General features: G+C 43.5%; 3 protein-coding genes across 5 annotated transcripts in view; 1 reads left to right on the top strand and 2 right to left on the bottom strand.

Moving 5' to 3' along the window:
• The window catches only part of LOC123179941 (uncharacterized), a 1,022-nt gene extending 333 nt beyond the window's left edge, over positions 1 to 689 (bottom strand). Inside the window, exons 1-2 of the mRNA XM_044591861.1 lie at positions 294 to 689; positions 1 to 201 (exon numbers count right to left, since the gene is read on the bottom strand). The exon at positions 1 to 201 is cut by the window's left edge and continues 333 nt beyond it. Coding sequence (XP_044447796.1) covers positions 63 to 201; positions 294 to 553 — 399 coding nt within the window. The 5' untranslated portion in view covers positions 554 to 689 and the 3' untranslated portion in view covers positions 1 to 62. The remainder of the gene's footprint in view (positions 202 to 293) is intronic.
• Positions 690 to 24,817: 24,128 nt separating this feature from the next.
• Positions 24,818 to 30,039, bottom strand: LOC123162905 (protein DETOXIFICATION 40). 3 transcript variants are annotated; one of them, XM_044580677.1, is made up of 8 exons: positions 29,416 to 30,039; positions 27,785 to 28,416; positions 27,630 to 27,686; positions 27,174 to 27,412; positions 26,977 to 27,095; positions 26,802 to 26,888; positions 26,316 to 26,433; positions 24,818 to 25,176 (listed from the first exon to the last, which is right to left on the bottom strand). In XM_044580677.1, exons 1-7 carry the CDS (start codon positions 29,749 to 29,751, stop codon positions 26,365 to 26,367), a joined length of 1,539 nt encoding a protein of 512 aa, XP_044436612.1. In that variant the 5' UTR covers positions 29,752 to 30,039; the 3' UTR covers positions 24,818 to 25,176; positions 26,316 to 26,364. The 3 variants fall into 3 exon arrangements, with proteins under 3 accessions (XP_044436612.1, XP_044436598.1, XP_044436605.1); XM_044580663.1 differs by having other exon boundaries at positions 24,818 to 25,173; positions 29,416 to 30,038; XM_044580670.1 differs by lacking the exon at positions 24,818 to 25,176 and adding an exon at positions 25,246 to 25,845.
• Positions 29,750 to 53,708, top strand: LOC123156984 (branched-chain-amino-acid aminotransferase-like protein 1). Its single transcript, XM_044575199.1, has 17 exons — positions 29,750 to 29,761; positions 35,379 to 35,477; positions 35,954 to 36,019; positions 36,117 to 36,209; positions 50,635 to 50,693; positions 50,814 to 50,961; positions 51,517 to 51,675; positions 51,762 to 51,862; positions 51,952 to 52,006; positions 52,218 to 52,286; positions 52,380 to 52,431; positions 52,802 to 52,887; positions 53,020 to 53,073; positions 53,182 to 53,265; positions 53,347 to 53,479; positions 53,569 to 53,623; positions 53,666 to 53,708. Exons 1-17 carry the CDS (start codon positions 29,750 to 29,752, stop codon positions 53,706 to 53,708), a joined length of 1,368 nt encoding a protein of 455 aa, XP_044431134.1.
• The last annotated feature ends 18,381 nt before the right edge of the window (positions 53,709 to 72,089 follow it).

Genomic DNA, 72,089 nt, shown 5'->3' with positions numbered 1-72,089 from the left:
ACGAAGAAACGATCGATCGACGGGACGGCGGATCGATGTACATATATGCGCAGCAGGAGGCTCTACTTGTCGATCTGGCCGAGCTTGCCGAGTCCGTTGCAGTTGGCGCAGACGATCTGCGCCTGGTCCTTCCTCGCCGCGTTCGCCCGCAGCGTCGAGCCGGACTTGCGCACGAACCCGGCGCCGTCGCACTCGGGGCACCTGCACGCACGCATGTGGCAAAAGAGCATCAGCGTACCACATCATAAGCCACGCTCGATCGCGATTTGGTCCTTTTTCATTCGGCCACGTACGTGTCCTTGCGGGAGAAGAAGATGGGGAAGGCGGTGCCGACGAGCGCGACGGCCACGGCGCCGGCGATGAGGAACGTGTTGCCCTCCGCGGCCACGTCGCCCACCGCGCGGGCCACCGTCGCCATCCTGACCCCCGGCGCCGTGCTCCTCATCGACGGCAGCGGGACGGCGCTGCACGGTGCCGCGCGCCGCGGCGGCAGGAGCCCGGACGAGGGCGCGCTGCTGCTGACGGCGGCGACGGCGGGGGAGGGAGCGGCCATTGTTTGCTTGCGGGGGTTGTCGGCTGGATCTGCTGGTGAAGTGAAGCGAGGCGTACGTAGCGCTAGCCGAGTGATATGGATTGAACTGCGCGCGCGCGGCGTCGATCTGCGGCCGCACAAAGCTGAAAGCTTCTTCCTTCCCCGGAAGATAAGATGGCGACGTGCATGCCGGGATAGCCACTCCGCTCCACTGAGCTCAGATAAGGCGGGCCCGGGTTTCTGCCCGGTAGTCGGCAGGGCAGACAGTGGACTCTCACACAGAGAAAAATGCAAGGTTCAGCTGGGCAAAAAATGAACCTGTCAATGCCATGCATGCATTGATTCTGGCAAACAAATAATCAGCTGCGTGCAGCTCAAGCTGCTCAACCACATAGTAGTACCTGTGTTTTGAATTTCCGCCCAAAAAACGGATTTCGGCCATCTCGGTCTGTGGCGAAATATATCTTTAGGCCGAAAATGGTCAAAATTGTCAAATTTTGGTCAAATTTCAGTCAAATGTCGGCCTACATTTTTTTAAATAGCCAAAATTCGGCCATCTCGGCTTGGGGCGAGAAAAATCTCAAACCGAAAATCAAAACACAGAGTAGTACATACGACACTACATTTCCAGAGAATTAAAAGTTTTACCAAATGAAACCTGAATCAGAATCCCCGCAAAAAAGCTAGAAAAAAAAAAGCTGAATCGGAATCATGCAGCAAGCGCTTCAGAATCAAGAACCAAACGGAAAGACATGCAAGATTCTGAGTTTGAGAAAGCATGCATGCATGGTGGCGGCTCGGACGTGTAGTAGACGATCGAGGGGAGAAAAGATGCACCTTGGTCGTGGGACAGAACAATTAATCAGGCGATGTTTCCATGAGCTACATATATATAGAAGAATGGCAGGATAGTTTATCAGTACGCAGTTGGACTGGTATAGCTGCCGGAGCATTTCATCCGGATGATGACATTTCATTTGCCATCATGTCGTCATCTCCCCACGCTCTTCCCCTCACCAATCATGCATATGGTTAGACTTTCAAACCTTTGGTTGGCCTTTTTTTTATTTTGAGAAAATCAAAAACTTTGATAAAACCTCGTATACCAGGCTATATATGTACGTATATGCCATGTGGGGCATGAGTGTCGTGAATGAAAGTCACAAAACCGTAGCCGCACAACCCACAGACCACTCACTCTCTCCCTCGCCCAACCACATTCAGGACTCCCACAAAATTTCTCCCGCTCGGTCCACTCCGCGTCGAGATCCACGGAAGCGGTGCGTGTATTTCACCCACGGGTGCCATTTACCCGGCGTCATGGTGTGCGTGGAAAGAAATCTACACCGGGGTGCAGGTGCGCGTCGAGATCCACGGAAGTGGCTGTGGAAGCTTTCTTTTGAGACTGATGCCATGTGGGCCCAAATCCTTCGCAGCAAGTATCTACAGACAAAATCCTTGTCCCAGGTCACAGTCAGGCCAACTGACTCGTCTTTCTGAAAAGGACTGATGAAAGTCAAACAATCTCTGTTTAATAGGACAAAGGTTGTTATTGGCAACGACGCTAGTACACGCTTCTGGGAGGATACTTGGCTCGCGAGACACCCTTGGCCATTCAATATCCGTCTTTATATCGCATTGTTCAAAGACGTGAGGTGTTCGTTGCTACGGTGTTTCAATCTATCCCCCTTAATATTCAGTTCAGACGGTCGTTAGTGGGCAATCGTTGGGAAGATTGGCTCCTTCTAGTTCGGAGACTAATGGATGTACAGCTTTCTCAACAACCCGATGAATTACGCTGGAAACTGACTAGGTCTGGAGTATTCACGGTTAAATCAATGTATATTGATGTAATTAATTCGAGCTCCATTCCTACCTCCAAGCATGTTTGGGCTGTCAAAGTTTCTTTGAAAATAAAAGTGTTTATGTGGTTTGTCCATAAACAGGTTATTTTAACCAAGGATAACTTGATTAAGCGTAATTGCACAGGACCTACGAGGTGTAGCTTCTGTAATCGGGACGAGACGATCAAACATCTCTTTCTTGATTGCCCGTTTGCCAGAGTCCTTTGGCGGACGGTTCACATTGCCTTTAATATTACTCCACCGAATTCTGTCACTACGTTATTTGGGACATGGCTCACTGGGATTGAGCCTGAGTTAGCGAGACATATCCGTGTTGGAGTTTGCGCTTTGTTGTGGACTATCTGGACTTGCAGAAATGATTTGGTTTTTAACAGAACATCACGTATTCACTTTTTGCAGGTTATTTTCCGAGCCACGGCCGTGATCCGTTCATGGTCGCTACTCACTCCGATGGAGGCCAGGGAGCATTTGGTTACTGGATCTATCCGCTGGGAGATGGTAGCTCGGGATATCTTCAACCGATTTGGATGGCGGTCATGTAATAGGATAGGCAATTAGTTTACCTATCTATCTTTAGCCAGCCGGTTGTGGCGTCTTATCTTGGCTAGTTTGTGTTTCTAGCCTCTTTAGCTCTGTGTGAGCTGTCTTTTTAGTACTTTTCAGTCGGAGATTTTGGAACCTTGTTGGAACCTTTTATTCAGTTAATAAGATGGCCGTATGCATCACTCTGATGCAGAGGCCGGGGCGATCCCCCTTTTCGAAAAAAAGGTGCGGGTTTGGGTCACCAGCCCCTGCACACGACGAGGCTGTGTATCATCTACATGCGTAGATCACCTCTGTTGGATTAGGTTTTACTGCCGCAGATCTTGCCAGGACGAAGTTTCGCAACCGGTTTATTCATAAGGCTTTTTCTTTAGGGAAGTTCTTCCTGTTGGGAATCGTAGTATATTTTTAAAATTTTCCTATGCTCACCAAGATCCATCTATGGAGTATACTAGCAACGAGGGGAAAGGAGTGCATCTACATACCCTTGTAGATCGCAAGCGGAAGCGTTCCAATGAACGTGGATGACGGAGTCGTACTCGCTGTGATTCAAATCACCGATGACCGAGTGCCGAACGGACGGCACCTCCGCGTTCAACACACGTACGGTGCAGCGACGTCTCCTCCTTCTTGATCCAGCAAGGGGAAGGAGAGGTTGATGGAGATCCAGCAGCACGACGGCGTGGTGGTGGATGTAGCGGGATGTCGGCAGGGCTTCGCCGAGCTTCTGCGAGAGAGAGAGGTGTAGCAGGGGAGGAGGGAGGCGCCCAAGGCTGTTGTACTACTGCCCTCCCTCCCCCCCCCCCTTTATATAGGCCCCCTGGGAGGGGGGGCGCCGGCCAAGATCCCATCAAGGGAGGGGGCGGCGGCCAAGGGGGGAGACTTGCCCCCCAAGGCAAGTGGGGCGCCCCCCACCCTAGGGTTTCTAACCCTAGGCGCAGGGGGAAGGCCCATGGGGGGCGCCCCAGCCCACTAAGGGCTGGTTGCCCTCCCACTTCAGCCCATGGGGCCCTCCGGGATAGGTGGCCCCACCCGGTGGACCCCCGGGACCCTTCCGGTGGTCCCGGTACAATACCGATAACCCCCGAAACTTTCCCGGTGGCCGAAACTTGACTTCCTATATATAATTCTTCACCTCCGGACCATTCCGGAACTCCTCGTGACGTCCGGGATCTCATCCGGGACTCCGAACAACTTTCGGGTTTCCGCATACTCATATCTCTACAACCCTAGCGTCACCGAACCTTAAGTGTGTAGACCCTACGGGTTCGGGAGACATGCAGACATGACCGAGACGCCTCTCCGGTCAATAACCAACAGCGGGATCTGGATACCCATGTTGGTTCCCACATGTTCCACGATGATCTCATCGGATGAACCACGATGTCGAGGATTCAATCAATCCCGTATACAATTCCCTTTGTCAATCGGTACGTTACTTGCCCGAGATTCGATCGTCGGTATCCCAATACCTTGTTCAATCACGTTACCAGCAAGTCTCTTTACTCGTACCGTAATGCATGATCCCGTGACTAACTCCTTAGTCACATTGAGCTCATTATGATGATGCATTACCGAGTGGGCCCAGAGATACCTCTCCGTCATACGGAGTGACAAATCCCAGTCTCGATCCGTGCCAACCCAACAGACACTTTCGGAGATACCCGTAGTGTACCTTTATAGTCACCCAGTTACGTTGTGACGTTTGGCACACCCAAAGTACTCCTACGGTATCCGGGAGTCGCACGATCTCATGGTCTAAGGAAAAGATACTTGACATTGGAAAAGCTCTAGCAAACGAAACTACACGATCTTTTATGCTATGCTTAGGATTGGGTCTTGTCCATCACATCATTCTCCTAATGATGTGATCCCGTTATCAATGACATCTAATGTCCATAGTCAGGAAACCATGACTATCTGTTGATCAACGAGCTAGTCAACTAGAGGCTTACTAGGGACACGTTGTGGTCTATGTATTCACACATGTATTACGATTTCCGGATAATACAATTATAGCATGAACAATAGACAATTATCATGAACAAAGAAATATAATAATAACCATTTATTATTGCCTCTAGGGCATATTTCCAACAGTCTCCCACTTGCACTAGAGTCAATAATCTAGTTACATTGTGATGAATCGAACACCCATTGCGTCCTGGTGTTGATCATGTTTTGCTCTAGGGAGAGGTTTAGTCAACGGATCTGCTACATTCAGGTCCGTATGTACTTTACAAATATCTATGTCTCCATTTTGAACACTTTCACGAATGGAGTTGAAGCGACGCTTGATATGCCTGGTCTTCCAGTGAAACCTGGGCTCCTTCGCAAGGGCAATAGCTCCAGTGTTGTCACAGAAGAGAGTCATCGGGCCCGACGCATTGGGAATCACCCCTAGGTCGGTAATGAACTCCTTCATCCAGACTGCTTCCTGTGCTGCCTCCGAGGCTGCCATGTACTCCGCTTCACATGTAGATCCCGCCATGACGCTTTGCTTGCAACTGCACCAGCTTACTGCTCCTCCATTCAAAATATACACGTATCCGGTTTGTGACTTCGAGTCATCCAGATCTGTGTCGAAGCTAGCGTCGACGTAACCCTTTACGACGAGCTCTTCGTCACCTCCATAAACGAGAAACATGTCCTTAGTCCTCTTCAGGTACTTCAGGATATTCTTGACCGCTGTCCGGTATTCCATGCCGGGATTACTTTGGTACCTTCCTACCAAACTTACGGCAAGGTTTACATCAGGTCTGGTACACAGCATGGCATACATAATAGACCCTATGGCCGAGGCATAGGGGATGACACTCATCTTTTCTATATCTTCTGCCGTGGTCGGGCATTAAGCCGTGCTCAACTGCACACCTTGTAATACAGGCAAGAACCCCTTCTTGGACTGATCCATATTGAACTTCTTCAATATCTTGTCAAGGTATGTACTCTGTGAAACACCAATGAGGCGTCTCGATCTATCTCTATAGATCTTGATGCCTAATATATAAGGAGCTTCTCCAAGGTCCTTCATTGAAAAACACTTATTCAAATAGGCCTTTATACTTTCCAAGAATTCTATATCATTTCCCATCAATAGTATGTCATCCACATATAATATGAGAAATGCTACAGAGCTCCCACTCACTTTCTTGTAAACACAGGCTTCTCCATAAGTCTGTGTAAACCCAAACGCTTTGATCATCTCATCAAAGCGAATGTTCCAACTCCGAGATGCTTGCACCAGCCCATAGATTGAGCGCTGGAGCTTGCATACTTTGTTAGCATTCTTAGGATCGAAAAAACCTTCCGGCTGCATCATATACAACTCTTCCTTAAGGAAGCCGTTAAGGAATGTCGTTTTGACGTCCATCTGCCATATCTCATAATCATAGTATGCGGCAATTGCTAACATGATTCGGACAGACTTCAGCTTTGCTACGGGTGAGAAAGTCTCATCGTAGTCAACCCCTTGAACTTGTCGATAACCCTTAGCGACAAGTCGAGCCTTATAGATGGTCACATTACCATCCGCGCCTGTCTTCTTCTTAAAGATCCATTTGTTTTCTATGGCTCGCCGATCATCGGGCAAGTCAGTCAAAGTCCATACTTTGTTTTCATACATGGATCCTATCTCGGATTTCATGGCTTCCAGCCATTTGTCGGAATCCGGGCCCGCCATCGCTTCTTCATAGTTCGAAGGTTCACTGTTGTCTAACAACATGATTTCTAGGACAGGGTTGCCGTACCACTCTGGTGCGGAATGTGTCCTTGTGGACCTACGAAGTTCAGTAGTAACTTGATCCGAAGCTTCATGATCATCATCATTAACTTCCTCCCCTGTCGGTGCAGGCACCACAGGAACATTTTCCCGCGCTGCACTACTCTCCGGTTCGGAAGGGGTGACTATCACCTCATCAAGTTCCACTTTCCTCCCACTCAATTCTTTCGAGAGAAACTCCTTCTCCAGAAAGGACCCGTTCTTGGCAACGAAGATCTTGCCTTCGGATCTGAGGTAGAAGGTATACCCGATAGTTTCCTTAGGGTATCCTATGAAGACGCATTTCTCCGACTTGGGTTCGAGCTTTTCAGGTTGAAGTTTCTTGACATAAGCATCGCATCCCCAAACTTTTAGAAACAACAGCTTAGGTTTCTTCCCAAACCATAATTCATACGGTGTCGTCTCAACGGATTTCTACGGAGCCCTATTTAAAGTGAATGCGGCAGTCTCTAAAGCATAGCCCCAAAATGAGAGCGGTAAATCGGTAAGAGACATCATAGATCGCACCATATCCAATAGAGTGCGATTACGACGTTCGGACACACCGTTTCTCTGAGGTGTTCCAGGCGGCGTGAGTTGTGAAACTATTCCACATTTCCTTAAGTGTGTACCAAACTCGTGACTTAAATATTCTCCACCACGATCTGATCGTAAGAATTTCATTTTCCTGTCACGTTGATTCTCAACCTCACTCTGAAATTCCTTGAACTTTTCAAAGGTTTCAGACTTGTGTTTCATTAGGTAGACATACCCATATCTACTTAAGTCATCAGTGAGAGTGAGAACATAACGATATCCTCCGCGAGCCTCAACACTCATTGGACCGCACAAATCGGTATGTATGATTTCCAATAAGTTGGTTGCTCGCTCCATTGTTCCGGAGAACGGAGTCTTGGTCATCTTACCCATGAGGCATGGTTCGCACGTGTCAAATGATTCGTAATCAAGAGACTCCAAAAGTCCATCTGCATGGAGCTTCTTCATGCGCTTGACACCAATGTGACCAAGGCGGCAGTGCCACAAGTATGTGGGACTATCGTTATCAACTTTACATCTTTTGGTATTCACACTATGAATATGCGTAACATCACGTTCGAGATTCATCAAGAATAAACCATTAACCAGCGGGGCATGACCATAAAACATATCTCTCATATAAATAGAACAACCATTATTCTCGGATTTAAATGAGTAGCCATCTCGAATTAAACGAGATCCAGATACAATGTTCATGCTCAAAGCTGGCACTAAATAACAATTATTGAGGTTTAAAACTAATCCCGTAGGTAGATGCAGAGGTAGCGTGCCGACGGCGATCACATCGACCTTGGAACCATTCCCGACGCGCATCGTCACTTCGTCCTTCGCCAGTCTCCGTTTATTCTGTAGTTCCTGTTTTGAGTTACAAATATGAGCAACCGCACCGGTATCAAATACCCAGGAGCTACTACGAGTACTGGTAAGGTACACATCAATTACATGTATATCACATATACCTTTGGTGTTGCCGGCCTTCTTGTCCGCTAAGTATTTGGGGCAGTTCCGCTTGCAGTGACCACTTCCCTTGCAATAAAAGCACTCAGTTTCAGGCTTGGGTCCATTCTTTGACTTCTTCCCAGTAACTGGCTTACCGGGCGCGGCAACTCCCTTGCCGTCCTTCTTGAAGTTCTTCTTACCCTTGCCCTTCTTGAACTTAGTGGTTTTATTCACCATCAACACTTGATGTTCTTTTTTGATCTCCACCTCCGCTGATTTCAGCATTGAATATACCTCGGGAATGGTCTTTTCCATCCCCTGCATATTGAAGTTCATCACAAAGCTCTTGTAGCTTGGTGGAAGCGACTGAAGGATTCTGTCAATGACCGCATCATCCGGGAGATTAACTCCCAGCTGAGACAAGCGGTTGTGCAACCCAGACATTCTGAGTATATGCTCACTAACAGAACTATTCTCCTCCATTTTACAGGTGAAGAACTTGTCGGAGACTTCATATCTCTCGACCCGGGCATGAGCTTGGAAACCATTTTCAGCTCCTCGAACATCTCATATGCTCCATGTTTCTCAAAACGCTTTTGGAGACCCGGTTCTAAGCTGTAAAGCATGCCGCACTGAACGAGGGAGTAATCATCAGCACGCTGCTGCCAAGCGTTCATAACGTCTTGGTTCCTGGGATTGGTGCTTCACCTAGCGGTGCTTCTAAGACATAATCTTTCTTGGCTGCTATGAGGATGATCCTCAGGTTCCGGACCCAGTCCGTATAGTTGCTGCCATCATCTTTCAGCTTGGTTTTCTCTAGGAACGCGTTGAAATTGAGGACAACGTGGGCCATTTGATTTACAAGACATAGTCTAAAGATTTTAGACTAAGTTCATGATAATTAAGTTCATCTAATCAAATTACTCAATGAACTCCCACTCAGATAGACATCCCTCTAGTCATCTAAGTGAAACATGATCCGAGTTTAACTAGGCCGTGTCCGATCATCACGTGAGACGGACTAGTCAAGATCGGTGAACATCTCCATGTTGATCGTATCTTCTATACGACTCATGCTCGACCTTTCGGTCCTCCGTGTTCCGAGGCCTTGTCTGTACATGCTAGGCTCGTCAAGTCAACCTAAGTGTATTGCGTGTGCTCCGAGGCCATGTCTGTACATGTTAGGCTCGTCAACACCCGTTGTATTCGAACGTTAGAATCTATCACACCCGATCATCACGTGGTGCTTCGAAACAACGAACCTTCGCAACGGTGCACAGTTAGGGGAACACTTTTCTTGAAATTATCATAAGGGATCATCTTACTACCGTCGTTCTAAGCAAATAAGATGCAAAACATGATAAACATCACATGCAATCAAATAGTGACATGATATGGCCAATATCATTATGCTCCTTTGATCTCCATCTTCGGGGCACCATGATCATCTTCGTCACCGGCATGACACCATGATCTCCATCATCATGATCTCCATCATTGTGTCTTCATGAAGTCGTCACGCCAATGATTACTTCTACTTCTATGGCTAACGCGTTTAGCAACAAAGTAAAGTAATTTACATGGCATTATTCAATGACACGCAGGTCATACAAAATAATAAAGACAACTCCTATGGCTCCTGCCGGTTGTCATACTCATCGACATGCAAGTCGTGATTCCTATTACAAGAATATGATCAATCTCATACATCACATATATCATTCATCACATCTTCTGGCCATATCACATCACATAGCACTTGCTGCAAAAACAAGTTAGACGTCCTCTAATTGTTGTTGCAAGTTTTTACGTGGCTTGTATAGGTTTCTAGCAAGAACGTTTCTTACGTACGTAAAACCACAACGTGATTTGCCAATTTCTATTTACCCTTCATAAGGACCCTTTTCATCGAATCCGTTCCGACTAAAGTAGGAGAGACAGACACCCGCTAGCCACCTTATGCAACTAGTGCATGTCAGTCGGTGAAACCTGTCTCACGTAAGCGTACGTGTAAGGTCGGTCCGGGCCGCTTCATCCTACAATACCGCCGAAACAAGATACGACTAGTAGCGGCAAGAAGGATTGGCAACATCAACGCCCACAACTGCTTTGTGTTCTACTCGTGCATAGTAACTACGCATAGGCCTGACTCTGATACCACTGTTGGGAATCGTAGCATAATTTTAAAATTTTCCTACGCTCACCAAGATCCATCTATGGAGTATACTAGCAACGAGGGAGGAGTGCATCTACATACCCTTGTAGATCGCAAGCGGAAGCGTTCCAATGAACGTGGATGACGGAGTCGTACTCGCCGTGATTCAAATCACCGATGACCGAGTGCCGAACGGACGGCACCTCCGCGTTCGACACACGTACGGTGCAGCGACGTCTCCTCCTTCTTGATCCAGCAAGGGGAAGGAGAGGTTGATGGAGATCCAGCAGCACGACGGCGTGGTGGTGGATGTAGCGGGATGTCGGCAGGGCTTCGCCGAGCTTCTGCGAGAGAGAGAGAGGTGTAGCAGGGGAGGAGGGAGGCGCCCAAGGCTGTTGTACTACTGCCCTCCCTCCCCCCCCCCTTTATATAGGCCCCCTGGGAGGGGGGGCGCCGGCCAAGATCCCATCAAGGGAGGGGGCGGCGGCCAAGGGGGGAGACTTGCCCCCCAAGGCAAGTGGGGCGCCCCCCCACCCTAGGGTTTCTAACCCTAGGCGCAGGGGGAAGGCCCATGGGGGGCGCCCAAGCCCACTAAGGGCTGGTTGCCCTCCCACTTCAGCCCATGGGGCCCTCCGGGATAGGTGGCCCCACCCGGTGGACCCCCGGGACCCTTCCGGTGGTCCCGGTACAATACCGATAACCCCCGAAACTTTCCCGGTGGCCGAAACTTGACTTCCTATATATAATTCTTCACCTCCGGACCATTCCAGAACTCCTCGTGACGTCCGGGATCTCATTCGGGACTCCGAACAACTTTCGGGTTTCCGCATACTCATATCTCTACAACCCTAGCGTCACCGAACCTTAAGTGTGTAGACCCTACGGGTTCGGGAGACATGCAGACATGACCGAGACGCCTCTCCGGTCAATAACCAACAGCGGGATCTGGATACCCATGTTGGTTCCCACATGTTCCACGATGATCTCATCGGATGAACCACGATGTCGAGGATTCAATCAATCCCGTATACAATTCCCTTTGTCAATCGGTATGTTACTTGCCCGAGATTCGATCGTTGGTATCCCAATACCTTGTTCAATCTCGTTACCGGCAAGTCTCTTTACTCGTACCATAATGCATGATCCCATGACTAACTCCTTAGTCACATTGAGCTCATTATGATGATGCATTACCGAGTGGGCCCAGAGATACCTCTCCGTCATACGGAGTGACAAATCCCAGTCTCAATCCGTGCCAACCCAACAGACACTTTTGGAGATACCCGTAGTGTACCTTTATAGTCACCCAGTTACGTTGTGACGTTTGGCACACCCAAAGTACTCCTACGGTATCCGGGAGTCGCACGATCTCATGGTCTAAGGAAAAGATACTTGACATTGGAAAAGCTCTAGCAAACGAAACTACACGATCTTTTATGCTATGCTTAGGATTGGGTCTTGTCCATCACATCATTCTCCTAATGATGTGATCCCGTTATCAATGACATCCAATGTCCATAGTCAGGAAACCATGACTATCTGTTGATCAACGAGCTAGTCAACTAGAGGCTTACTAGGGACACGTTGTGGTCTATGTATTCACACATGTATTACGATTTCCGGATAATACAATTATAGCATGAACAATAGACAATTATCATGAACAAAGAAATATAATAATAACCATTTATTATTGCCTCTAGGGCATATTTCCAACACTTCCTTGTCATTTGCGATACAATGCACATCATATATGACGCTATAAAACTCATCTGTGTTTTTTTTCCCGGCTATCAAAACAAGTCCCTTGATATCATAGATGGGTGATACGTCCAAAACCATCTACTTTCCGGATCACTTTGTTCATTATTTGTCGTAATCTAGATCTGATAGAATAAAATGAATTACTATTGATGCTATTTTGAACAAGAAACAATGTTCCATTTATTCCCATGTGGTACCCAAGGTTTTGGCCACCAAATACAATTTTTCTACCAATGGGACACGAGAAAGGCGGTTACCGTGGTTACCAGACCAGAAAATACCGCTCAACTTTTTCAAAAAATAAATTGAATTCAAATGTCTTAATCTAGATATAAATTGGAATTGAACTTCTCTTATTCAGTAAATTGCTGTGAAGCAGTGCTAGTCCTCTGCACCCTGTTGTTGAGGGACTCGAACCAGGACCTATTGACCTACTAATATGGAAGGCCCAAATATACCACTACACCATCACTTGTTATCAGGTCTCCGAGTGCTTCTACTATATTCAACTGTGCATTTTCCGTTTAAACTCAGAAAATTTAAAACAAAATCGACATTTTTTGCTCAGTACATGTTTACCATGGGGTACATACATACGCAGTTACCCATTGGTAACCAAATTTACCACCCCGTAACCAAAATCTTGGTGGGGACTTTCAAATCTAGCTACATATGGGAAGATGACTCTTGTGTTTGAAGGAGAATCCGAGGAGGGGAGGTAGGAGTGACGTGGGTGGGACGGTGGGAGGTAGGCAGCGGTAGAGGAAGTAGAGGGGCACTGACCAGGGTTCACCTTTGCAATCGTGAGAGCTCATGATGCAAATTTTACACTAACTTCCTTCAAGATCGAATCATGGCAAGTACTCTCTCTCTCACACACATAGTATAATACGTTTTTTGACACTACACTACACTCATGTTAAGATATGTCTTACATTATGAAACGGAGGGAGTAGTATATAGTGTGAAATTTCAAGAGTAAAATGCATAATGAATATTGCCTTTTACACCCATTGCTGACCGTTTGGACGGTTCAACCATAGGTTTCGAAGTCCCCCTACGTTCACAATTAAAAATTACAGTAATAGGAAAAACATGGAATTAGAGTGGCATGCCCACAAGAATCCTACAGGACTGAACTAATAATAAAGGTTGGTTAACCGCACCACATGAAAAGTAAAGAGTAAATAACAAAAATCGACCACCTTTAGGGCTAGGGTTACAGAAGACTACCATATTTTTAATTTCTTAAAAAACTACCACTATTTTGGTTGGCTATTTTGAAAAACTACCATGTTGCGCAAATGACTATATTAGTTAATTTTAATCACGTTTATGATAGACTGGGTCCACTTGTCAGCTTTGACCGTTAGGCTGACCGTAATGATAGGTGAAGCCCACATGTCGTTGCCTTCCAAAAATATAAAAACCAATCAGTTCCCTGTAACTTTTTACAAAATACAATCATTTCCTTGTAACTCTAAAAAAATAAAAGGTTTCGTGTAACTTTCTTAAAAAAGCAATCGGGTCTCGTCGTTAGAGCCACTGCACGCGACGCGGCCGAGCTCCAAGGGATTGCCGCATATCCCCGTTACGGAGCTGCGGCACGCAGTGCAGCGGAGCTCGAGGGTCGCCGTAGCCACGACGGGTGACGCCATGCTCGATCAGCTCCTTCCCGCTGCTTGTCGCTGTTGCTGCTCCTTCCCGCTGCTTGCCGCTGTTGCTGCTCCTTCCCGCTGGTGCTGCTCCTTCCCGTTGTTGCTGCTTGTCGCAGCTGCGCTTCTTGTCGTTGCTTCTTACCGCTACTCCTTGTGACTGTTGCTCTGCTCCGGAACCAAGATACCGAGGACACAGTACCAAGGTTCAGGCAGAAGCGGTACGATGGTGAATGTCTCACCGGCGTCGCCCATATTGCCATGGTCCAGGAGAGGAATGTGCTGTCGCGCGTCGGAGCTAACCTGGGCTAGCGCGGGAGTGGGGGAGGGGGCGGACTGGTGGGAGTGCGGGAGGGGGCAGCTGAGTCCAGGCGAGGTGGCGATGGGCATGGCTGTGGTGGCTTGATGTAGGCTCGGCAGCAGCGACGCTCGTGAGAGTGTCCGGCCATGTCTCGGGAGAGAGAGATTTCAAGGAAGGAGAGGGAGAGAAGAAAGATAATATATAGGAGGAAAAGAGAGCTTACATGTGTTTCCCACATGTAAGTAACGGTCAAACAAACAGTCAACAAATAGTCAAACAAACAGTCAACAAATAGTCAAAGTTGACGGGTTGGCCAGCCATGTCATAAACATGGTTAAAAGTTAACCGTTCAGCATCTAGTGTTTTTTTGGAACAACCAATCAAAATAGTGGCAGTTTTATTAGAAATTAAAGAAAATGGTAGTTTTCTGTAGTCCTATCCCAAATGTGGCAGTTTTTTTTTGCTACTTACTCGAAAAGCAAATGATTCTCTGCAAGATGTTTAAGTGGATGGAAAACATCATTTGAAATGTAGTGCAAAGGAATCCGTAGGAAAATTTCCTACGGAATTTTATCCTACACAAACCAAATAACCCACATAGGGAAAAGTATGTACCGAGAATTTAAATCTATGATATTTCCTATTTTTAACTGACGAATTCTTTTATTACCCACGAGATCTGCATCAAAGATGCATACACTGGTAGAAAAAGAGGCTTCCATACGCCCCCATTAGTCCCCAAAACAATCGAACCGCGACCAAAGGGGTCTTTAGTCGCGGTTCGGGAGAAGACCCGCGACCAACTATCTGGGCCCAGCGCGCTCGGTCGACAGCTGGCAGACGGGAGGGGCTTTAGTCCCGGTTGGCCTGGCCAACCGGGACTAAAGGTCCCCGAAGGCCTTTAGTCGCGGTTGGCCAGGCCAACCGGGACTAAAGGCCCATCCAGCTGGCGGACGGGAGGGGCTTTAGTCCCGGTTGGCCTGGCCAACCGCGACTAAAGGCCCATCCCTATATATAGGACTCAGCTCACTTCACTTCACTCAGCTCACTTCACAATTTTCAGAAGGGGGTGGTGGGTTTGCTTTTGGTTTCTCCTATGCACACAAGGTGTTTGATGAAATGCCCGAGAGCCTGAAACAAACATGATATGAAGTGTCCGAGCCACACTTGAGCTTTCTCATTTATTTTTCCTCCGCGATCGTGGTTAGCAACTTGAACCTTTCATGTGTCATTGATAAAATATGCATGTGTGTAGTTCATTGTTTAATTTGTATTATTTCTAGCTAGTTAGTTTAACAAATGCATGATGGTTAATTATATACTTTATATAATAATAATGCAGATGAATCGACAATGGATGTACGGTCCCCGACTCTCCGGCGAGTTCACTACGGGTTTGAAAGATTTCCTCGTAGTGGCAAATGCGAACAAGCAGCAAGGTTTTATTATCTGTCCATGTGCTGTCTGTAAGAATCAGAAGGGTTACTCCTCCTCAAGAGACGTTCACATGCACCTGCTTCGGCACGGTTTCATGTGAAGCTATAATTGTTGGACCAAGCATGGAGAAAGAGGGGTTAGAATGGAAGAAGATGAAGAAGGGGATGATATCGATGACAACTATCATGATCATTTCGGTGATACTTTCATGGAGGATGATGCTGAAGGTGGGGAAGGGTTAGGTGAAGGTGAAGAAGAGGCACATGATGAGCCCGCTGATGATCTTGGTCGGACCATTGCTGATGCACGGAGACGCTGCGAAACTGACAAGGATAGGGAGAATTTGGATCGCATGTTAGAGGATCACAAAAAGTCGTTGTATCCAGGATGCGATAATAGTCTGAAAAAGCTGGGCTGCACACTGGATTTGCTAAAATGGAAGGCACAGGAAGGTGTAGGTGACTCATCATTTGAAAATTTGCTGAAAATGTTGAAGAATATGTTCCCGAAGAATAACGAGTTGCCCGCCAGTACGTACGAAGCAAAGAAGGTTGTCTGCCCTCTAGGTTTAGAGGTTCTGAAGATACATGCATGCATTAACGACTGCATCCTCTACCGCGGTGAATACGAGAATTTGAATGAATGCCCTGTATGCACTGCATTGCGTTATAAGATCAGAGGCGATGACCCTGGTGACGATGTTGAGGGCGAGAAACCCAGGAAGAGGGTTCCCGCCAAGGTGATGTGGTATGCTCCTATAATACCACGGTTGAAACGTCTGTTCATGAACAAAAAGCATGCCAAGTCGTTGCGATGGCACAAAGAGGACCGTAAGTCCGACGGGGAGTTGAGACACACCGCTGATGGAACGCAATGGAGAAAGATCGACAGAGTGTTCAAAGATTTTGCAGCTGACGCAAGGAACATAAGATTTGGTCTAAATACTGATGGCATTAATCCTTTTGGCGAGCAGAGCTCCAGCCATAGCACCTGGCCCGTGACTCTATGCATCTACAACCTTCCTCCTTGGTTGTGCATGAAGCGGAAGTTCATTATGATGCCAATTCTCATCCAAGGCCCTAAGCAACCCGGCAACGACATCGATGTGTACCTAAGGCCATTAGTTGAAGAACTTTTACAGTTGTGGGCCAGACCTGGTGTACGTGTCTGGGATGAGCACAAAGGAGAGGAATTTGACCTACGAGCGTTGCTTTTTGTAACCATCAACGATTGGCCTACTCTCAGTAACCTTTCGGGACAGACAAATAAGGGATACAATGCATGCACGCACTGCTTACATGAGACTGAAAGTGTACGTTTGGTTAATTGTAAGAAGAACGTGTACCTGGGTCATCGTCGATTTCTTCCCCGAAATCATAACGTAAGAAAGAAAGGCAAGCATTTCAACGGCAAGGCAGATCACCGGCCGAAGCCTGCGGAACGTACTGGTGCTGAGATATTTGATATGGTCAAGGATTTGAAAGTCATCTTTGGAAAGGGTCCTGGCGGACAATCAGTTCCGCGGGGAGTTGACGGGCACGCACCCATGTGGAAGAAGAAATCTATATTTTGGGAGCTAGAATATTGGAAAGTCCTAGATGTCCGCTCTGCAATCGACGTGATGCATGTTATGAAGAATATTTGCGTGAACCTGCTAAGCTTCTTGGGCGTGTATGGGAAGACAAATGATACAAAGGAAGCACGGCAGGACCAGCAACTTTTGAAAGACCCAGATGACCGGCATCCGGAATGGTTTCAAGGTCGTGCCAGCTACGCTCTTACCAAAGAAGAGAAGGTCATTTTTTTTGAATGCCTGAGCAGTATGAAGGTCCCGTCTGGCTTCTCGTCGAATATAAAGGGAATAATAAACATGGCGGAGAAAAAGTTCCAAAACCTGAAGTCTCACGACTGCCACGTGATTATGACGCAATTGCTTCCGATTGCTTTGAGGGGGCTCCTACCGGAAAATGTTCGAGTAGCCATTGTGAAGCTATGTGCATTCCTCAATGCAATCTCTCAGAAGGTAATCAATCCAGAAGATCTACCACGGTTACAGAACGATGTGGTCCAATGCCTTGTCAGTTTCGAGTTGGTGTTCCCACCATCCTTCTTCGATATTATGACGCACTTCCTGGTCCACCTAGTCGAAGAGATTTCCATTCTCGGTCCTATATTTCTACACAATATGTTCCCCTTTGAGAGGTTCATGGGAGTATTAAAGAAATATGTTCGTAACCGTGCTAGGCCAGAAGGAAGCATCGTCAAGGGCTATGGAAATGAGGAGGTAATTGAGTTCTGTATTGACTATGTTCCTGACCTTAAGCCGATTGGTATTCCTCAATCGCGGCACGAGGGGAGACTAAGTGGAAAAGGCAAGATCGGAAGGGAATCCACGATATGTATGGACGGTCATTCTATGACTGAAGCACACCACACAGTTCTGCAAAATTCCAGCTTGGTGGCTCCGTACTTCGAGCAACACAAGAATATTTTACGCTCGGACAACCCGGGGAAGCCTGAATCCTGGATTAGAAAGGCCCACATGGAGACTTTCGGCAGTTGGTTGCGAAAACATTTAATGAATGACAATGATGTTGGAGATCAGCTGTACATGTTGGCCAAGAAACCATCTTTGACTATAACGACTTTCCAAGGGTACGAGATAAATGGGAATACATTTTACACCATCGCCCAAGATAAAAAGAGCACCAACCAAAACAGTGGTGTCCGCTTTGATGCAGCAACCGAGAATGGGCAAAAGGTCACAAATTATGGTTACATAGAGGAGATATGGGAACTTGACTATGGACCCTCCTTTAAGGTCCCTTTGTTCCGGTGCAAATGGTTCAAGCTAACAGGAGGTGGGGTAAAGGTGGACGAGCAATACGGAATGACAATGGTGGATTTCAACAATCTTGGTTACCTTGACGAACCATTCGTCCTTGCCAAAGATGTCGCTCAGGTTTTTTATTTGAAGGACATGAGTAGCAAACCGAGGAAACGGAAAGATAAGAAAACGATCAGTACATCATGCGATGATCCAAAGCGCCACATTGTTCTTTCAGGGAAAAGAAACATCGTGGGAGTGGAGGACAAGACAGACATGTCAGAAGATTATAATATATTTGGTGAAATTCCGCCCTTCAAAGTGAACACTGACCCAAGCATTAAGTTAAATGATGAGGATGCTCCATGGATACGGCACAATCGTAAGCAAGCAGGGACACAAGGGAAGAATTGATGTGTAATAATTTATTGTACCAAACTTTGTATTTGGTCGATGAACTGAATGATGTATCAAACCTTTTGTCAAACCTTCAAGGGATTTTAAAATGAATTAGTTTTATTTTTCTGATTTTTTTGATATATAATTGTATTTTTAAGATTTTAAAATGAATTAGTTTTATTTTTCTGATTTTAAAAGGAAAAAGGAAGAAGAAGAAAGAAGGAAAAAGGAAGAAAAAAACAGAAGAAAAAAACAAACAGAAGAAAAAAACAGAAGAAAAAACAGAAGAAAAAAGGAAAAAGGAAAAAAGGAAGAAAAAAAGAAGAAAAACAAAACAAAATAAATAAAGCAAAAAAGAAAGAAGGAAAACAGAAGAAAAAAACAAACAGAAGAAAAATATAAGAAAAAATAGAAGAAAAAAACAAACAAAAGAAAAAAAAACAGAAGAAAAAACAGAAAAAAAAAAGGAAAAAGGAAGAAAACAAAACAAAATAAATAAAACAAAAAACAGGCAAAAAATAAAAAATATGCCACCTACTGGGCCACCACGGCCTGAATACGACTAGAAACCCATTAATGGGCCAGGATTCAGGCCCGCAGAAGGCCCAGTAGGCCCACAGGCACACAGTGACAGAATAGGCCCGTAAGCCTGCATTTGAGAGGAGCTCGAAGTGGTGAGCGCAGCCGCGCTTATAAACCACTGTCGAAGCCTCTCGGCTAGCGAGGTGGGACTAAACATCCCACCGCACCGCGCCAGTTCCAGCACAGACCCTTTAGTCCCGGTTGGGGAGGCGGACCGCGACTAAAGGGTACCCTTTAGTCGCGGTTGTTGTCCCCAACCGCGACTAAAGGGTCTTTCTGCGCGGGAGCGAAAGCGGCGCCAAAACCCTTTAGTCCCGGTTGGGGAGGCGGACCGCGACTAAAGGGTACCCTTTAGTCGCGGTTGGTGTGGCCAGCCGCGACTAAAGGGTACCTTTAGTCGCGGTCCGCCTCCCCAACCGCGACTAAAGGTGCGTCTATAAATACTGCACTTAGCAGTTTCGCCACTTCCCATTCTCCTCTCTCTCGACGCCGAAGCGCTGCCCCGACGCCGATCGACGCCGAAGCCCTGCCCCGACGCCGACGCCGACGCCGAAGCCCTGCGCGCCGCCGTCCCCGTCCCCAGTGAGCGCCGCCTCCGCCCGTGCCCTGCCCTTGCCCGCCGCCCGTGCCCTGCGCCCTTGCCGGCCCGCCGCCCGCCGCCCGCCGCCCGCCGCCCGCTGGCCCTGCCTGCCGTCCTCCGCGCGCCGGCAGAAGAAGAAGAAGGAAGAAGAAAAAGGAAGAAGAAGAAGAAAGAAAAAGGAAAAAGGAAGAAGAAGAAAGAAGGAAGAAGAAAACAAAAGAAAAACAGAAGAAAAACAAGAAAAAGGAAGAAAAAAGGAAAAAGGAAGAAAAAAGAAAAAGGAAGAAAACAACAGAAGAAAAACAAAGGAAGAAGAAAAAAAGGAAAACACATGAAAAACAAACAGAAGAAAAAAACAAAAGAAAACAAAAAAACAGAAGAAAAACAAAGGAAGAAGAAAAAACAGAAGAAAAACAAAGGAAGAAGAAAAAAGAAAGAAGAAAAAAAGGAAGAAGAAAAAAAGAAAGAAGAAAGAAAGAAGAAAAAGGAAGAAGAAAAAAAGGAAGAAGAAAAAAGAAAGAAGAAAGAAAGAAGAAAGAAAAGGAAGAAGAAAAAACAAGAAAGAAAAAGGAAGAAGAAAAACAAAGGAAGAAGAAAAACAAAGGAAGAAGAAAAAAAGAAAGAAGAAAAAGGAAGAAGAAAAAAAGAAAGAAGAAAGAAAGAAGAAAGAAAAAGGAAGAAGAAAAAACAAGAAATAAAAAGGAAGAAGAAAAAAATGAAAACCAAATGAAAACCAAAAGAAAGAAGAAAGAAAAAGGAAGAAGAAAAAAAGAAGAAGAAAGGAAGAAGAAAGGAAGAAGAAGAAAGAAAGAAAAAAGAAGAAGGAAGAAGAAGAAAGAAAGAAGAAAGGAAGAAGAAGAAAGGAAGAAGAAGAAAGAAAGAAGAAGAAAGGAAAAAGGAAGAAGAAGAAAGGAAGAAGAAGAAAGAGGAAGAAGAAAGAGGAAGAAGAAAGGAAGAAGAAGAAAAAAAAAGAATTTTTACTTAAAGAATCTTATTTTTTAATTCCTCCTCCTCTATGTCCCCTTAATCTTATTTTTTAATTCCTTTATACTTAAAGAATTTTTACTACATGCAGGAGTGACATATGACGGACGATAGAACCGAGCCACTTAGGGATCCGGAGGCTGAACGTTATTTAATGGGCATCATCAACAACGAGATTCCTTATGTGCCGGGCTCAGAATATGAGCAACAAGAGGATGTAGTCTCTTCTTATCTGAACCTTGACGGTGGAACAGAGATTGTCGATGATCAAGAAGGTGAAGGAACGAACATTGTCGACGGAGGTCAACCGTCAACAACCGACGATCTCGAATTGCAAGTAGCAACCACCTCCGGCGAGGTATATATATATATACATTGAGAGCCTCTCGTGATACAAACTTACTGAAATGTGAATACATATGTATTAACGCGCGCGACTCTCTTTCTTTTTTTAGCCCTCTGGATCGAGTACGACAAAGCGTGGCAAATCCAAGGTGATGAAAACAGGAGAAACATATGCCATTGAGTTTGTCAGTGAAACCGGCAAGCCCCTACAGCACACCTCAAAGTTTATCAACCAATGCGGAGTCGTTGTTAGAGACAACGTCCCGATCACCGTCCAGGAATGGAAGGAGCCAAAGAAGGCACGTCTTGGTTTCAGTTTTGTCGACAAGAGAACGAAAAAGGATTGCTGGAGAAAGCTTATGGAACATTTCATTCTACCTCCGGAATACAACAAAGTCGATGAATTCGGTAACGAGGTTCCGGGTGGACGTCAGAGGAGGAGGCTAGTTAAAGAGTTCGCTCTTCAGAAGATGGGCGAAGCATTCCGGAACTTCAAGAAAAATTTAACCCGTGACTATGTCAACAAGGGCAAGACTCCGGATTTCAATGGACAACATGAGAAACTGAAAGATGATTGGCCAGAATTTGTGAGGCAAAAGCAATCGGAGCATTTCAAGGAAATATCGAAAAAAAAATAAGGATAATGCGAGTAAGAAAAAGTTCCATCATATTATGGGGCCAGGAGGATACCGCCTTTCGGAGCCTAGGTGGCAGAAGATGGAGGAGGACCTGAGGGTGCGAGGAATCCCTCTAGGTACAGAGGGATGGGACCCAAGGGCCAAAAGCAGACCGTGCATGAACTAGTGAAAGAAAAATCGGCTGCAGGGCCGCATGAAGATCATGAAGCGGATCGCGGAAGCCAGCAGCGGAGAAGCAGCGTGGCTTCCACGGATGCCCCGCCTGGTGCTAGTGCACCGATGATCGAGATTCGTGCACCGGAGCCTCACTACCCCGTGGATGATGTAAAGGAGATGAAAGAATGTGATCTGCATTATCCCGTGGGGAACGTTTCCACGAAGGTAGCTAGCGGCAGTGCTTTACCCTGTACACCTGGAGCACTCCACCACAACAACCCCATTGCATATGGCTATGCTCGTGTCACGGTGGAAGACATAGTCCAAGGGTTTGAGGACCTGGAGATTGACAAACCTACACCCGAAGGGGAGAGAAGACTTGGAGATGTCAAGCGCCAGTTCATTCTATGGAAAAAGAAGTACATAGTGTTTCCAGGCGAGGCGCCAAGGCTAGCAAGTCCACCCCCGTCCGATGGTGGTGGTGGTGGTGGCGGTGGTGGCGGTGGTGGTGGTCGTGGTGGTTCACCTACACCTCCTTCACGCCATTCGACGCCGTCCCCCGATCCACAACCTCCGGCGGGTACGACGCCCCCCAATCCTCCTCCGGCGGGTACGACGCCCCCCAATCCACCTCTGGCGAAGAAGCAGAAGCAGGCGGACAGCAAGGAAACCCGCTCCTGGACTATTAACCCGGACCCTTATGTACCTAAGACCACAAGGGTACCGGAGCCATCACTGAAGCCTCTCCTCCCAAGGCCTGGGGAACTTAGTGAAGTTGAAACCAAATTGGCCGCGTCTGCTGATTATGAGAAATGGAAGGCGGATATGAAGGCGAAAAAAGAGCCTGAGCCCAAGCAAGTATTCACTGAGAAGCAAAAGAAGTGGGCTAAGGATTTTTTGACGACACCGTCCCAAGCCGAGCTGAATATGCCTGACGACTATGGACATGAACTTCGTAGGCAAGCAAAAATATTGAAGGAGGAGAAAGAAGAAAGTAAAAAAAGCGGGAAACAAGTTGACCAGCTCGGGATGCAGAAGAAACAATCGATCCCCCCGCTCATAGTGAAAGCCGGTCCGGAAGAGGACCCCGAGATCATAGCAGCTGCGGCAGCACTTGGATTGACTGTAGCGGGTGCCATGAAACAAGCGTCCGAGATGGGTTTGACTCTTCGTGCCTTCTTAGGCCTTGAGGATGCGCCAGTATGTGAGATAGCATTACAATATGTGCGGAATGGGCCTCTCGTCGAGCCTGCGCGGGAAAAGAGTCTACCACCACAAATGCGAAATCTGCTACGTTGGTACAAGCAATTCATAACATGGGCCGACAAAGAATATGTTTATGCGGATGTTACAGATGAGCATCACACCAAACGGTACTCTGTAGAAGTTCATATGAGTGAATTGTTCCAGCTGTTCAATCTGCGACCTCGACAAATCTATGCTGAGTTGCTACGTTCTGTAAGTGATTTATTTCTACCTCATCTCGTTCTTCATTGCCTGCACTATATATATATATATATATATATTGTCCTAACTATATTGTTGTGTACGCTATTATGCAGATTGAAGATTTGGGAATGCAAAATAAGAAATATCCATGATGTTGGGTTCATTGACCTACATATCGTTAATGGACATGTGTTACAACATCACCCCGAAGACGTGGAGAAAGACCTGTACAAGTTTCTTAGAAAGCATCAACTCAAAAGTCATATTCTATTTCCTTACCATTTTGGGTGAGTGTTTCTCTCTTGTGCCCATTCTCTTTTGTTTACTCCATGCATGGTATGTCTAATCGATGAGTTATGCATGACTGTGCATGTAACGTGTCCGCAGGTTCCACTGGATTCTGCTAAATATTGAACTTCACACCTCCAGAGTTCTAATCATGGACTCTATGGATTCGGATCCAAAGCGTTGGGCCGACATGAGAAAAATGCTGCAAAAGTAATTATTTTCAATCATTTGAGCTCTATATCGATCGGTCTCTTTCGTTCATTTCCTAATATCAAGTAACTAATAACTCCCTTATTCATTTAATTTTCTTTGCCCTGTAGGGTTTGGAGACGGTTCTCAGAAGAAATTGTCGGTGAATTCAAACATGAGCTAGATTTCAGAAGGTTAGTTAATGTGGATAAGCAGCCACCGGGGACCAATCTATGTGGATACTATGTTTGTGAGAACATCCGGAGACACACCACTGAGCGGAAGGCATCAGATAGCGTGCGGAACGCGACGGATAACTTGCGGAGGAGGCTTAGTCCAGAAGCTCGCTTCCGACCAATTCAAGAAGAATTAGCAGGATTTTTCATGAGGGAAGTCATCAATCCTAAAGGAGAACACTATACCGAGGACGAAGAAATTTATATGCATACCCGAGATTGAAACTTGTACGAAGTTGTATATGGTCATCCATCCTAATTGTGTATGGAAACTTGTTCGAAGTTGTATATGGTCACCCGAGATTGAATATATATTATATATTCCTCTTGAATTCTTCTTGTTTGAAATTTCATATGCATGTATATAGTAGCGTAAAATATGTGTACTGAAACTTTATCAAAATTAAAATAAAACACAAAATATAATATAAAAGAAATAAAACACTCCAAACTAAAAAGAAACCAGGTTTAGGGGGGCTAAAACCCTAAACCTGCGGAGGAGCCCTTTAGTCCCGGTTGGCCACGAGAACCGGGACTAAAGGTCCTCCGCCCCGACGGACCACGGGCGCCCACGTGGACGGGCCTTTAGTCCCGGTCAGCCACAAGAACCGGGACTAAAGCCTTTAGTCGCGGTCCGTAAGAGGCGCGACTAAAGGGGAGGGTCTTTAGTCGCGCATATTTAGTCCCGGTTGCACAGCCGGGACTAAAGGCTGTTGCGAACCGGGACTAAAGGGCTTTTTTCTACCAGTGATATAGAATTACTTATTACAACGTTGCTATACAATGGCTTCGCCAGAAAGAGAGAAAACCAAAAACACAGGACAATCCATGGATAGAAGGATGTAACATGCCAACCAAGACTATTATAAATACTAAGAAGCCTGCACGCCATCCAAATAGGGTTATAAACTCCATAATAATCCACTCAAGTTTCTTGGCGCCAAGCTCCACTGGCTCTCATATTTTGTAGCAACGTCCATGCCGCAACCAACTGCTACACAAATATTAAAGTTTCTTTTTGTCAAACATAATGCCATTTATCCATAGCCAAATAGACTAAATAATCGCTATTGCCACACAAAAAATAAGTTGTCTCAATGATTTATCTACCTCCCGCTGTCAAGGCAAAAAATATGTGAAATGATACAAGGTGAGGTGATATTAGAAGCCAAGTAAAAACAACGCATGATACAATACGTGCCAAACCACAGTAAAAAAGACGTTGGATGATAGTTTCATATACATAACATAAGCTACTTTGTGTTTCCCGTTTAAACAAGTTGTTCTTAAGGAACACCTTAATGCTTAGATGTAATTTAAGGCACCATAATCACTTAGATTTAATCTTGACCCGTATATCCATTAAAGCAAAGTACATGGAGTATACAGGAATAACCCCAACTGTATGAAGGTCCCACTTAAATGACTCATGCTGCTAAGTTAGTTGCATCTTCACAGCCTTGTGGACGATATCATTGCACTCCGCTAAATGCTGCTAAAACGGAGAGCCCAACAAAATGTCAACTAGTGGGTTTTCCACTCCAAGAACAACAATTACAGTGGCATCCTTATAATGAACAATACGTATTAATTATCCCCTAGCTACAAGGAGCACATCCCCAATCCATTTGTCCTCTGAAAAATCTCACTGATTCTTCATTCCCTACAACAAACATACCAAATTGAAAGAATGCATGCTTAACTCTCAGTAGACCCTTCCAAAACGTATGTCCGTTGGGTGGAACTTAACCGATATAAGTGGTTTTGACCCAAAGATTTTTTCGCAAGAGCAACTATACCAAACTCAACCTTCATTAACAACTTAAAAAAACACTTAGTCAATAGTCACTTATTCTCTACTTCTGATTCTTGAATCCCAAGGTTGCCATGGTCCTTAGGGACAAATCACCCATCGTGCTAAATGATATATTCATTTATGCCGAACTGCCAAAAGAAGCGAGACCAATAAAAACTTATCCACTTTGGAACCCCTTTCGGGATGTGAAAAGGGACATCACAAAGATGGGGACACTACTCAACACTGAATTAAACAAGACCAAACGCCCACCATCGGATATGTGTTTGGACAACGAACTACTAAGACGTTTCTCGAAATGATCTTGGATTACATACCTTCCAATCCTGCTTATGAAGCTCTGGAATTCTTATTTAAATCCTTCTTTCATTCCTCGACAGCTAATAGAGGTTTCTTGTCTTCCCACTTGTGTAATCTTTTCATTGCTTCGGCCACCTGCAATGCAATCAGAACAGAAGATAGCTCTTAAAGTAGGGAACTATATCTATAGTACTAGATTATAATCCAATTTCCCTTGAGAAATAATAAAACATAATTTATTAGTGTGCACTGGTGTTATTTGGTTGTTTAACTGTGTAATATATGACTTATTTATCAGTACTTCTTTAGTTTGTGTTAAAAAATTGTGTATATCATGATCTTTAACTACTGTGTGCCCTGTTGAGCCTAATATTATTGTTCTGTCATTGTATCATGAACTCATGGTTATTTTTACTTCTTATGTATAGATGGTTACGTACCATAACTAAAACCTAGCTAGTGATTCATTACAATCGAGGTAAATCCCAAACGTACGTACGTACCTCGCTGTCCCAATTTGTCCTGATGGTAACCCACACTAGGATGACGGTCTGCATGAAAGTACCTCCAATCATACCACACCATATGCCCTACATTTTGTGTCATCCACTCATCAAAAAAGGTATGCACGCAGGCGGTGTATAGTTATAAAGAGCCTTGCACGGATTGAGGCCTTACCGCCGCGCCGAGGTCGAAGTAGAAGCCAAGGAGGCAACCCAAGGGGACGCCGACGACATAGTAGCATCCCACGTTAACGTAGGCGACGAACGCTTGCCAACCGCATCCCACGGCCATCCCTAATTATGAACATCCATGTCAGTGTCACAATGGCAGCGCACAATTAACGAGCCAATTATAAATTGTTTTATGTTTACCTGATAGTACGGGTTGGATACCATTGAGGATGACGGTTAGTGCCAGCAGCGGCGTCAGCTTGGACACCTCCGCTGCCACGTCCTCCCCGTCAGCATAGATGTAACTGATATAGTCACGACAGAGCAGGATGACCACCGAGATTATCAGTGACAAGGTGAAGGACACCATCGTCCCTACCACCACTGAGAATGCTGCTGACTTGGGGTTTCCAGCTCCAAGCTCATTGCTGACCCTCACGCTGTACATGTTATAAACACACATTGAAACATTATATTTCTCCAAGTTGTTAATTTTCTTGCCAAATTGGCTGCATGCATCACGTTATGTTGAGGCCGGGTATTCATGCAGTGCGGTTGTATTAGCTCGATATAACGATTGAGTGAAATTCCCTTTGATGAAAAGAAACCTTAGTAACTTTTTACCTAATTAAAAGAAAGAGACCTTAGTAACTTTACCTGGCTGCTGCGTTGAATCCAAAAGAAATCATGATTGCCCACCCTGAAATGGTCATGCTGCAAACACACAAGCACATGAGATTTATAAGCTGAGACATATACATACCCATAATCATATCTGGTAGTTAAAAGTTTTCATTAAAGAAAGTGATTACCAGATGGAGAGCGATGCAAGCGACAATTCAGGGTTCTTGAGGAGGCCAGCAATGAGCACGAGTATCTGGAAGTACCAAGCCTCGAGACAGAGCATGACGGCGGAGGCAATGGACAACCGAAAAAACTGGGGCAGGCCAGAGAAGGCCCTCACGGAGAACCCAGTCCACGTGAGCTGGCACCGGCTGCTGGTGACAACGTAGATGAACTGCGCGATGACGATGATCCACCAGCTGGCGCTAAGAATGAGGGAGGCACCCAAGATCCCCAGACCAAACTTGTAGACGGCGAGGTAGCTAAGGACGACGTGGACGACGAGCGTCACGGCGGAGATGTAGGCGCTCGGGGCCATGATGCTTTGCGCCTGCATGAACTTCTGGATGGGGAAGTTGACCGCATAGGCGAAGATCTGCGGGATGAGGCCGTACACGAAGATGCCCGCGGCGCGGGCGATCTCCGGTGACTCGCCGAGCAGGATAAGGATGGGCCGGGAGAAGGCGTAGAGGGCGGCGAGCGGGATGCCGGTCGCCATGAGCAAGACTGTGGAGCGTTGCATGTAGATGCCCAACATGTCAAATTTGCTCGCGCCGTATGCCTGCCCGCACAATGTCTCCACCGCGCTCCCCATACCAAGCTGCATTTGTTGCCTAGTTCGTCAATTCCATGTAACCCATCTATATATTTATCTTTTTATCTATTATTTATATGATTAGAACTAGTAGAAGGATGTCCTAAAAGAAAGCAAAACGATGCCTAGTGTGGCTACCCCACATGTTGCAGCGAGAACACGTGAATTTTTTTCTCTTGAATTTGAATATGACACGAATATGATTTATTGTATTTGATTTTCATAAGTAATATTTCTTATGCATGTTGACATATATATTGGGCTTTACGTGATGCGTGCATGTTGACACAATTAGTTTTCTATGCATGCATGCTTGAGAGAAATAAAAGCAGTAAAGTTGATAAGGTGGTACGTGTGATGAGGTGACATGTATGCATGTTAAGATAAATAGAAGTGATGGGGATCATCTATTTAAGTATATAGGATCTGAAAGCAGCAAATCATTTCGAGTTGCGGATAAGTCGCTTTAGTTGCAATAACTAATATACACAAGCTGTGCAAAACCAACATAGGGCCAACCAGAAAGAATTACCAATAAATGGAGTGAATGACAAGAGTGAGTGATGAAAGAATTTCCAACAAAAAGAGTGAGTGATACAATAGAATATTTTTGATCCAAATATAAAATCCATATAGATTCAAACGCGTACGACTTGCTACAAGTATCGATTCACACGCGTCAAAGAAGAAATGGACAGATGTAACGCAACGTCGACACGCTACAAATATAGAATCCATATTATTATAGGAGTAGTAGTTAGTAGGTGAACACAATAAAATCTGCACATGGATTGACACGTACGTGGCTCCCCGAAACCCAGAGCCGGATCGCGAGATAAGATCGGTTTCGTCGGCAGCACGTGGATTCTGCTGGTGGACTTTCTTTTTTTTCCCGATCATGAAGTAACACTCGGACTCACTGACTAATAGCAGTACTGAGCACCGACATTAGAGGGGCGATCAACTGTTTGAGCGTGGTTAACTGAGAGACCTAGTGGCACTTACCATGAGGCCGTAGGCGAACATCTGGACGCCGGTGTTGCCGAGGGAGGCGGCGGCGAGCTCGAGCGTGCCGAGGTGGCCGGCGAAGATCTGCGTCGACATGGACATGAGGTAGTTGATCATGTACACCAGCACGGCCGGCGCCGCCAGCCGCGCCAGCATCGGCAGCTCCACCGCCGTCGCCGCGCACATCCTCCTCGCCCACGGAGCCGACCCGTCGCCCAGGATGCTCTCCAGCCGCCGCTCCCCGCCGTCACTGCCGGCCATCGGCGGCGGCGGTGTCGGCAGCAGCAGCGGGGTCTGCAGCTTGGTGGTGTCGTTGCTCTCCGCGGCGTCCATGGCGCCGGCTGTGAGCAACTGCGGGGATGGAGAGCGTTGGTTTCCGGCAGTGATCCACTCTCTCGCTCTCTTATGAACGCAACGCGAGCACGAGGTAGAGGAAGACACGGGGATGGGGAAACGCAATCACCCGGCGCCAACTCGTAATTCGCGCGTCTTTTCTGTCTTCTCTCCTACTCCACAACCGCAGCATCACAGAAACCAAAAAGGATCGCCACGATCCAGTTTATGCGCGCGCCATCCCACGGGCCTGGGACGTGCCAAGGGTCTGGAGCTACCAGCTAAGCCTTGCGACCAGAAACTGTAACACCTCACCCTCAAGAAAAGATAAAGAAACCATCACACATCACGTTTCTGGTGAGTACGGCCGAGATGCAACGTCATATGGTGCATGTGAACTTACGATCATGTGTAATTAGAGGTACACTAAGGTCAGTAGTAACATCAATCTTTTTAATCTTAGTTTATTTCGTAAGAATGATGCAGATTAGTGAAACAAATAAGTTTAAATATTGCTTTTCTAGTTATAAGAAGATCAAGGATAATCTAGAGGAACGTGGTTCTTGAATTACTCACATTCGACATACTCAAAATCTAGCTAGTCATTTTATGGCCAACTTCAGGAGGGCACGAGTTCAAACTGCGGTATAGCTTGGATCGGGACCAAGGAAGTACTTGACATTGTACGACGTGATTGTAACTCCTTATTACTGAGCAATAAAAATATTGTTCACAAAAAAATCTGCTCCAGTGCACGCACGCCAATTTTGTCTGAGTTCCAGGTTTGTAACATGTTTCACCTCCGTTTAACAGAAATTCCTACGTTTCTTTTTCAATTAATTAACCAAACCGTTGTCATCTTTTACCACATTTAATTAATGTAGGAGTATTATTTTACGTTTTGGCTGGTCACCCTTACAGATCCGATCAGTTAATGCGTGAGTAGCTAGCAGTAATGCAGCACTGTTGCATGGGCGACTATAGTACGTGGCCTGTGGGCATGGAACACGAGCAAGTGCACCGTGCATGCGTGCATGCGTACGTGCTTCATGGGCAACTGTGGGCGCTGTGGGGCCTGCTTTCTGCCGGGTTATAATATGTGGATGGTTGTCGCTGCAGGCTGGCTGGACGCCGGATCCATCCATCATGGAAATCGGCAAGGCACGGGAGGAGCGAGCGGCCACACCGCACGCGTGTGCATGGCTATCTTATCATAATACTAGCACATATGCCTGTGGGTTGCAACGGGGTAGATACTATGAAATGGGAACATTTTTTGAAACTTACAAGCTTTTTTTGAAAACATGAACCTTTTGTAAAATCACTAATTTTTTTGAATTGGTGATTTTTTAAAAAAATAGGAACATGTTTTCAACATTCAGAACAATTTTAGAAAATGGGTCTTCAGCTCGGAACATTATTTTCAATTTGTGAACATTTTATTAATATAATATTTTTTCCTGAATTTCGAACATTTTCTAAAATGTAACCGTTTTTTGAAAAGGTCAAGAAAATTTGGGGAAAAAACTTTGAACAACTTTTGGAGCGAGAAAAATAAAATTCCAAAAAAATAATTTCAAAAAGTATTTGTTTTAAATTTCTGAAAAGTTTTTGGAAATTTAACCAAAATTGAAATTCTAACTTTTTTGTATTTTCAAAAAAGCAAAAAAATCATAATCAATGGTAAAAAAGAAAAATAAACAAGAAATAAAAATAAAAATAATAAGTAAAGAAAAAAAGAAAATAAGCCGACCCAGTCTTGGGCGCCCTGGGCGAAGCCCCAACAAAATAGCGCACAGAGCGGCAAATAGTGTTTGCCCCACTACGTGGGCAGTAAATTAAGTGGGCTTGTTTCGCTGGGCCAGAGCTCGAGTGGCCCAGATACGAAATTCTGGACAAATCATTATTCTTTTTGAACAGACGGACGCAAAAAAATTTAGTAACACCTTAAATAAAAGAAAAATCTTTTCGGCGGTGAACGGATGAAAAAAATCAAAGAAACGCACCTTGCTTTATCAGTAATTTATTTATTTATTTAGTAAAAAAAGTAGGTATAGATAAAGTGGTGATTGCTTCTGGTGGTATACGTCATAAAATTGCCTTCAAAATTGTCACATATTGTACCTAACGCCACTTATAGGTGAAGAACGGTTCGGTTTACTACATCAACCGCCTCCTTTGGTTCGTATCCAGTTACGCTCTTTATTATCACATGCACAAGGATGCCTGAGTGGCTAGAGCCCTCAGACTGGAGACCCAAGTTTGAGCCTAGCTACTCACCTGTTTCTCTTTTTTCTCTCTAAATTTTCGTTAGTGTAGAATAGAGTTGCATCGCCCGAGGGACGCTTAGTAGATGGCCTGCACCATGTGCAATTTCGGCCTATCTACTGTCTCTTTTAACCTTTTTTGACAGATTCAAGTACTTCTTGAAATATTCATATCTTTCAAACTGTAACTTGAAATTAAAGATGTTATATACGAAAATAAAATATGTAAATTTCAAATATGCTATTATCATACAAGTTAATTATTTCTAATTTTTTTAGGATGTACGCATAATTAAAACTTTCCTTTATATGGTGTATTTTCAAAATGCTTATTATATATGTTTTCTACCCATTTAAATTGGCTACATAGGATAGTTTGATGCTCTAAAAAAATCTATTATTGGCACCATAGGGGATGTATATGGTAAAGGTTAGCACAGGCATATAATCATCCTCTCTATTTCGGCGAGTGCACAATAACCAAACCATACCGATGATGTAGACTAAAGTACTCATGTGAGCTTTATGTAAACCAATGGCTTAATGGTGATTTCCAGAAATGGTGTCTATAAAGATGTTTTTAAGAATATCAATGTTGACATGCAACGCTTAACATTCGTTATGCATGTCCTTATGTGCACGCTTAACATACGGATTAATTGTTTCCGACAGAGATGTCTAATATGTGCTCTTATGCGCATGCTATAATTCTCTCTCTTTTTCTCTCTAAATTTTTGTTCGCGTAGAATGGAGTTGCATCGCCCGAGCGTCGCTTAGTAGATGGGCTGCACCATGTGCAATTTCGGCCCATCTACTGTCTCTTTTAACCTTTTTTGGCAGATTCAAGTACTCCTTGAAATATTCATATCTTTCTAACCGTAACTTCAAATTAAAGATGTCATATGTGGAAATCAGTCAGAAAAATATGTAAATTTCAAATATGCTATTATCACGCCTGTTAATCATTTCTAAATTTTTCTTTCGGATGTAGGCTTAATTAATACTTTTCTTTATATGGTGTATTTTGAAAATGCATATTATATATGTTTTCTAACCATTTAAATTGTCTACATAGGATAGTTTGATGCTCTCAAAAAATCTATTATTGGCACCATAGGGTTTGTACTCCCTCCATTTCTTTTTAGTTTGCAAATAACTTTTGTCTGAAGTCAAAGTATCTCTAGTTTGACAATCTTATAGAAAAAAGTATCAACATTTACAATGGCAAAGGAATATCTTCAGATTCATTATGGAATGTAGTTTCATATTATGTATATTTGATATTATAGATGTTGATATTTTTTATACAAAATGGTCAAAGTTTGTAAAGTTTGACTCGACACAAATCTTATATGTGGAGTAAAAAGGAACTGAGGGAGTATACGGTAAAGGTTACCACAGGCACATAATCATCCTCTCTATTTCAGAGAGTACACAATAACCAAACCACATCGCTCATGTACACTAAACTACTCATATGAGCTTTATATAAACCAATGGCTTAATGCTGATTTCCAGAAATGGTGCCTATAAAGATGTTTTTAAGAATATCAATGTTTGGCATGCAACCCTGAACATTCATTATGCATGTCCTTAATGATTAATTGTTGTCTAATATGTGCTCTTATGCGCATGCTATAATTCACTTTTTTCTCTCTCTAAATTTTCGTTCACATAGAATAGAGTTCTATCGCCTGAGCGTCGCTTAGTAAATGGGCTGCACCATGTGCAATTTCGGCCCATCCACTGTGTCTTAACCTTTTTTTGGCAGATTCAAGTACTTCTTGAAATATTCATATCTTTCTTAGTGTAACTTGAAATTAGAGATGTTATATATGGTAATCGGCCAGAAAAATATGTAAATTTCAAATATGCTATTACGAATGTTAATTATTTCTATTTTTTTCTTTAGGATGTACGCTTAATTAATACTTTTCTTTATATGGTGTATTTTGAAAATAACTATTATATATGTTTTCCACCCATTTAAATTGGCTACATATGATAGTTTGATGCTCTCAAAAAATCGATTATGGCACCATAGGGGATGTATATGGTAAAGGTTACCACAGACACATAATCATCCTCTCTATTTGGGCAAGTGCACAACAACGAAACCATATCGATGATGTACACTAAGCTACTCATATGAGCTTTATGTAAACCAATGGCTTAATGCTGATTTCCAGAAATGGTGTCTATAAAGATGTTTTTAAGAATATAATGTTGACATGCAACCCTGAACATTTGTTATGCATGTCCTTAAGGATTAATTGTTTTCGACGAAGATGTCTAATATGTGCTCTTATGCAAATGCTATAATTCTCTCTTTTTCTCTCTAAATTTTCGTTCGCGTAGAATATAGTTGCATCGCCCGAGCGTCGCTTAGTAGATTGGCTGCACCTTGTGCAATTTTGGCCCATCTACAGTCCTTTTTAACCATTTTTTTGGCAGATTCAAGTACTTCTTGAATATTCACATATCTTTCAAACCGTAACTTGAAATTAAAGATGTTATATATGGAAATCAGTCAGAAAAATATGTAATTTGAAATATGCTATAATCATGCATGTTTATTATTTCTAAATTTTTCTTTAGGTTGTATGCTTAATTAATACTTTTCTTCATATGGTGTATTTTGAAAATGCCTATTTTATATGTTTTCTACCCATTTAAATTTGCCACATAGGATAATTTTGATGCTCTGAAAAAATCTATTATTGACGCCATAGGGATGTATATGGTAAAGGTTACCACATGCACATAAACATCCTCTCTATTTCGGCAAGTGCACAATACCAAACCATATCAATGATGTAGACTAAACTACTCATATGAGCTTTATGTAAACCAATCACTTAATGCTGATTTCCAAAAATGGTGTCTACAAAGATGTTTTTAAGAATATAAATGTTGACATGCGACCCTGAACGTTCGTTATGCATGTCTTTATGGATTAATTGTTTTCGACGGAGATGTCTAATATGTGCTCTGATGCGCATGCCATAGTTGAGTACTAAATGTACTTTGCTACGTTTAGCCTAGTGCCCTCGCCTCGGCCCCAATCCTCCTTCGCACGCGCGAATCAACCTCTCGCTAGTTCCTTATTGGCTCCGCATGCGAGTTCCGAGGGAGAACACGCACGAGAGAAGATATGGGGGCGTCCAAACCCAATGCTCGTGTGTTTGGTGGTCAACTACTTTATGCCGCCCTGCCCTTGCGCTCCATTTCGCCCTGAATAGCACCGCAACTTGTAGCTCATTGTCATGCCCGCTCTCTCTCTCTCTCTTGGCACACGACACGGTTGATTTTCATTGTCGACTTTTTTAACTCTCTACCTTTTCTCTTGCCTTTCTCCAGAGGGATGACTTGGATGTGCTTGATGAACCTCTCTACGCTAATTTCTTGTGCGTCACCGGCGTTGACAGGCCCTACCAGCAAGAGCTTCTCTCTAAAATGGTGAGACTTGAACCATGCTTGAGTTGTCTGCAACTTGAGGGGATTCGTTGCATAGCCATAAATAATTTGCTGCTGGTATTCACAGAATGCCGCAGTGACCTCATGTTTTATGTGAGTATACATATAAGGTCGATTGAACCGGAAGGTTTCATTTGAGCCAATGAGCTGGTTGAGAAATGGGGAACTGCTTTTGGTTATTACTACTTTATATAGACTGCACTATCTTCATATGGATTTTCATGCTTGTTTTTCCCTGAAAGATGGCAGGAGCTCTTTATGTAGATGCTAATTGAACATATATTAATTTGGCATCGAGTTATTGTCTGGCTTTAGGACCATTTAAGAGGAAAATTCTCATTGTCTTATTAATCAATTTCCATTTAATGTGGAAAATGTTATGTTGCACCATGATTCTTTTTACCTCCTTTTCATACCCTCAATTCTGATAAACTATGTGAATGCTGCCTTGTGTATAGTTCAGATATTTGAGCATTTCCAGTGCAGGACCCAGAATTCCAGATGGCAACAAAGTTATCAAAGAAGTGATTTTTGGACCAGGAGAGAGAGCACATCGTTACTGCAAGGTGCAACTTCAATTCTTAAAGTGTCAACGGTCTCTTGATTATTTTTCATGTGTAGCATGTTGCGAAGCAGCGCCTCCCTAATCTCACAAGTGACCTGATGAAGAAGGGAAAACATTTCATATTAATACATAAGCCTATGAATATCCTGGTATGTTCCCCCATTTCTCCGTGTAACACTCATGCATGTTCCTAATTTCTGTTGTTGTATTTGCTAATTCAGCATGAGTTACTCTTTCCCTTATGCTTTGCCTAGTCGAAACATATAACCTCCTAATAATAACATCCATATACCTCAGCCATCATTCCCTTAAGCTTTGCATATTGGTTGTGGTGATTATCCATCGCACCAAATAATAATATAAATGTATGCATAGGATCTACGGTTACTGTTTGGTAGGTTGCACTAGTGCAGAACCGGGCTATAGCACCGGTTCCGTAAGGGTCTTTAGTGCCGGTTCTGTAACCGGCACTAAAGGGTGGAGACTAAAGGTCCCCCCTTTAGTACCGGTTCAGCACGAGCCGCCACTAAAGGGCCACGACGTGGCACGAGCTAGGGCCGGGGGCGGGGAGACCTTTAGTACCGGTTTGTAACACCAACCGGTACTAAAAGTTGGGGGTGTTTTGGTTTTATTTTTTATTTTTACTTTAATATTGTGTTTTTTGTTCAATTTAGAGATTGTTTTTACATTATAATGAGTTATTAAATCACTAGGTGAAAGTACCGCGGATTAGTTTGAAGTTGATATGGATCGTCCTAATAAGTGATCAAGTAATATGGATATGGCATATTACTTGATCACTTAGCTAGGATCCATATCCAGTTGAAACTAGCTAATCCGCGGTTTCTTTCATAAATGATATAATAACTCATCATCATCATCATCATCATCATATTAATATAAAAACTCTTGTATCATATCATCACGAACAACACTAGCTAGCTAATAATCATCATAGTCGTCATTACCAATATAAGTGATCAAGCAAAGATATCATCGAGTTCAACATGGTCATGAGATTATAAGCGTCCATAAGACCACAAAAGCAAATCACTTTGAGATTAAGTTCAGGACGAAGAACATGGACATGAGAGGACAAGTACTTAAGAGCATGAACTAGCTAATATAATCACTCCTGCTGCTCTCTCTCAGGTAAAATAGCATAGAACATGTGTAGCTCTCCTGATTCATCATATTGGAGCATGCAGATGAACCTGTCTCCTAATCATGGGCTGCGCTTCTCATTGCTGCCCCCTAGTACTTCTCTGCGATCCATCACAATTTTGCTCCAGTCTTTCACTATTAAGCATTCCTCGGTTTTAGAAATCCTGAATGCACTCATGTGCAATGTAGGATGTCTTGGCCGTAAGCTAATCATTGACATGCGACCTTTAGTACCGATCCACTAAGGCACAACTATCATCGGGAGTCCCTGTTGAAGAACATCGTATAGTAACATACTTAGCAATGAAGTTTAGCTTGAAAAATAATGTATGCAAAAGATGCACTGAGGAAAAATAGTAAAAATCTTACCATCTTGCCTAAATAGATGTGACCGTAGTTCAATACGAACACTATTGGTCGCACGTTTTGAGTACTAAGATTTTCAAATTCAGGAAAATAATTTCTCTTGACAGCATCAAGATCCTCAAGCCATGAAACATAATGACTTATCTCCTCGCAGTTTAGTTCAGCCCCGGGACAGTGGACGGTCCTGTCTACCAAGTGCCGGACATGTTTGCTTGAACGGAAATAAGCTGTCAATAGAAATTAGTTGTGAGCTATTTTTGAATAAACAATATCGAAGACATAAATATGGTTGAGAAACTCACATAATGGTAGAACTAGAGGCGTCTGCACATCGACCCAAAATGTCTCTATTACCTTCAATATCATCTTCCGGACGAATATCAAAGGTGATAACCATATCAGGCTCAAATGCTTAAGCCTTGCATAGTGCTTGCCAAGTTTTGCATTCAAAATGGGTGTAGGTGTCTGCATTGTATAATTTGACGTCGAAGGTATAACCATGCTCGGTCTTCAAGTAAACTCTCTTTACCTCCATAGTTTTGTTAGGACTGAAACCTATCTTATCCAAGACAAAAATTCTTGCATGGCAGGGGATACGCTAGTAGAATAGTGAAAATTTAAATTATAAGTTGAAGCAAATGAAGCATAAGTCATGCTTAATTACGAAAAAAGACTTGTCGTTGTGACTTACTGTATCCCCTTCGAACGTCTCATCCAGCTTGATGCTGAAGCACCTATCATCAACTAGGAAATTTCTATCGCACAGGCCGCGCTCGTCTTCGCAGTATTCGCACATAACGAAATCGTTTTCGTCATCAGACGACATTTCCTATGTTCATAGTTGAAACATTAATTGATAAACACTTACTAGTTCTATTAATTCAACTAATTCAACTAGCTAGTTCTATTAATTCAACTAGTTCTATTAATTCAACTAAGCACTTACTAAAAATAAACTAGTTCTATTAACTTTCTTACTAAAAATAAAGTAGCTAGTTCTATATATAGTAAAATTTTAATTAGATGATCAAATCTCATATACCTAAATTTAATATATCTAATTCATCTAATTTATCTAACATTTGACATTAATATATCTAATTCATCTATAACTAAAAGTATAAAAAACTAACTCATCTAACATTAATATCTAGCTAATTCATCTAATTCATCTAACATTTGACATTATATCTAACATTTATATATATATATATATATATATATATATATATATATATATATAATCGTCTAACAATTGACATTAATCTAACATTTATATGAACTAAAAGTATAAAAAACTAAAAAACAGAAAACAGAAAAATCATTAAGAAAAATCTGTCTCTGTTTGTGTGTGTGTGTGTGTACTCTGTGTGTGTGAGGCCGCCGGCGCGCGGCAGGGGCTGGGGCACGGTCGATCTTACAGCGGGGTGACGGCCGGCGATGCGAGGCGACGGGGGGCGGCGAAGGGCTGGGGCGGCGACGGGACGGGCAGGGGCGGCGACGTACGGCCGGGGACGGGAGCGGGGCCACCGGCGGCGCACGCGCGATCGATACGACAGGGACGGGCGCGTGCGGCGACAAGGGCGGGGACGGGTGTGCGCGACGGGGGCGGCGACGGGGACGGGCGCGTGCGACGGGGGCGGCGACGGGCACGGGCGCGACGAAGTGATAATCCCCAAGTGCAAGGAATCATCGTAGCAATTCCCAATGGTGGAAGTGATAAGTATGGAGTGTCGAACCCACAAGGAGCTAAAGGTAAGATCAATATTCTCTCAAGTCCTATCTGCCACTGATACGACTCTACGTACACTGAACGTTTGCTTCCAACTAGAAACGAGAAATAAAACTACGTTGTGGGTATGAAGAGGACAACCTTGCATGATATCGGAGAGCTAAAATGTAAAAGTAGGTGCTGTTATCATAAAGTTAGAATTTATTACTAAGTATTATAAATAGCGAGTGTGGAATAATGGTGGATTGGTGTGCGGAATTGTCCTAGGCAATTGTTACCAAGACCGGTGGTCGTCATTGCAATTTCATATGAGGGAGAGGCATAAGCTAACATATTTTCTCGTCTTGGATCATATGCACTTATGATTGGAAATCTAGCAAGCATCCGCAACTACTAAAGATCACTAAGGTAAAACCCAACCATAGCATTAAAGCATCAAGTCCCCTTTATCCCATACGCAACAACCCCCTTACTCGGGTTTAAGCTTCTGTCACTCTAGCAACCCACTGTAAGCGAATCATGAACGTATTGCAACACCCTACAGCGGGAATCCCTCACGCTTGCGCGACACGGAGGGCACAATAGGACAGCACCAAAATAAAACATACAACTCGTACCAATCTCGATCATCAATCAAACCAAAGACAAAGGATATCTACTCAAAACATCATAGGATGGCAACATATCATTGGATCATAATATGTGGCATACAGCACCATGTTCAAGTAGGGATTACAGTGGGGTGCGGGAGAGTGGACCGCGTAAAAGAGATGAGTATGGTGATGATGGTGGTGATGTTGATGAAGACGATCACCGTGGCGATGATTCCCCTCCCGATGGCACTCCGGCGCCACCGAGAGAGGAGGAGAGGTTCTCCCCCTTGTGATTACTCCTCCATGGCCTCCCTCTAGATGGGGAGAGGTTCTCCCTCTGGTCCTTGGCCTTCATGGTGATGATGGCCCCTCCGGGATCCTCCTCCATGGCCTCCGGTGATGATGGCCCCCTCCGGCAGGGTGCCAGAGAGGGCCTAGATTGATTTATCGTGGCTATAGAGGCTTGCGGCGGCGGAACTTCTGATGTAGATTATTTCCCGAAGGTTTCTGTATTTATAGGCACTAGTAGAAAAAGAGGCTTCCATACGCCCCCATTAGTCCCCAAAATAATCGAACCGCGACCAAAGGGGTCTTTAGTCGCGGTTCGGGAGGAGACCCGCGACCAACTATCTGGGCCCAGCGCGCTCGGTCGACAGTTGGCGGACGGGAGGGGCTTTAGTCCCGGTTGGCCTGGCCAACCGGGACTAAAGGTCCTCAGGCTGGCCCGAAGGCCTTTAGTCGCGGTTGGCCAGACCAACCGGGACTAAAGGTCTAACCTTTAGTCCCGGTTGGTCTGGCCAACCGCGACAAATGGGATTTGAGGCCTCATTTTCAAACTCTACCCCCCCCCCCCCCCCCCGTGGATCGCCTTTTTAGTTTTAGAAAAAAACAAAAGAAAATGATGGAAAAGTCAAAAAATAAAATAAAATAAGTTTCCCACGTGATATGTGGTCTAGTTGTTGGGAAAATTAACAAATATGAATTTCGACTTTATTTGCAAAATCTCTCTGGAATTTCTTAAAATGGGCATAACTTTTGCATACGAACTCGGATGAAAAAGTTTTTTATATGAAAAATCATCTACTCGAAAAGTTACATCCGAATTTAATCGGGCGAACCCCGTTAAACATTTTCAAAATCCTCAAAAACCTAACAGAAAAAAAGTTACGGGGCTTTTAAGATCTGGAGAGGCAAAAAAATTCAATTGTGGTCAAACTGTGGTCAAACAATGGTCAAACTAATTATTCTAGAATATTAGTGTTACTAAATAATTATTTCAGTTTTTTTTAAAATTTTGGTCAAATCTGGTCAAACTGTGGTCAAACAGTGGTCAAACAATGGTCAAACTAATTATTCCAGAAATATTAGTGTTACTAAATAATTATTGTTTTTTAAAACAATAGTTTCAAACTCAAACAGTGAAATGTGTCACTTCATGCTCAAGCTAAATTCCTGAGGGTTAATAGGATTGACATCTTACTATTGTCAGGAAAACAACAAGTGCAGACTTGGAAACGAGGGAGAATAGAACCCGGAAGTTAAGCGTGCTCAGGCTGGAGTAGTGAGAGGATGGGTGACCGTCCGGGAAGTTAGATGATTTGGAATGATGAGGGGTGATTAGAGATTAGAGGATAAATTGAGCAGTGATGAGGGGTGGTGATTAGAGATTAGAGGTTAAAATAATTCAGAAATTTGAAAATAAAAAAATTAAAAAAATTCGCAAAAAAACCAGGTTTAAACCTGCGGACGAGGCCTTTAGTCCCGGTTAGCCACGAGAACCGGGACTAAAGGACGGGCCTTTAGTCCCGGTTAGCCACGAGAACCAGGACTAAAGCCTTTAGTCGCGGTTCGTAAGAGGCGCGACTAAAGGGGGGGGGTCTTTAGTCGCGCATATTTAGTCCCGGTTGCACAGCCGGGACTAAAGGCCTTTGCGAACCGGGACTAAAGGCCTTTTTTCTACCAGTGAGGAGAAGTTGGCGTTGATTTCACGTCAGGGGGGCTCTCGAGGAGTCCACGAGGCACAGGGGCGCGCCCACCCCCTGGGCGCGCCCCCCACCCTCGTGGGCCCCCCGGGACTCCCCTCCGATAGATTTTTGTTCCAGTATTTTTCATATTTTCCAGAAAAATTCTCCGTTGATTTTCATGGCATTCTGAGAACTTTTATTTCTGCACAAAAACAACACCACGGTAGTTCTGCTGAAAACAGTGTCAGTCCGGGTTAGTTCTAATCAAATCATACCAAAATCATATAAAACTATTGTAAACATGGCATGAATACTTCATAAATTATAGATACGTTGAAGACGTATCAGCATCCCCAAGCTTAATTCCTGCTCGTCCTCGAGTAGGTAAATGATAAAAGAAATAATTTATGAAGTGTGAATGCTAGCAAGTGCACAAGTTTGATCAATGATAATTTCAATCACCTTTTCTAGCATCATTATACGACATAACAGTAGCTCATCTCATAAAACTTTTCATGATCAAGTAACAAGCTATTCACATGTTAAAGTATAGATCATAAACTTTCTTGAAACTAACAAACTATATTCTCAGTCATCAAACAATTGCAATTCATCTTATTTTCAGGAAGGGTCTATGTCAGAGCTTTGATTTAGCAAACTCCACATACTCAACTATCATTTAATCTTTCACAATTGCTAACACTCACGTGATATTTATGGGTTCAAAGTTTTAATTGGACACATAGAAAGATAGGGGCTTAGAGATTCGCCTCCCAACCTTTTACCTCAAGGGTAATGTCAACAATAATAGTTCATGATAACTTACATCCAATTGGATATATATATATCAGGATCTTTCCAACACAATGTGCTTGCCAACGGATAAAATGTAAAAAGAAAAGGTGAAGATCACCATGACGCTTGCATAAGGTAGAAGATAAAAGTAAAAGATAGGCCCTTCGCAGAGGGAAGCAGAGGTTGTCATGTGCTTTTAAGGTTGGATGCACAAAACCTTAATGCAAAAGAACGTCACTTTATATTGCCTCTTGTGATAGAGACCTTTATTATGCAGTCCGTCGCTTTTATTTCTTCCCTATCACAAGTTCGTATAAAGCTTATTTTCTTCGCACTAATAGATCATACATATTTAGAGAGCAATTTTTATTGCATGCACCGCTGACAACTTACTTGAAGGATCTTACTCAATCCATAGGTAGGTATGGTGGACTCTCATGGCAAAACTAGTTCAAGGGATATTTGGAAGCACAAGTAGTATCTCTACTTGGTGCAAAGAATTTGGCTAGCATGAGAGGGAAAGGTAAGCTCAGCATGTTGGATGATCCATGACAATATACTTTATTTCGGATATAAGAAAACATAACCCATTAAGTTGTCTTCCTTGTCCAACATCAACCTTTTAGCATGTCATATTTTAATGAGTGCACACAATTACAAAAGATGTCCAAGATAGTATATTTATATGTGAAATCTCTCTTCCTTCAATATTCTTTCATGAATTGTTCAATTGACCAATTCTATGTTTGCTACCTTTCAATGAGTTTACTACCTATACTTATTATGTGTGAAGTCATTACTCCCCATGTTATAAGCATATGAAACATATATAAATTCAGATTTATGACATTCAATTCATTCAACCATTTACTAATAGGATATACGTAAAGCATGTGAGTAAATGACAAACTACTCCAAAAAGATACAAGTGAAGAACACCGAGTAGTCAAATAATTAACTAGCCATGGGAGGATTCTTTTTCATCCAATAATTCAGATCCAATGATTTTATTCAAACAACAAGTAAAATTTAAAACACTCTCCAAGAAAAACACATATCATGTGACGAATAAAAATATAGCTCCGAGTAAGGTATACCGATAGTTTTGAAGACGAAAGAGGGGATGCCTTCCGGGGCATCCCCAATCTTAGGCGCTTGAGTCTTCTATGAATATTACCTTGGGGTGCCTTGGGCATCCCCAAGATTAGGGTCTTTCCACTCCTTATTCTCCTCATATCGATATCTCACTCAAAACTTGAAAACTTCAATCACACAAAACTTAACGGAACTTCGTGAGATAGGTTAGTATGATAAAGAGCAAACCATTCACTTTGGTACTGTCAAATACAAGGTTCATAGTTGTTTTCACACAATTCCTACTGTACCATATCATTTCTATAATTTATATTGAGAAATATAAGCTATAGAAACAAAAAAACAAGCAAACTATGCAATGAAAACAGAATCTGTCAGGAACAGAACAATCTGTAATGATCTGAACAGCAACCATACTTATGCTACTCCAAAAATTATGAAATAAATTGGTGGACGTGATGAATTTGTCTATTAATCTTGTGAAAAAAGAATCAACTGAAAATCACTCTTCTGTAAAAAATGCCATCTATTCTCGTGAGCGCAAAGTTTCTGTTTTTTACAGCAAGATCACATTAACTTTCACCCAAGTCTTCCCAAAGGTCTTACTTGGCACTTTATTGAAACAAAAGCTATAAAACATGATTACTAAAGTAGATTAATCATGTAAACACACAACAATAGTAAGGGTAAATATTGGGTTGTCTCCCAACAAGCGCTTTTCTTTAATGCCTTTTAGCTAGGCATGATGATTTCAATGATGCTCAAGATAAGAATTGGGACATAAAGAGAGCATCATGAAGAATATGACTAGCACAGTTAAATATAACCCACTTCCTATGCCTAGGGATTTTGTGAGCACTTAATTTATAGGAACAAGAATCAACTAGCATAGGACGGCAAAACAAGTATAACTTCTAAACTTTAAGCACATAGAGAGGAAACTTGGTATTATTGCTACTCCTACAAGCATATATTCCTCCCTCATAATAATTTTCAGTAGCATCATGAATGAATTCAACAACATAACCATCACATAAAGCATTCTTTTCATGATCTACAAGCATAGAAATTTTTCTACTCTCCACATAAGCAAAATTCTTCTCATTCGGAATAGTGGGATCGCTAATTCCTAAAGTTGACACTCTTCCAAACCCACTTTAGATGATAGTATTATTCATACTCCAAAATATATAAGTGAAGTTCATGGAGCATTATTTAATTAATATAGACTAACCAATATCCAAGCTCAAAATATGTAAGTGAAGCACATGAAGCATTCTATAAAACCATACTCAAAGGATTTAAGTGAAGCACAAAGAGCAATTCTATAAGATCATACTTAAAAGATATAAGTGAAGAACATGAAGTATTCTATAAATCAATGAAGGGCTATCTCATGCTAGCATGTTTTTTAAAGGAAAAACAAAAACACAAAGGACACAAATCATGTGAACAAAACAAAAACCGAGGTATACCGATATTTGTTGAAGAAGAAAGATGGGATGCCAACCGGGGCATCCCCAAGCTTAGATGCTTGAGTATCCTTTGAAATATTTACTTGGGGTGCCTTGGGAATCCCCAAGCTTGAACTCTTGCCTCTCTTTATTCTTCTCATATTGATAGCTCCTCGATCTTCGAACACTTCATCCACACAAAACTTTAACAAAAACTTGTGAGATCCGTTAGTGTAATAAAGCAAACTACCACTTTAAGGTACTGTAATGAACTCATTATTTATTTATATTGGTGTTAAACCTACTGTATTCCAACTTATTTATGGTTCATACCCCCCGATACTAGCCATAGATTCATCAAAATAAGCAAACAACACGCGAAAAACAGAAGCTGTCAAAAACAGGACAGTCTGTAGTAATCTGGAAGTTTAGTAAACTTCTGTAACTCCAAAAAATATGAAATAAATTTGAAAATTTGAAAATTTTGTACAGAAGTAACTTGCAAAAAGTTTCAGACCCATTTGACCTTCCAGTAAAAACTGTAAAATCACGCGCTACAGCCAAAGTTTCTGTTTTTGTTCTGCACATAGTAAACAAGCAATCTAATCATCCTAAAACCAAAGCTTGGCACATTATTTTTATAATACAATGGATATATACATGGGGATAATTATTTACAGAGAAACTTCCATGAAAAATTCTACATTGTTTCCGTGAGCATGAACACAAGTGCTCAAGGTCGGCCCTCACTTCTTCAATGCATAACTTTCCAATCACTTCTCTTTTTGAAAAACTTTTTAGGCATGAGAGGCAAGTAATTTTTTTGTATATTCATTCTTTTAAAAAAATTGTATGTTTCACCCACAACTAAACAGAAACAAAAAGGAAAAACAAAATCTACTTAGTGAAGAAAGCAAACAAGCACACACAAGAATATCAACCCCACGCTATTGCTCCCCGGCAACGGCGCCAGAAAAGAGCTTGATAATCCCCAAGTGCAGGGAATCATCGTAGCAATTCCCAATGGTGGAAGTGATAAGTATGGAGTGTCGAACCCACAAGGAGCTAAAGGTAAGATCAATATTCTCTCAAGTCCTATCTGCCACTGATACGACTCTACGTACACCGAACGTTTGCTTCCAACTAGAAACGAGAAATAAAACTACGTTGTGGGTATGAAGAGGACAACTTTGCATGATATCGAAGAGCTAAAATATAAAAGTAGCTGCTGTTATCATAAAGTTAGAATTGATTACTAAGTGTTATAAATAGCGAGTGTGGAATAATGGTGGATCAATGTGCGGAATTGTCCTAGGCAATTGTTAACAAGACCGGTGGTGGTCATTGCAATTTCATATGAGGGAGAGGCATAAGCTAACATACTTTCTTGTCTTGGATCATATGCACTTATGATTGGAACTCTAGCAAGCATCCGCAACTACTAAAGATCATTAAGGTAAAACCCAACCATAGCATTAAAGCATCAAGTCCCCTTTATCCCATACGCAACAACCCCCTTACTCGGGTTTAAGCTTCTGTCACTCTAGCAACCAACTATAAGCGAATCATGAACGTATTGCAACACCCTACAGCGGGAATCCCTCACACTTGCGTGACACGGAGGGCACAATAGGACAGCACCACAATAAAACATACAACTCGTACCAATCTAGATCATCAATCAACCCAAAGACAAAGGATATCTACTCAAAACATCATAGGATGGCAACACATCATTGGATCATAATATGTGGCATAAAGCACCATGTTCAAGTAGGGATTACAGTGGGGTGCGGGAGAGTGGACCGCGTAAAAGAGATGAGGATGGTGATGATGGTGGTGATGTTGATGAAGACGATCACCGTGGCGATGATTCCCCTCCCGATGGCACTCCTGCGCCACCGAGAGAGAGGAGGAGAGGTTCTCCCCCTTGTGCTTCCTCCTCCATGCCCCCCCTAGATGGGGAGAGGTTCTCCCTCTGGTCCTTGGCCTTCATGGTGATGATGGCCCCTTCGGGATCCTCCTCCATGGCCTCCGGTGATGATGGCCCCCTCCGGCAGGGTGCCAGAGAGGGCCTAGATTGATTTATCATGGCTATAGAGGCTTGCGGCGGTGGAACTTTCGATCTAGATTATTTCCCGAAGGTTTCTGTATTTATAGGAGAAGTTGGCGTTGATTTCACGTCAGGGGGGCTCTCGAGGAGTCCACGAGGCACAGGGGCGCGCCCCCACCCTCGTGGGCCCCCCGGGACTCCCCTCCGGTAGATTTTTGTTCCAGTATTTTTCATATTTTCCAGAAAAATTCTCCGTTGATTTTCATCGCATTCCGAGAACTTCTATTTCTGCACAAAATTAACACCACGGTAGTTCTGCTGAAAACAGCGTCAGTCCGGGTTAGTTCTAATCAAATCATACCAAAATCATATAAAACTATTGTAAACATGGCATGAATACTTCATAAATTATAGATACATTGAAGACGTATCACGAAGCAGATGAACAGAAACTAACTGAAATTTTCGTAAGTGCTGTATATATAGGAGTGGCCTTTAGTACCGGTTGGAGCCACCAACCGGTACTAAAGGTCAAATTTGGCCAGGCCAAGCGGCGGGAAGCGACCCCCTTTAGTACCGGGTGGTGTCTCCAACCGGTACTAAAGATCCCCCTTTAGTATCGGTTGGAGCCACGAACCGGTACTAAAGGGGGTGCGCTCCCATCCCGCGGTGCACAAAGTTTAGTCCCACCTCGACGGGCGAAGGGCAGCCGCACTGGTTTATAAACCCAGCCGCGGCTGCTCCTTGGAGCTCATATCTAAAGCAGGCTTCTGGGCCTAACTTTGGCGCGCTGCCCTGTGAGCCTGCTGGGCCTTATAGGCCTGCATATCTACGCCCAAGGCCAAGCAGGCTCACTGGGCAGCGCGCAAATATTTTTTGTATAGTTTTTTTCTTTTCTGCTTTATTTATTTTCTTCTATTTATTTCGGAGTAGTTTTTTGTTGCATTTAGAGTTTCTTTGTGAATATTTTTGCTTTAGGTACAAAAAAATACAAACTTCCAAAGAGATTGTCCCGTTTGTACACGAAGTGTATCCAGTTTTTGCCGTAATCTTCTCTACTTTTTTGCACATGCTATGTGGGTGAAATGATGATAGCATGCCAAGTTTCAACCTTTTCAGAGTTCATTTGTAGTGCTTTTCAATTTCAGGGTCATTTGTCTCAAAACAAATCAGTAAATGCATGAAAGATAGCAAATGAAGGCACAAAAGGTTGAAAGTTAATGACGTGGATTTGAATGGTGCATAATGAACGCACAAAAAGTCTGGAGTTGTAATAAGTTTAAAAAAATGAAGCGCCTTTGTAACAGATGAGTTTTGGTCCGAAACCCTGATACTTCCAAAGAGATTGTCCAGTTTGTACATGAAGTGCGTCCAATTTTTGCCGTAACCCTCTCAACTTTTTTGCACATGCTATGTGGGTGAAATGATGATACCATGCCAATTTTCAACCTTTTCAGAGTTCATTTGTAGTGCTTTTCAATTTCAGGGTCATTTAACTCAAAACAAATCAGTAAATGCATGAAAAAAAGCAAATGAAGGCACAAAGGATTGAAAGTTGATGACGTGGCTTTGAATGGTGCATAATGAACGCACAAAAAGTCTGGAGTTGTAATAAGTTTTAAAAAATGAAGTGCCTTTGTAACAGATGAGTTTTGGTCCGAAACCTTGATACTTCGAAAGAGATTGTCCAGTTTGTACACGAAGTGCATCCAATTTTTGCCATAACCCTCTCTACTTTTCTGCACAAGCTATGTGGGTGAAATGATGATAGCATGCCAAGTTTCAACCTTTTCAGAGTTCATTTGTAGTGCTTTTCAATTTCAGGGTCATTTAGCTCAAAACAAATCAGTAAATGCATGAAAAATAGCAAATGAAGGCACAAAGGGTTGAAAGTTGATGACGTGGCTTTGAATGGTGCATAATGAACACATAAAAAGTCTACAGTTGTAATAAGTTTAAAAAATGAAGTGCCTTTGTAACAGATGAGTTTTGGTCCGAAACCCTGATACTTCCAAAGAGATTGTCCAGTTTGTACACGAAGTGCATCCAGTTTTTGCTGTAATCGTCTCTACTTTTTTTTGCACATGCTATGTGGGTGAAATGATGATACCATGCCAAGCTTCAACCTTTTCAGAGTTCATTTGTAGTGCTTTTCAATTTCAGGGTCATTTAGCTCAAAACAAATCAGTAAATGCATGAAAAATAGCAAATGAAGGCACAAAGGGTTGAAAGTTGATGACGTGGCTTTGAATGGTGCATAGTGAACGCACAAAAAGTCTGCAGTTGTAATAAGTTTAAAAAAATGATGTGCCTTTGGAACAGATGAGTTTTGGTTCGAAACCCTGATACTTCAAAAGAGATTGTCCAGTTTGTACACGAAGTGCATCCAGTTTTTGCCCTAACCCTCTCTACTTTTTTGCACATGCTATGTGGGTGAAATGATGATACCATGCCAAGTTTCAACCTTTTCAGAGTTCATCTGTAGTGCTTTTCAATTTCAGGGTCATTTAGCTCAAAACAAATCAGCAAATGCATGAAAAATAGCAAATGAAGGCACAAAGAGTCACCTGCACGTTGCTTATCTTCAGGCCTTGAGGGAGCGATGTGTACTTTTCGTCTGAAACCCTGATAGCTCTGTGCAGTCTACACTATTTCGTCAAGGCCTGAAGCTAAACAACGTGCCGGTGAGGATTGCGCCTCTCCTTCGTCATCTCTGCACTCAGGGCTAATAAACCGCTGCGAGTGCCTCTCGCTTGGCGAGGTGGGACTAAAAAACAGCTGCAAAAAGAATCAACTAAAACACTCTAGTACCGGTTCATGCCACGAACCGGCACTAAAGGTGCCGGTGGGGCCCGAACCGGTACTAAAGGTTCGCCACGAACCGGTACTAATGATCTCCGCCCGCCTAGCCGTTGGAACCGGCACTAATGGTCACATTAGTGCCGATTCAGTTACAAACCGGGACTAATGTGCTTCACATTAGGCCCTTTTTCTACTAGTGTTGCTTCGAAGTATCTAGTCTTGGAATCCTCAATCTATTAGGATTATTTACCAAATTGGAAATTCTGAGTTTACTCATAGGTTATCTCATCTATATTATTGTGTAGCAGTGCCTTGAAGGGCCTGCAGCTTAGGATTACTAAACACCGAACTGATCAATTTGAGTTCACTTCAGTTTTTATGGTTTGCAATCATGATATCTGCAATAACTTCCATATTTATTACATTTAAATTTTTTAATGCATGAAGGCATTATAATGGTATAACATTGCTTCACAGTTATAATAGCTGCATCTGCAAATTGCAATCCAATTCTTTTTTTGCAATTCAACGCAGTTTGTTTACCCATCAAATGTAGGCCGTCTTTAGTGGACTCTGTGAGGATCTGGGTATTCCTTTCCAGCCACAAATGCTAAAGTATGTGGGTCTTGCATAAGAATTAAATGGGTTTCATTGTCCAGGTTTTTCGATTAGAACACACATAGTAAGAAGGTGGTGTGATTTCTTAAACCATTTGGATTGTTTCTAACTTTGTAGATGGAAAGCTGGCCCCAGGGACTTTGATGGTATTTGGGCCCCCTGGTGGTATGAAAGTGTACACACATCTACGGATTTCTCAAAATCTCGTCGTTACCCTATGGTAAGCCTCGATCAAACGTCTCTCTTGATTTCCAGTAATTTATTAGTACTGCTATTCTAGCTAACTTAGCATATTTAGTCAGTCATACTTGTCTCAGAAAGGAAATGCTAATAAACAAGGACACCAAGGCTGCGTTTGGCATTGCGATGGATTCTCATAATCATGTTTATCCCACCCGTTTTTCCCTATTTGAGAGTTTGTTTGACCTGCTTTCTCCTATTTCCATGTCTAATTTTCCACAGCAAATTATACAATAAGCAGAACAATTCAGCAGCCGAAAACTAAGCCTAAGAATTATTACCTCTGGCCATAAAGCCTTATTGTAACTCATTCTGGTGTATAGAGTAGCGGGTGTATTTATCAGAAGGTTAGGTATTGCATTTAACCCTTTCAATGAATCCCATTCCTTTTAAAAGAAATGGTCTCCAAGAGCAAATCCCAGTCACCCTATCACGTCACCTGTACCCAACGAAGGAAAGAAATTGAGAAAAACGAAATTTTTCCCTCACTCTCTCAGGTCACCCCACTTCTCACGCACTCTCCCTCCTCCGTTTCCAATTTTGGGCCGCTTGATTGGTTTTTAGGATTAGTAAGGGGTAGCAAAGGGATTTTACCACTTTCCTTAATCTGTTGCGCCAGGTAAGGAGAACAGCAGGATCCCTGTTGCCACCACCGCCTGATCCTCCTCTTCCTGTACCAGAAAATAAAAAAATTCTTGTTTGCCTTGGAGATGAGCTTTTGCCACGTGATAGTGCAAGGGTATCTACTCGTAACTTTTGTTGTTTACTGGTCACACTTGATCAGTTCTGCCCATTCTTTTTTTTCCAATCATCTACGATGTAAAGGTTTCAGTGTTCGATTCAGTTGTACAAGGAGGGGATGCTGTGTGGGAAGGATTGCGTATATATGATGGGAAAGTATTCAAACTTGAAGACCACATGGATAGGTATATTAGTTTTATATTTTATTCAGCTTGCCATATCTTTTCTGCTTATGATTGACTATGCAGTAACTCTCCATATTATTCTCTTCTAGATTGTTTGATTCTACAAAAACTATGGCCTTCAGCAATGTGCCCAGTCGTGATTGGGTAACTACTTCTACTTACCAGCTTCCCACTTGTTATTTATAGTATTGCAAGAAAGAACCATGTAGCTGCTTGTTTGGTAGGCATCTTTATTTTGTTTAGGTTTAAAATACTAATGTGTTACCCAATTTTCATTGAAGAGGGTTGCTGAAGGCTCACTTTGAAGTTTGAACTATTGAACTGAGTGTTTGGTATGCACTTGTTTTAATGCAAGATTCAGGATGCAATATTTAAGACTCTTAATGCAAATGGGATGTTCAGTAATGCACATGATAGTGCAAGGGTATGTTTTATAGATTCATTACAGTGTGTTTGCAATCGTCTTCCCATGACCTACTTACCCACTTTGTGCACTGCCTCCCTAAACGTAATGTAGGTGACATCTGGAATGAGTCCAGCTTTCAATCTATATGGGCGTGTCTTGATTGGTATTCACATTTTGATCCCACATTTTTTACTTGATTGTGTTTTATGTGCTTAAATCTGTACACCATATTTGTTATTTTCTTGTTTCTGACTAAATTTTATTATCCTATTCTGTAATCACTTCTCATGACTAGCAATCAGTCTTCGCATGTAAGACCATACGAGTCGATTCCTTGGCTTTCACCAAAAATATAATGACTCGTAAATGGTGACTCGCTGACTGCCTGGTTGTGGTTTCACTATCGACATGATTGCTACTTTATTGTTGGAAATGATGTGTGCCGTTGTGACTCCATTTGGTCTAGTCAACTGTCATTGGAAGACCATAGTTCAACTTAATAATGGTAGGACCTTACAATTGATATTTTTCAGTACTTGGAGAGTGGAAACCACTAGTTTATGATAACTCACATGGGATAAAGTTGGTAACAGCAACCACACATCGTAATTCTCCAAATGTAAGACCCATTTACCAACTTCTTTACAATTTGGCCTTTGGTTTCTCATATGTACTATTTTTGTATGAAACGTCTTTTATTATCTCTTTATTGAACAAACATTGACCTTGGTTGTTTCCATGACTTGTTTAGAGCGTAGATTCGAAGATACATCACACCAATCTTATTAACAACATTCTTGCAAAGGTCGTCTATCTTAAGATTGAAGCTCTAATCTAGCAAGCTCCTTGAATTTATCTAATATGAAGGCCTTGGAAATTGCAATGGGCCTCAAATACTATTGCTTCTATGCAGATAGAAGGTAATCTTGCACAGGCTGAGGATGCTATCATGCTAGATCAAGATGGTTTTGTATCAGAAACAAATGCAACAAACATAGTACGTATAAATAGGATTACTTGAAATAGCTCAATATTTCGCCATATGGTTTTTCTTAAAGTGCTTGTGCATTAATTGCAGTTTATGGTTAGGAAGGGCATTGTATTGACACCTCATGCGGACTACTGCCTTCTAGGAATTACCCATGCAACTGTAAATCTATTCATCTTCCACATTGAAATAATTGGAGCCAATCTACAGAACACTTGGATAGGTATATTACTTTTATATTTTATTCGGCTTGCCATATCTTTTCTGCTTATGATTGACTCTGCAATAACTCTCCATGCTATTCTCTTCTAGATTGTTTGATTCTACAAAAGCTATGGCCTTCAGCAATGTGCCCAGTCGTGATTGGGTAACTACTTCTACTTACCTGCTTCTCACTCGTTATTTATAGTATTGCAACAAAGAACCATGTAGCTGCTGAAGGCTCACTTTGAAGTTTGAACTACTGAACTGAGTGTTTGGTATGCACGCGTTTTAATGCATATGAGGGATGCAATACTTAAGACTCTTAACGCAAATGGGATGTTCAATAATGCGCATATAAGGATCCCTCTCATACTTGGGAAGAAGGTATTACTATAGATATAGATTCATTACTCATCAGTATTGTCACTTCCACTATTCTACAGTTTGTTTGCAATAGTCTTCCTGTGACCTACTTACCCACTTTGTGCACTGCCTCCCTAAACGTAATGTAGGTGACTGATGACCCACAAGTATAGGGGATCTATCGTAGTCCTTTCGATAAGTAAGAGTGTCGAACCCAACGAGGAGCAGAAGGAAATGATAAGCGGTTTTCAGCAAGGTATTCTCTGCAAGTACTAAAATTAGAAATAACAGATAGTTTTGTGGTAGGATAATTTGTAACGAGCAACAAGTAAATAAAGTGCAGCAAGGTGGCCCAATCCTTTTTGTAGCAAAGGACAAGCCTGGACAAACTCTTATATAGAGAAAAGCGCTCCCGAGGACACATGGGAATTATCGTCAAGCTAGTTTTCATCACGTTCATATGATTCACGTTCGGTACTTTGATAATTTGATATGTGGGTGGACCGGTGCTTGGGTGCTGCCCTTACTTGGACAAGCATCCCACTTATGATTAACCTCTATTGCAAGCATCCGCAACTACAACAAAAGTATTAAGGTAAACCTAACCATAGCATGAAACATATGGATCCAAATCATCCCCTTACGAAGCAACGCATAAACTAGGGTTTAAGCTTCTGTCACTCTAGCAACCCATCATCTACTTATTACTTCCCAATGCCTTCCTCTAGGCCCAAATAATGGTGAAGTGTTATGTAGTCGACGTTCACATAACACCGCTAGAGGATAGACAACATACATCTCATCAAAATATCGAACGAATACCAAATTCACATGACTACTAATAGCAAGACTTCTCCCATGTCCTCAGGAACAAACGTAACTACTCACAAAGCATATTCATGTTCATAATCAGAGGGGTATTAATATGCATAAAGGATCTGAACATATGATCTTCCACCAAATAAACCAACTAGCATTAACTACAAGGAGTAATCAACACTACTAGCAACCTACAGGTACCAATCCCAGACTTGGAGACAAGAATTGGATAAAAGAGATGAACTAGGGTTTGAGAGGAGATGGTGCTGGTGAAGATGTTGATGGAGATTGCCCTCTCCCGATGAGAGGAGCGTTGGTGATGACGATGGCGATGATTTCCCCCTCCCGGAGGGAAGTGTCCCCGGCAGAACAGCTCTGCCGGAGCCCTAGATTGGTTCCGCCAAGGTTCCGCCTCGTGGCAGCGGCGTCTCGTCCCGAAAGGTTGCTTATGATTTTTCTTCGGACGAAAGACCTCATATAGCAGAAGATGGCCACCGGAGGGCCAACAGGGGGCCCACGAGGCAGGGGGCGCGCCCTGGGGGGTAGGGCGCGCCCCCCACCCTCGTGGCCAGGTGGGGCCCCCCTGACGTACTTCTTCCGCTCAATATTTTTTATTATTTCCAAAAATAACTTTCGTGGAGTTTCAGGACTTTTGGAGTTGTGCAGAATAAGTCTCTAATATTTGCTCCTTTTCCAGCCCAGAATTCCAGCTGCCGGCATTCTCCCTCCTTATGTAAACCTTGTAAAATAAGAGAGAATAGGCATAAGTATTGTGACATAATGTGTAATAACAGCCCATAATGCAATAAATATCGATATAAAAGCATGATGCAAAATGGACGTATCAACTCCCCCAAGCTTAGACCTCGCTTGTCCTCAAGCGGAAGCCGATAACGATAAATATGTCCACATGTTTAGAGGTAGAGGTGTCGAAAAAATAAAATACGGACATGAGGGCATCATGATTATTCTCATAACAGCAACATATATGGATATTGTCATATGATTTCTTATGCTCAAGTAATAATCTATTCACAATGTAAAGTATGAATCAGAAACTTTATTGAGAACTAACAAACTATACTCTCAGTCATTGAAGCAATTGCGATTTATCATAACATCAGAAAGAGCCTATGTCAGAGCTTTCTAGCAAGTCCACATACTCAACTATCATTTAGTCTTTCATAATTGCTAACACTCACGCAATACTTGTGGTTACGGAGTTTTAATCGGACACAGAGAAAGATAGGGGCTTATATTTTCGCCTCCCAACCTTTTACCTCAAGGGTAATGTCAACAGTAATAACTCATGCTCCCCTACATCCAATTATATATATATATATATATATATATATATATATATATATATATATATATATATATATATATATATATATATCAGGATCTTTCCAACATCCTGTGCTTGCCAAAGGATAAAATATAAAAAGGAAAGGTGAAGATCACCATGACTCTTGCATAAGGTAGAAGATAATAGTAAAAGATAGGCCCTTCGCAGAGGGAAGCAGAGGTTGCCATGCGCTTTCAGGGTTGGATGCACAAAATCTTAATGCGAAAGAACGTCACTTTATATTGCCACTTGTGATATGAACCTTTATTATGCAGTCTGTCGCTTTTATTTCTTCCACATCACAAGATCGTATAAAGCTTATTTCCTCCACACCAATAAATCATACATATTTAGAGAGCAATTTTTATTGCTTGCACCGATGACAACTTACTTGAAGGATCTTACTCAATCCATAGGTAGATATGGTGGACTCTCATGGCAAAACTGGTTTAAGGGTTTTGGGATGCACAAGTAGTATCTCTACTTGGTGCAAAGAATTTGGCTAGCATGAGGGGGAAAGGCAAGCTCAACATGTTGGAAGATCTAGGACAATATACTTTATCTCAGATATATGAAAACATAACTCATTACGTTGCCTTCCTTGTCCAACATCAACTCTTTAGCATGTCATATTTTAATGAGTGCTCCCAATCATAAAAGATGTCCAAGATAGTATATTTATATGTGAAACCTCTCTTTCTTTATTACTTCCTATTAATTGCAACGATGACCAAAGCTATGTTTGTCAACTCTCAACAATTTTTAATCATCATACTCTTTCTATGTGAAGTCATTACTCTCAATAAGATCAATATGATATTTTTATTCCTTTTTGTTCTTTTCTCTTTTCTTTTATTCACTCAAGATCATGGAAAAATAATCAAGCCCTTGACTCAACACTAATCTTTATTATATATAGCTCACGGACTCGATTACATAGAGAGATCATAAAGCAAAACTCAAAACTAGATCAAGATACTACTAATAGGATCGAACTAAGAAAAACGGTAAAGATAGGAGTGTGATGGTGATACGATACCGGGGCATCTCCCCCAAGCTTGGCAGTTGCCAAGGGGAGTGCCCATACCCATGTGATTATGTCTCCTTTGTTGAAGGAGAAGATGATGGTTTAGTTGATGGCGTAGTCTTCTTCCTTAATTTGCGCTTGAGGACAGAATTTTGATCCCTCAAGTCATTAATCTTGTTGGAAATATGCCCTAGAGGCAATAATAAAATGGTTATTATTACATTTCCTTGTTCATGATAATTGTCTATTGTTCATGCTATAATTGTGTTATCCGGAAATCGTAATACATGTGTGAATACATAGACCACAACATGTCCCTAGTGAGCCTCTAGTTGACTAGCTCGTTGATCAATAGATGGTTACGGTTTCCTAACCATGGACATAGGATGTCATTGATAACGGGATCACATCATTAGGATAATGATGTGATGGACAAGACCCAATCCTAAGCATATCACAAGATCGTGTAGTTCGTCTGCTAAAGCTTTTCTAATGTCAAGTATCTTTTCCTTAGACCGTGAGATTGTGCAACTCCCGGATATCGTAAGGGTACTTTGGGTGTGCCAAACGTCACAACGTAACTGGGTGGCTATAAAGGTACACTACGGGTATCCCCGAAAGTATCTGTTGGGTTGGCACGAATCGAGACTGGGATTTGTCACTCTGTATGACGGAGAGGTATCTCTGGGCCCACTCGGTAAGACATCATCGTAATGAGCTCAATGTGACTAAGGGGTTGGTCACGGGATGATGTGTTATGGAATGAGTAAAGAGACTTGCCGTAACGAGATTGAACAAGGTATCGGTATACCGACAATCGAATCTCGGGCAAGTGCTATATCGGTAGACAAAGGGAATCGTATACGGGATTGATTGAATCCTTGACATCGTGGTTCATCCGATGAGATCATCGTGGAAAATGTGGGAGCCAACATGGGTATCCAGATCCCGCTGTTGGTTATTGGCCGGAGAGATGTCTCGGTCATGTCTGCATAGTTCCCGAACCCGTAGGGTCTACACACTTAAGGTTCGATGACGCTAGGGTTATAGGAAATAGATGTACGTGGTTACCGAATGTTGTTCGGAGTCCCGGATGAGATCCCAGACGTCACGAGGAGTTCCGGAATGGTCCAGAGGTGAAGATTTATATATGGGAAGTCCAGTTTCAGTCACCGGAAAGGTTTCGGGGTTTATCGGTATTGTACCGGGACCACCGAAGGGGTTCCGGGGATCCACCGGGAGGGTCCACCTGCCCCGAAGGACCTAATGGGCTGTAGTTGGGTGGGAACCAGCCCCTTAGTGGGATGGTGCCCCCCCAAGGGCCCAAGGCGCCTAGGGTTGGAAACCCTAGGGGGCCGCTGCCCCCCCCCGGGGCGGGCGCCCCCCCTAGTTGGAAACCCTAAGGGGGCCGCTGCCCCCCCGAGGGGCTGCCCCCCCTCTAGATGGATCTAGGGGGGCGGCCCCCCTCCCCTTCCCCTATATATAGTGGGGTTTTGGGGCTGCCAGAGACACGAGTCTCCCTCTCTCTTGGCGCAGCCCTACCCCTCTCCCTCCTCGTCTCTCGCAGTGCTTGGCGAAGCCCTGCTGGAGTGCCACGCTCCTCCACCACCACCACGCCATCGTGCTGCTGCTGGACGGAGTCTTCCCCAACCTCTCCCTCTCTCCTTGCTGGATCAAGGCGCGGGAGACGTCACCGGGCTGCACGTGTGTTGAACGCGGAGGCACCGTTGTTCGGTGCTTAGATCAGATTCGGTCACGATCTGAATCACTTCGTGTACGACTCCACCGACCGCGTTCTTGCAACGCTTCCACATCGCGATCTTCAAAGGTATGAAGATGCACTCCCCTCTCGTTGCTAGTAAGCTCCATAGATTGATCTTGGTGATGTGTAGAAAAATTTTAATTTCTGCAACGATTCCCAACAGTGGCATCATGAGCTAGGTCTATGTGTAGTTTCTACGCACGAGTAGAACACAAGTTGTTGTGGGCGTCGATTTTGTCAATTTACTTGCCGTTACTAGTCTTATCTTGATTCGGCGGCATCGTGGGATGAAGCGGCCTGGAACGACCTTACGCGTACGCTTACGTGAGACAGGTTCCACCGACTGACATGCACTAGTTGCATAAGGTGGCTAGCGGGTGTCTGTCTCTCCCACTTTAGTCGGATCGGATTCGATGAAAAGGGTCCTTATGAAGGGTAAATAGAAATTGGCATATCACGTTGTGGTTTTGGCGTAGGTAAGAAACATTCTTGCTAAGAAACCTATAGCAGCCACGTAAAAATTTGCAACAACAATTAGAGGACATCTAACTTGTTTTTGCAGCATATGTCGTGTGATGTGATATGGCCAAAAGGATGTGATGAATGATATATGTGATGTATGAGATTGATCATGTTCTTGTAATAGGAATCACGACTTGCATGTCGATGAGTATGACAACCGGCAGGAGCCATAGGAGTTGTCTTAATTTATTTATGACCTGTGTGTCAACATAAACGTCATGTAATTACTTTACTTTATTGCTAAACCGTTAGCCATAGTAGTAGAAGTAATAGTTGACGAGACAACTTCATGAAGACACGATGATGGAGATCATGGTGTCATGCCGGTGACGATGATGATCATGGCGCCCCGAAGATGGAGATCAAAAGGAGCAAAATGATATTGGCCATATCATGTCACTATTTGATTGCATGTGATGTTTATCATGTTTTTACATCTTATTTGCTTAGAACGACGGTAGCATAAATAAGATGATCCCTCATTAAAATATCAAGAATTGTGTTCCCCCTAACTATGCACCGTTGCTAAGGTCCGTTGTTCCGAAGCACCACGTGATGATCGGGTGTGATAGGTTCTAACGTTCGCATACAACAGGTGTAAGCCAGATTTACACACGCAATACACTTAGGTTGACTTGACGAGCCTAGCATGTACAGACATGGCCTCGGAACACGGAAGACCGAAAGGTCGAACATGAGTCGTATAGAAGATACGATCAACATGAAGATGTTCACCGATGATGACTAGTCCGTCTCATGTGATGATCGGACACGGCCTAGTTGACTCAGATCATGTATCACTTAGATGACTAGAGGGATGTCTATCTGAGTGGGAGTTCATTAAATAATTTGATTAGATGAACTTAATTATCATGAACATAGTCTAAAACTTTGCAATATGTCTTGTAGATCAAATGGCACACACTAATGTTGCCCTCAACTTCAACGCGTTCCTAGAGAAAACCAAGCAGAAAGACGATGGTAGCAACTACACGGACTGGGTCCGTAACCTGAGGATTATCCTCATAGCTGCCAAGAAAGCATATGTCCTTGATGCACCGCTAGGTGAAGCACCTGTTTTCCCAGCAACTCAAGATGTTATGAATGCCTGGCACTCGCGTAGTGATGATTACTCCCTGGTTTAGTGCGGCATGCTTTACAGCTTAGAACCAGGGCTCCAAAAGCGTTTTGAGTAGCACGGAGCATATGAGATGTTCCAAGAGCTGAAAATGGTTTTCCAAGCTCATGCCCGGGTCGAGAGATATGAAGTCTCCGACAAGTTCTACAGTTGAAAGATGGAGGAGAATAGTTCTGTCAGCGAGCACATACTCAAAATGTCTGGGTTGCACAACCGCTTATCTCAGCTGGGAGTTAATCTCCCGGATGATGCGGTCGTTGACAGAATCCTTCAGTTGCTCCCACCTAGCTACAAGAGCTTTGTGATGAACTTCAATATGCAGGGGATGGAAAAGACCATTCCTGAGGTATATTCAATGCTGAAATCAGCAGAGGTGGAGATCAAAAAGGAACATCAAGTGTTGATGGTGAATAAAACCACTAAGTTCAAGAAAGGCAAGGGTAAGAAGAACTTCAAGAAGGACGGCAAGGGAGTTGCCGCGCCCGGTAAGCCAGTTGCCGGGAAGAAGCCAAAGCATGGACCCAAGCCTGAGACTGAGTGCTTTTATTGCAAGGGAAACGGTCACTGGAAGCGGAACTGCCCCAAGTACTTAGCGGATAAGAAGGCCGGCAATACCAAAGGTATATGTGATATACATGTTATTGATGTGTACCTAACCAGCGCTCGTAGTAACTCCTGGGTATTTGATACCGGTGCAGTTGCTCATATTTGTAACTCAAAACAGGAGCTGCGGAATAAGCGGAGACTGGCGAAGGACGAGGTGACGATGCGCGTCGGGAATGGTTCCAAGGTCGATGTGATCGCCGTCGGCATGCTACCTCTACATTTACCTACGGGATTAGTTTTAAACCTCAATAATTATTATTTAGTACCAGCTTTGAGCATGAACATTGTATCTGGATCTCGTTTAATGCGAGATGGCTACTCATTTAAATCTGAGAATAATGGTTGTTCTATTTATATGAGAGACATGTTTTATGGTCATGCCCCGCTGGTCAATGGTTTATTCTTATTTAATCTCGAACGTGATGTTACACATATTCATAGTGTGAATACCAAAAGATGTAAGGTTGATAATGATAGTCCCGCATACTTGTGGCACTGCCGCCTTGGTCACATTGATGTCAAACGCATGAAGAAACTCCATGCAGATGGACTTTTGGAGTCTCTTGATTATGAATCATTTGACACATGCGAACCATGCCGCATGGGCAAAATGACCAAGACTCCGTTCTCCGGAACAATGGAGCGAGCAACCAACTTATTGGAAATCATACATACTGATGTGTGCGGTCCAATGAGCGTTGAGGCTCGCGGTGGTTATCGCTATGTTCTCACCCTCACGGATGACTTAAGTAGATATGGGTATGTCTACTTAATGAAACACAAGTCTGAGACCTTTGAAAAGTTCAAGGAATTTCAGAGTGAGGTTGAGAATCAACGTGACAGGAAAATCAAGTTCTTACGATCAGATCATGGGGGAGAATATTTGAGTCACGAATTTGGCACGCACTTAAGGAAATATGGAATTGTTTCACAACTCACGCCGCCTGGAACACCTCAGATGGTGTGTCCGAACGTCGAAATCACACTCTATTGGATATGGTGCGATCCATGATGTCTCTTACCGACCTACCGCTATCATTTTGGGGTTATGCTATAGAGACTGCCGCATTCACTTTAAATAGGGCTCCTTCGAAATCTGTTGGGACGACACCGTATGAATTATGGTTTGGGAAGAAACCTAAGCTGTCGTTTCTGAAAGTTTGGGGATGCGATGCTTATGTCAAGAAACTTCAACCTGAAAAGCTCGAACCCAACTCAGAAAAATGCGTCTTCATAGGATACCCTAAGGAAACTATTGGGTATACCTTCTACCTCAGATCCGAAGGCAAGATCTTTGTTGCCAAGAATGGATCCTTTCTAGAGAAAGAGTTTCTCTCGAAAGAAGTAAGTGGGAGGAAAGTAGAACTTGATGAAGTATTGCCTCTAGAACCGGAGAGTAGCGCAGCTCAAGAAAATGTTTCTGTGGTGCCTGCGCCGACTGGAGAGGAAGTTAATGATGATGATCATGAAGCTTCAGATCAAGTTGCTACTGAACTTCGTAGGTCGACAAGGACACGTTCCGCACCAGAGTGGTACGGCAACCCTGTCCTGGAAATCATGTTGTTAGACAATGGTGAACCTTCGAACTATGAAGAAGCGATGGCGGGCCCGGATTCCGACAAATGGCTTGAAGCCATGAAATCCGAGATAGGATCCATGTAAGAAAACAAAGTATGGACTTCGGCGGACTTGCCCGATGATCAGCTAGCCATAGAAAATAAATGGATCTTTCAGAAGAAGACTGACGCGGATGGCAATGTGACCATCTATAAAGCTCGGCTTGTCGCTAAGGGTTATCGACAAGTTCAAGGGGTTGACTACGATGAGACCTTCTGACCCGTAGCGAAGCTGAAGTCTGTCCGAATCATGTTAGCAATTGCCGCATTCTATGATTATGAGATATGGCAAATGGACGTCAAAACGGCATTCCTTAATGGTTTCCTTAAGGAAGAATTGTATATGATGCAGCCGGAAGGTTTTGTCGATCCTAAGAATGCTGACAAGGTATGCAAGCTCCAACGCTCGATCTATGGGCTGGTGCAAGCATCTCGGAGCTGGAACATTCGTTTTGATGAGATGATCAAAGCGTTTGGAATGGAAACCGTTTTCAAAAAGGGAAGGACTGATTTATGTACAATATAGCTATACCTGTATTTTGCCAAATTCATAGTCATCTGGTCATGCTTTTCCGTCCCTTTTCCTGTCTGCTCTAGCTATTTTCGCTAGGTCACTCCCTTTGAGATGGTTTGCTCGTGGTAATGAGGTCTTGTCCATTGTCTTTGTAATCTTCCACATTTCTTTTGTGTCGGTTGGCAGCAGCAGGGAGTCGAGGTACATGATTACTGGCCCCTGTGCCAAACCATTGACATGCTTTTTGTTCTTTTCTTCCTGAGGCAAATTTCTGTGGTTCTGCCATATCTTGGCTCCTTCCTTAATACTTTCGACGATTACCTCGCAGAAATCCATCTTTGCCATTTCTGGATAGTCCATGTCCTCTACCATTATAGCTTGTCGGGCGAAGATAGCGGCGCTTGACCGGCAGACAACGTTGTGGAAAAAAATAAGGAAAAATATTTTAACTTGATTTCCTGTTTGACTGTTCGTCATCTAGTTCCACTAATTTTTCTAGCTCCGTGAATAGTTCTTTTGGCGTGAAATTTGTATGTTTGTGTAGGAGATATGCCCTAGAGGCAATAATAAATGATATTATTTATCTCCAAGTTCATAATTATGTTTATGTTCCATGCTATAACTGCAATGATTCTCGAGTCTGCAATATCCACGAGGCTCGGAGGAAGACTCATATGCACGTGTGGAATAATAAAAGGTAAGAAGTATTCCTAGTCTGGCCTCTAAGACTAGCTCAAGTGTTGCATGATGATTCTATTTTCCTGGTCATGGGCATGTCTATGCCATCAACTTTGAGGGCACAATGTTAAGAGAACATTTGTGTTGAATCGACCCGGATTGATGTTATGCTATGAGATTCATTCGTCATAAGTTAATGGTACGTAACACAGAGATGGTTAACGTTTGCATGATTCCTTAGGCCATGAGAGTATCGAGTTTCTTCATGCTTGCTTCATGAACTTTGGGGTTTGTTAAACGTCATCCGTAAATGGGTGGCTATTACGGCGGCTTACGGGTTCATGGAAAAGTATGTCAAGTAACTTGATAGCTCAAGATTGGGATTTGCTCCTCCAACGATGGAGAGATATTCTCGGGCCCTCTCGGTGTTACGGTATCCATAATCGTCTGGCCAGACACCTTGTGATTTGATCACTAGGATGCCGGAACACGGAAACGAGAAAAGAGAACAAAACCGGTAACGAGGTAACTTGCATGGTGGACAAATTGTTCGTCCACGGGGATGCAATAAATCTCACCTCGGGTGTTTGTGACATATTGCGAAGCAACAGGAATAGCTCACTGCAACTGGAGGTTCACTCGAATATTTATTTGTGTGGGTATAGGGGGTCAATATGGGTGTCCACGGCTCCGATGTTGATCATTGATCGGAAGGGGTTCTGGGTCATGTCTATACTTCACTGAACCTATAGGGTCACACGCTTAAGGGTCATCTATCTGTTGAATACTAGACAGGGAGTCTGAGAGAAAATCACCGAAAAAGTTTCGGACACCGAAAAGTTTCGGACACCGAAAAGTTTCGGACACCGGAAAAGTTTCGTAGAGAGAGGTCATCGGATGAGTTTCGGTGAAACCGAAAAGTTGTTTCGGGATATACTATTAAGTCAAATTGGTTTCGGCACATGCCTGATAATTCTTGGAGGGTGCCAGAGTCATTCTGGAAACTTTCTGGAATTTTCCAGGATAAAAGCTGGAATTGCTCCGGAGCTGCCAGAACCACTTCAGATGCTTTTCGCAGATGAAAATCACTAATCCGGAATTGTTTCGGAACGCGTTGAAAATTATTTGAGTGGGTACTGGAAATGTTCTAAGCCCACATAAATATTTTCAGTTCGAACGGACGCTGAAAAATGTCGTTGTGAATAGTGAAAGTGGGTTTTGGGATATTTATGGAAAGCCACCTTTTGGGGCTTTTCCCAAAAGGCTTCTAGAAGAACTTGGGGATCAAGGAACCCCCTTTGGGGGCCCCCATGAAGGTGGGACGTTGGAGGGTGCAGCTCCTCCATGGGGCTCCACTTGTCATCCCTTTATGCCCTTTATGCCCTTTATGTGTGACATAAAGTGTGGGCATTTTTGGGTTTTTCATGTGTCCCCTACCCCTTGGGTTTTCCTATAAATAGAGGTGGAGAGGCACTCTCCACACTCACTCTTTTCTGACATACAAGTGCCATTGCAATGATCTAGCTTCTCTCTCCCTCCCCGCGAAATAGTTTCATAGAGCCGAAAGGCTGTCTGGGTTCCGGCAGGAACTAGTTCTGGACAGCGAAGCCCTGCCGGATAGATGACACCGTATGTGTGCAACTCTTTAGAGAGATTGTAATTTCGGTCTTAGTTCGAGAGTGCCTCCCGAAGGGCTGTCCATGTGACCGTCCGAGTTTCAAAGGTCCTCCCGAAGGGCTGTCTGAGTGATCGTCCGAGTTTCGAAGGTCCTCCCGAAGGGCTGTCCGCGACACCGTCCGGGGGACTGTTCGACCACCTCCCGGAGGGCTGTCCGAGGGGCAGATGAGGGTATACATCCTCACGGTTGGGAGGTTGTAAAATCCTAGCTGTGGGGATCTGCACCGCCGATCGTCATCGACTCTACTTCCCACTGCGCTACGAGTCGGTAACGAAAAAGATTAAACCATGTATGCAGTCTCCATAGTGGTCCTGGGCTGGTGCATAGGTCGGAAATTTTTTGTTTTCTGCTGCGTTACCCTACAGTTTGAAGCCAAGGTCTGACATCAGTTCTTTCATTGAAGTTGGGCTCTTCGCTGGCCTTGGTGTTGACTTTTCTGTGCCGTTTGTGTATCCAAACACCTTGTGTATAGCTTCCTTGGTAATCTTGATTTTCTTCAATACAACAGTTTCTTGGAGATCCATATGATGTAACTCTTTTTGCGGTGTGTTTGTTGGGATCTAATGGACTTTGAGTTTATGATCAGTTATATCTTTTTATATCCATGAAAATATTTGAGTTTCTTTGATCTCTTTTATGCATGATTTCTTATAGCCTCGTATTTCTTCTCCGATATTTGGGTTTTGTTTGGCCAACTTGATCTATTTATCTTGCAATGGGAAGAGGTGCTTTGGAGTGGGTTCAATCTTATGGTGCTTGATCCCAGTGACAGAAGGGGAACCGACACGTATGTATCTTTGCTACTAAGGATAAAACGATGGGGTCTATCTCTACATAGATAGATCTTGTCTACATCATGTCATCGTTCTTATTGCATTACTCCGTTTTTCCATGAACTTAATACACTAGATGCATGCTGGATAGCGGTCGATGTGTGGAGTAATAGTAGTAGATGCAGGCAGGAGTCGGTCTACTAGTCTTGGACGTGAAGCCTATATAATGATCATTGCCTGGATATTGTCATGATTATTTGAAGTTCTATCAATTGCCCAACAGTAATTTGTTCACCCACCGTTTGCTATTTTTCTCGAGAGAAGCCACTAGTGAAACCTGCGGCCCCAGGGTCTCTTTCTCATATATTTGCCTTTGCGATCTACTTTTCCTTTGCATTTATTTTCAGATCTATTAAACCAAAAATACAAAAATACTTTGTTGCACTTTAATTTATTTGTGATCTATTTATTCAATCTATTACAACTTTCTCCCGTCCACACACCAATTTCTGGTGCCGTTACCCGAAAGGGATTGACAACCCCTTTAACACGTCGGGTTGCGAGGATTTGTTATCTGTGTGCAGGGGCTGTTTACGTTGTGTTGCTTGATTCTCCTACTAGTTCGATAACCTTGGTTTCATCACTGAGGAAAATACCTACCGTCGCTGTGCTGCATCATCCCTTTTGGGGAAATACCGACGTAGTCCTAGCAGACATCAGCACTCCATAAGCTTGTTACCAAGACGGCTGCCAGCAAATCCATGATTACTGCTGCCACCCAACTCGAAAGGAGGAGGCGGTGGAAAGGGGGCCGGAACGTACCATTGGCCGGGACTGGCGTAGTGAGGATCGGCCCCTCACTAGTAGAAACCCGTGGAAATAGAGCCTCGCGGTGGCCACTTGGCCCGTGACCGTCGTCACCCAGTTCGGCAGTGATGTGTGGCGCGTCCGCCTGAGGAGGGATGGGCACTGGCTTGCTTGCAGGCATGGTACCCGCTGCGATCTGCTCCAGTCGCGCCCTGATATCGCCTATGTCCGACTGCAGCCGTCACACTGCCGCATCCACACCAGGATGCCAGGCCGCAAGGTCCTGGACGACTGGCTCAAGGGTGACGAGCGTCGGCTCCATCTTTGCGACCGCCGGCGTCATCCGATCCAGCGTCTGCTGAATCGAGAGAAGGGCTTTGGCGATGCCACTCCGTTCCGTCGCCGCTTCCTCCAGCTGCTTCTGGACATCAAGCCCCGCCATGATTTCTCTGAGGCTGCGGGTCTGTGGCGCCAGATCGAACACACGCAAGATGGAAAAAAATTGGTGGAATTCGAGGCGCTGAATACTAGATGATACACACCTAAGGTAGCTGTAGTAGTATGATCACTCAATTCGGTGGATTGATACACAATAGGTAGTTGGGGTTACAAGCAAGAAGGGGGTCGAGGGAAAGAGCCAGGAGGTGGGAGGAAAGGGGATCTCGCCCAGCGCGCCGGTTCAGGAAGAGTGATCCAACGATGACCTAGCTCTCGGCTCGCACTCGCTTAAGTATGCTCACTTGCTCCAGACTGGCCCAACCACTGTTGGGCTTTGGTGGTCTTCTTGGGCCGGTCGGGCATTCTTGGGCCTTGGTCTTCAGTGGTTCCCGTGACAGAATCAATCACCGACGTCGATCCATCTCCATACCATTCTCCGCTGTTGTCGAGGAAGGTAAATCCAACTCGAAATTGTATTTCGCCACGACCATCTCTTTCGGTCGGCTACGACGGCTGGTCTTAATTTTGGTGTTGCTTCTTGCAAACTTGTTTCATTTCTATCAAGACTTTTTTTCTTTTCTTTGGATGATGATGATCAGATCCTCCCTCTCCCGTGGGCGCTGATTAGAAGCCCGCTCAGCTTAATATGTTCTAGCATCCGCCGGAGGTAGGAAAGAAGCAACCGAGACTCTGGTACTTCTCCTACTGGAACATTAGGTAAATATATAAATTATTCATATAGCTACCCATCATTCAAACAGCTACAATCCTTTGAACTAATTAACGGTTGAAATGTTGGCATGTATTCAGGTCATGGACAACTTCGACCCAGAGATTCCTACTTTCTGCTCGGGTGGCGCAATTGTTTTCTACTTGAACAACATGATAGCACAGTGTCACACCTGTCCATCCCCCGGACAGTACGGTGTGACTTGGCATGCCTGACGGGTGGGGCCACCTAGCTAGCGTGTGCGTTGCGTGGGTGTTAAAAGGCCAACCTGTTGGTCGAGAGGGTATGCGTGTGTAAATCACTTCCTACTGGTGAACGCCATCTTGATGGGGGGCATGGTTGGTATCGGCGCCTACGGCCATCGCTACCGCCACCATCCGTTGACCCGCTTCATCTTCCTCGGCGCCACCACCTTGTTTTTGCCTATCGTCTCCTATGTTGTCTCCACCACAGGTAAGCAGAGTATCATCGCCACTCGTTTCCATGAAGAAATGGTAATAGGCAGATGCGATACAACCGAACACATAAGCCGTGTGTTAGTATGGACGGCACTGCTTGTTCAGATTGTTGGTATCAGCAGTGCCGCAATCATAGCCACCGATGCTAGGGAAGGTCGGAAAATTGGCCCTCCGGTGGTACTGATCGTCCAAGCAGTCTGGACATCCTACCTTGCGGTATATAATGCAGCATACCAAGGTTCACTTGGAATTTACCAGGTTTTTAAGCGAGCAGGATACAAGACGTGATGGCCCAGTTGGATATAACAACGCCTGGTCCGTGAAGATGTATTTTCACTAAGAGGATTGATCGTTCTTTCACTGTTTGTTATTATCTTCACCAAATTAATTTTCAAGATTTATGCATGGTACAAGGCCAGACAGTCCTTGGGGCATGGCCGCAATCCTCGTGTTATCATTCGATACATGGAACAACTGCATGATGGAGGCCATGCATCATCCTGAGGTAGTTGGTGAGCATATACGTACCTCCACTTATTGTTATAGGAGAGGACACTTTATTACTGAAGAAGCAGGCTCATGGTTACAGCTTTGAACATATGCCAGGAGGTGATAGGACAAAGATAAACAACAACGACATCGTGACACTAGACAAAAGTTTGGCAGTTGGATGCCATGTCTTGGGGGTTGACACCACAGCTACAGGATGTATGCATTTCACTGGCATTGTTCAAGTTGTTAAGGTGTCAATTTCTTAAGTACACAGTTGTGGATGCTAGCTTCATGACGGTTCCAGCTGATTTCTTGTGGCATATGTTGCTCCGGGATAGCGACGAGGAGAGGTTCCTTGGATTGATTGAGTATGAGCTATCTTTTCTTCATGATTGTTACTATTCATCCCTCCCTATCTCTTATGCAAAGAGTTGGCTTCCCAGCTTCAGCATATTTATTTCGCTGCTAAGTATTGGTTGCTGCTTAGTTACCACCATTGTTATGTTCCCGCTCGTGCTGCTCAACGGTGGTGGATATCAGCTAATGTGTTTGATGCACTGCAACTCTCCAGACTTTGAGATAGATATACGCGTTGGAAATTTGTACTTTGATCTTGTGCCAGTGTGTCTACTTGTTGCACTGGTTGTGCTTACTGAGGTTAGGGAGATTGCTTCTTATCTCTTCTCCAATTGGACCAAAGTAGCCTTAATCTTCTGAGGCATTGGGACAACAAAATGAACCATTGTTCAATCATGGTTCTCCACCCAAGGAGAACTCCCATGGCTTTTCTTCAAGATCTCGTCCATTTACCCGACCAAAACAGAAAGATACCAAGAGCAGTGAAGACTATCATATTAGACACACTGAGAAGCTACGGAGGAAACCGAAACAATGGTGTCACTTATTTGCGCAGGAGTATTCAGCTACAAGCCGGAGACAACTTTCTTTGGACATTCGATAACGTCAAAGGTATGGCTGATATAATTCTTGTCTATCACATTGCCACCAGCATCTATGAAGCGGGGTCACTGTCATTGTCACACCAACCTCTCTCTGACCATAAAGTTGCTGCCATTCACATCTCACGTTATTGTGTATACTTGGTGGCCTACCATCCCGAACTTCTTCCCGCTGACGATTAGTGGTGCAAGAGCTTATACAAGAAAGTGAAAAAGGATGCCGACCGCCTCCTCCCCAGCAGTATTGCAACGACTTCGGAAGAGGATTGTCGGCAGCTGATCAAGCTACTGAGCACAAGATCAGAACACGAGGTGCTCAAGAATGGTGTTGTGCTTGGAGGCCAGTTGGCAGAGATTGTAGATGGAGAGGAAATTGTGTGGAAGGCTCTTGCCAAGTTTTGGTCAGAGTTGATCTTGTATGTTTCTCCATCAGACAATATGGATGGGCATGCAGAGGCCATTGCCCGGGGCGGCGAGCTGATCACACTTCTCTGGGCGTTGCAGGCCCACCTTGGGATTGTCAGCAGGCCCGACAGCTCTGATGCAATCACTAACGCTGCTGCTCCTGTTTAACTATGCCCTATTAGCTCATAAAAAGGTTTAGCTATGCCTTATAGTCATGGCTGGTCCTCCCGTTATTATTTTCTTGTGCTGTATATTCATCATTCCAGTTAGTTTTTGTTGTTCTACTATGGTCAAATCTGCTTGTCCTTCACAACGGTAATAACTTGTTTTGTAATCAGTAATCACATGTCCTAGTAAATCATCTTCTAATGACTTCCAAGCTTTTGCTTGCAAGATGTGATCTGCAGCCTGAGGCAAAATCTTCTTATATGTAATGTGATACTCATGCTGAAATGTATTCCTTTGAGTAGGTTTCATTTGGATTTTGACTATTTACTTGGTAAATTTTGTTATCCATGTCCAAAATGTCCTCAGTTATTTTTATTTTTCATCACAATAGTTAAGACACACTCCACTTTTTGGATCCATACATCAACGTTGGCCTCCAACAGATCCATCTGTATTTGGTGGGCGCTCATGGTTGTTGGTGTGCACGCATGTGCGGTCCTTTGAATCTACATTTTTCTTTGTCAGTGACGGTTGCTGATCTAGTGCGCTAACCCTTTGGGGTCTTAGCACGCCGACTTTCTTACTATCAATTACAATGGTGTGCAGCGTTTGGATATCCGTATTGGAGGCCTCCGTATTGAATTGGTTTCAATTCCAATTCAGCGAGGAAACTGTAATAGACACGATCACGAATTCGTTTGTTTGGATGCTCATGGAATATCAAGGAGGTTTCAATACAAAATCATGTTTGGATGGCAAACTATGGCCTAGCAAACATCAAAAGGGACCTATGAGCAAATTACAAGATAGATTCTACACTATACCAACAGGAAATGTACAAGATTAAGAAACTGTAACATGGTTACAAAAGGCTAGTATTCATGAGCAAGATGACTGTAAATACATGAAATTTTCTGCTAGGGTAGATTACAAGTAACTATCAGATAAATTTACAAGATTCAGATTTACAAGAGTTACACTGCAGCAACATCAAAATTCAGATTTACAAGAGTTACAAAGCAGCTACGTCAAGATTTACAACATTCGGATTTACAAGAGTCAAAAAAATGACCAGCAAGTGGCAGAACAGAGGGGCGGACGAGGGGATCTAACGGCTAACCACGAAGAGGAGATGGGGAACCGGCGGCACAGGAAGAGGGGGTCCAGTGGGAGGCACGCCGGAGCACGAGGAGAGGAGGAGGAGCGGCCGCGGACGGGGAGGGCCAGGCCGTGGCGGCCATGGGCAGAGGAGATGCAGCGGCCCTATGTTCATTGTCTTTTTTTTTTTGCGAGAAGCCAAACACCTGAATTGATGGTTTGAGAATATG

Source organism: Triticum aestivum, chromosome 1D, assembly GCF_018294505.1.
Source record: "Triticum aestivum cultivar Chinese Spring chromosome 1D, IWGSC CS RefSeq v2.1, whole genome shotgun sequence".
In the NCBI taxonomy this organism is placed as follows: Eukaryota; Viridiplantae; Streptophyta; class Magnoliopsida; order Poales; family Poaceae; genus Triticum; species Triticum aestivum.
Note: the sequence above shows the minus strand (reverse complement) of the source record. Positions and strands in the feature narration are given on the sequence as shown.

Bases quoted from the DNA above. Each gene is read 5' to 3' on its own strand.
- LOC123156984 (XM_044575199.1), top strand. The intron at 52,287-52,379 runs GTATGTTTTATA...AACGTAATGTAG, and splicing joins ATGCACATGATAGTGCAAGG to GTGACATCTGGAATGAGTCC. The intron at 53,624-53,665 runs GTAACTACTTCT...CGTTATTTATAG, and splicing joins ATGTGCCCAGTCGTGATTGG to TATTGCAACAAAGAACCATG.
- LOC123162905 (XM_044580677.1), bottom strand. From the start codon at position 29,751: ATGGACGCCGCGGAGAGCAACGACACCACCAAGCTGCAGACCCCGCTG. The intron at 27,687-27,784 runs GTAATCACTTTC...GTGTGTTTGCAG, and splicing joins CTTGCATCGCTCTCCATCTG to CATGACCATTTCAGGGTGGG. The intron at 27,413-27,629 runs GTAAAGTTACTA...TAACATGTACAG, and splicing joins GGATTCAACGCAGCAGCCAG to CGTGAGGGTCAGCAATGAGC.